Source organism: Lactuca saligna, chromosome 3, assembly GCF_052625555.1.
Source record: "Lactuca saligna cultivar CGN05327 chromosome 3, ASM5262555v1, whole genome shotgun sequence".
Classification (NCBI taxonomy): Eukaryota; Viridiplantae; Streptophyta; class Magnoliopsida; order Asterales; family Asteraceae; genus Lactuca; species Lactuca saligna.
Window position 1 is genome coordinate 140,973,089 of NC_136419.1, and position 72,089 is coordinate 141,045,177.

General features: G+C 34.2%; 2 protein-coding genes across 3 annotated transcripts; one reads left to right on the forward strand and one right to left on the reverse strand.

The window, feature by feature from the left end:
• The first annotated feature begins 22,911 nt into the window (after positions 1-22,911).
• On the forward strand, positions 22,912-26,668 carry LOC145033972 (peroxidase 55-like). The gene is made up of 3 exons (XM_078982427.1): positions 22,912-23,192; positions 23,263-23,454; positions 25,900-26,668. Exons 1-3 carry the CDS (start codon positions 22,977-22,979, stop codon positions 26,455-26,457), a joined length of 966 nt encoding a protein of 321 aa, XP_078838553.1. The 5' UTR covers positions 22,912-22,976; the 3' UTR covers positions 26,458-26,668.
• A 642-nt stretch (positions 26,669-27,310) lies between these two features.
• On the reverse strand, positions 27,311-30,693 carry LOC145037314 (protein NUCLEAR FUSION DEFECTIVE 4-like). 2 transcript variants are annotated; one of them, XM_078985949.1, is made up of 3 exons: positions 30,239-30,693; positions 28,977-29,920; positions 27,311-27,924 (listed from the first exon to the last, which is right to left on the reverse strand). In XM_078985949.1, the coding sequence occupies exons 1-3, from the start codon at positions 30,572-30,574 to the stop codon at positions 27,414-27,416; spliced, it is 1,791 nt and encodes a 596-aa protein (XP_078842075.1). In that variant the 5' UTR covers positions 30,575-30,693; the 3' UTR covers positions 27,311-27,413. The 2 variants fall into 2 exon arrangements, with proteins under 2 accessions (XP_078842075.1, XP_078842076.1); XM_078985950.1 differs by lacking the exon at positions 30,239-30,693 and adding an exon at positions 30,031-30,231.
• Between the last annotated feature and the right edge of the window lie 41,396 nt (positions 30,694-72,089).

Below are 72,089 nucleotides of genomic sequence, written 5' to 3' on the forward strand. Positions count from 1 at the left end.
TTAACTCAAGCAGTGGCCACTTGTCTAAATTAACGGATTTCTTAGTTATTGATTCAGGTTAAATAAGACTTGTAATGGTTAATTAAATTATCCCTTCAATTAACCTCTTGTTGATGTTCATCAAACAAGCTCACACATTAACTTACCTATCTTCTAGTTAATTCTAGTTTCACATTCGCTATTCCTAGACATACAACTATGTGGTCACAATAAATCATATGAAATTAATAACTAAGAGATGTTCATACAACTTAATTACTGATTTATTAACAGAAGAATAGTTATTGTTAACACATAAGGTTCTTTAACAAGCTTAATAAAACATAATCACCAATTAAAATTAATCCTAATCAAATAATCAATCCATGCTCACAAACTCATCTACCTAAACAGAATTTATGAGTTTTAGCTCATGATTACAGTAGAAACAAGCTCAAAAACGAAATCAATTGGTAAAAACATAGTTCAAACAAGAGATTAGGTAAGATTAAACTTGATTTTGACTTGATTCTCCTTAAAATTGAATGTAGTGTTGATTCCTTAGCTTCCCACGCTCCAGCAATACCTTTAGTCGACAATTGGCCTCCAAGGGTTCATTTATATCCTAGGGTATCGATCTGAAAGTCCCTTTATATATTTTCACAAAACAGGGGCTACTCGGCAAGTCCAATGACCTACTCGGCGAGTCCGTCACTTAAAACCCGTGTACGGCAAGTCAGCGCGTCCAGAATCACGAAAGTTCAAAGTGACTCATCGAGTTTATGGCCTACTCGTCGAGTCCGTTTGGAATCAACATTTTCTCGAAACACGAAAGTCATCCGAAATTGTGTCTAGTTTTCAGAACATTCTGAATCTCATCAATCGTAGTTACGGTTCATGAGATATTGCCAAAACACTAAAGAGGGGTCAAGCTGTCTAGCAACATCCTTCTTTCTTCAAAATCCAAGATCCAAGCTTCCAATCGCTAATTCCGCTTCCTTTTCCATCCGAGCATGTCATTGTTGCTGAAAATGAAATTATAAACTAATTAAGCACCTTTTTTTCATTAAATGAGACAACAACAACATAAAGTATTAAGATAATGCATGAATTATATGACTAAATATGCCCATATCAAAGCACTAATTGTATACACACACACATATATATATATATATATATATATATATATATATATATATATATATATATATATTTCATTATGTGGTTAATAGGATTCGGTTGTGCTTAAGTCTCTAACTGACACCCAACATTCTTATATCGTTCTTTCATTCGAGTTACTCACTACAGGTGAGTTCATACCCCTTAATCAACCTTTTAAATGATTTTAAATGCTTTTAGGGGGGCATACAAGTTGAAACATTATAGTTATTATATCAATCATATGTGATTAATAATTATCAAACAAATGGATTTTCTATGCTTTTAACTGTTTTACCAAGCAAACTACTTCAAACTGTTTATCAAACTCTTCTACGTGTTAAACTCTTTACTAAACTCACTTTTATATGCTAAACCTTTTCTTTTACAACTTTCAAACTTATATATTGTCAAAACCATGTCTATTACATATATAGTTATATAAGTAAGGATTGAAGGACTTAGGACTGATAACTCGCTTTATTTCCTGTTCCCGGTTTGGTTGTGGACTTGGAGTACCTGGTTGTTTGTTCGAGTGTCGTTGGATCCTTAGTTATAAATTATGTATATATGTATAGATATCAAATCTTTTATCTCAGTTCAATACATTCAGTCATACAAACAATTCTACTAGTAACCTATAATAGGTATGGTTTAGGAAGATACTACTCATTACTTCTAGTTCAATGAAGCATACAAAGAGTCAGTTCATTCATGAGTCAATACTTACTATTATGAGAAACTATACAACTATACTATGATGAGAAACTAAGAGAACTTACTATTATGAGAAACTATACAACTATACTATGATGAGAAACTAAGATAACTTACTATTATGAGAAACTATACAACTATACTATGATGAGAAACTAAGAAAACTTACTATTATGAGTGTGACAACCCAAAATTTTCCATTCTATAAAACCATCCACTGTGATTGAAGTCAAATCTGTTTCTGCTAACTTTCAAGCTTTTGAGATAAGTTTTAGTGTTTTAAAGTTAGTGCTTCAGAAGATATCAGGAGAGAGGATACCCTAGGGTTTATTATGTAGCAATAAGTTCCCAAAACTTCAAGAGTTTGGAATTTACAGTCCAAAAATGTTATTGGGACCGAAAACCCTCAAGACTATATAAGTAAGACTTAGCCATTTTTGGTTCATTTCTTACATTTCCAACTAGAGAAAACCCGATTTCTCTCCCAAGGATCTTCATCCGTTCACCCTCAATTGTAAGTACTTCAACCCTAGAGTGTATTAAAGGGTACTACATGACTAGATAACATGGAAATCATCCATAAATCCCAAGGAAAAGGTGTTCATGGCCCAAGATCCTCTTGGACCGTGACCACTAAATATGAGGCCAAAAGTGTACCCTATGTCCCTATAGACCTTGGAACCAAACATAGAATTACCCTTGACATTTCTAGACCTTAAAAACATTACGAAACAATGGTTAGAAGAGAGTTCACGACCAAGGATGTTCTTGGGCCGTGAACTCCCTTTTATGGTGCCAAGATGCCCCAAATTCCTTCCTTAAGCCAAGAGACTAGCCTAGCACTTTACCTTGATGTGTTTAGGACTCAAAACAATCAAAATACCATCACCCATAGGTGATTACGGCCACAAACACATGCCAAAATGGTCCAAGGGCCGAAAACTCAAGTTAGGGGTGTTTTGATGCCACAAACACTTCCTAAGGCTTAGACTTGAATTTAGGATGCTTCATTATGACCTTTAGGACCCTAAACAACCCTCATAAACATAAATGGCCATGAGTTTATAGTTGTAAACTCATTAGGGCCGTGAACACCTTAAAAACTCCAAAGAAAGTGGTCTTCCTCATCGTAGGGTAGAGCTAAGGTCCCTAAATCACCCCTAGCCTTCAAACTTGCACTTACGCATGAGTAACCATGAGTTTACGGCCGTAAAATCTCTTGGGCCATAAACCCAAGGTAGTAAACTCATGTGAGTGCCATCCTACCTTCCTTTGTTGAATCACATGTAATTCCAACACTTGGTCAAGGTCTTTCCTAGTCCCGGAAGGTGTTTCCTTTCATATAGTTGTTTATAAACACTATATTCTTGTCAATATGTGTCCTTATATATCATTTAGGACTTATTGTGTCTTGGGACTTCATTCGTGGAACTTCTCATCCGTACGCGAATACCCATTTGAATCACCCACATCAGGTGAGTTCATACCTCGTAATGAATCTTTTAACTATTTTAACTGTTTTAAGGAGGGGGGGGGGATACAGGTTGAACACAATGATAATTGTGTAAGTGTTTGTTGTTAAACATCTTTTAAAATGTTACTTATGTTATTTATAAGTTGTCAAAACATTTCAAAACTCTTTTAAAGTTATGTTACTTTATAGTTATACAAAACTTTGTTTTTAAAGTATAAGCATAACTTAGTAGGTAAATGAGGCTTTTTAGTAACAGTCCAGGTAGAACATTAGTAAACTATTATAGGTATAGTTTAGGAGAATGCTATTCATTTCTTCTAGTACAATGATGCATACAAAGAAACAGTACCATAACAGAACAAACAGTGAAGAGAATCAAACGATACCATAACAGAACAAACAGTGAAGAGAATCAAACGATACCATAACAGAACAAACAGTGAAGAGATTCAAACAATACTATAACAGTTAATAACAAACGGGTTAGGTTGCTATAGCATGAGAACATACAAATAGGATCTAATTATATCAATGAATCACTAACACATTAGTGATAGTTATATTGGGTATACATGATTATATAACTTTATTGTGAATTACAAGGCTTGCAAGAAATTGTTGGGGTCGCATTTGTTTCCCTAAATCTCTTTACATTGAGAGAGTTTAGTAGGGGTTCTAGCTTTCACATTATGACCATAATAAAACAAATATGTTTTTAGGTTATTCGTGATGGGTTTTGTACATAATACCATTCCTAAGTGCGCATACAAACCCTAATGCTTGGATCTAGGTTTCTCTATTCAACATGCTTTGAATCCAAGGCTTCTAATGACTTATTAGGTGTAAGAACAACACAAAATCTAATCTAGAAACATACCTTTAATTCTCTTGTTTGATCTTGTTGTCTTGGAGCTCTAGAGTCACAATTATCACTCCTCTAATGGCTTACAAACACCAACTAGCAAAGAGGATGATTTGAGAGAGAGGAGAGGGGATGGAATTCGACCAGAGTATCCTTACTTTAGAAGATGTGTCGAATTCCTTCAGCCATAGGGTCTATTTATAATTGTAGACTCCTTAAGGGTTACAGCTTAAACCCTAGTTGGATAATCATCTCTTAGAGTCATCCAAATCCTTACCAAAGATAGCCTTGGACGAATTTAGGGCTTATCCTAGCCTAGAATTCGTCCAACCCTTTATCCAATAAGGATTTACAGTCTAAAGTTTAACTATCAAGCAATTGACAGTTTATACCCTCTTGTTTAATTAATCTCTTTAAGTCACGAAATTAATACTAATTAATCTAGGACTTATATTAATCAAATAACTATATTATTATTCCATATATTATTCTCATAATATATTAATAATATCTATTCTCTCATAATAAATCATCCTACCAAGTTGCTATGGTGAAGGCAACCCAAAAGGACCATGCACAATCGGGTCAAATACTTGCATAATATAGTTGCAGCCTTAGACACTATTCCAACAGTCTCCCACTTGGATAAGTCTAGTAACTATATGCGCAGGTACATTCCAATTTGCAATCGTAGCTCTCAAAGACACTGTCAAACTCTGATCTAATCAATCTTGTCCTTAAGATAAGGGATCGTACAGTCCTCTGTTAGATATCATGCTGACAATACTATGGAATAGTTAGTCTAGCATTTGGTTTCTCGATTTCCGATTCATTTGACATAGAACTCAATCGAACACATCAATTTAGTACTGACCGGGCCCGGCACATAAGTCAAATCAAATCATCGAGCGGCCGAGATATCACTTTTTCCTTCAAAGGATAAAAGTTACAGATAAACTTTGACTTATATGCATTTACTTATTCATTAACCAACTACACACAACAATGCGTTTTATAACATCGAGTTACCAATGCGTTTTCACATTATCAATGTACAATCAATTAACCAATAACAAACCATATATCTAGGTTTTAAGACTATATGATATTATCGTCTTGCGATCACCCATTTACTATCACATTCCATACGGTGATTCCAGCAAGCGCGGGTTTGTTCCAATGCTCAAACCTAGTTCATAAGCATTCATGAACGTTGCAGCAATCTTTTGCTATGTCTAACACCATTCAGACACTCTACACACCTATTCATGACAATCTTCATTCATATCTACTTCCGACATATGATCGATTGTGGACAATTTGAACAATTCGATTATTCTTAATAAACTCAATTATTCTGGAAGTCAAAACATGCAAAGTGAAACAATAGTTAAACAATTAACATAAGACAGTAACATTACTTATAAATAAAACTCCTTTATTTAATCATCAAATGTTAATTACATTTATCTATTACATGTTTCTAATACTATCTAATCTATGCTAATATCATCCTTCAGCCCAATACTCCTAGCATGCTGCAAATGCTTAACCCTACTCAGTCCCTTCGTAAGCGGATCTGCTGGGTTATCTTCCGATGATATTCTCTTCACTATGAGTTGTAACAGCCTGAATTCAGGTATTCTTCTGTTTTGGATTAAATTGTTAAATTTAGGATTTCATGGTAGGCGAGTACGCTGGGCGTACAAGGTGTACATTGCGCGTACTCGCGCGCCTCATTTGGACGCGTCCCCCCTCAGGTACGCGGGGCGTACCCAAGGTTACGCCCGGCGTAACTCATTCAGATTCAAACCCTAATTTCCTTTGATGGGGCTATAAAAGGAATGTGTGGCTGGTCTTCTCAACCACCATCCCTCAGAGTGAAACCCTAAAAAGAGTGTACCTTCATTCTTTGGCCATTGTGTGTGTGTTCTAAGCTTGGTGGTTCCATTTCAAGGTTGCAAAGGAGAAGAAGAGCTTGTTGGAGAGGCTAGAAATGGTGCTCAAGTGTAGATCTGAGCTTTGCAAGAGCTAAAGCTTCATTTCCAGGTATAAAGTTTGGATCTTGTCACTTGGTTCATGTTGTATGCTTAAAATGTCATTTTCTAGGGTTTAAGTCCCAAAGGTGGAGACTTTTGTGCAAATGGCCTCCATAAGCTTAGATACTTCATATTTCTGATCTATTGGAGTAGTAGACTCATAAAAATGGCATCTTGGACATGGGGATTTCACCATGCATGAGATCTAGGTCCTTGAGTTTGAATAAAGGGTTGTTAAGTGATGTTGGAGCCTTTACAGCCATGCCAAGGCTTAAAGGTCTCGACTTTATGGGTTTAGACACACTAGAAGAGTCGGATCTAGAAGTTAAAGTAATGGCTTAACCGATTAAGACCAGAAATGGAGAGTGGTTGAATCTGGTGGTTACGCTGGGCGTCACTTCCAGTACGCGCAGCGTACTGGGTGGAGACCCCAATCCAGGGAGGGATTGGCGATGTACGCCCCGCGTACTCTCAGGGTTAACTTTTGTTGACTTTTAGGGTTTTGGTCAACATGAGGACTTTAGGTCAAGGAAGGGTAAAATGGTCTTTTACCCTCTGTGGAATGATGATAAGGGGTAAAGTTTTAGTGGTGGAATTCTTTGTGTATTAAATGATATTTTTATGTTTAGGCGAGGTTGAGCCGTCGTTCGGGTTCGGTGATAGCGAGGACGCGAGATCTTAGACTTTCCACAAGGTGAGTTTTCTCACTATACTGTACCCGGAAGGGTTGACTGTATGACCGGAAGGTCGGATATGTTGTGAAATATATGTATTATATGTGATAAGTTATTCGTTATATGTGCCATGTATGATAGGTTTGATATGGGCCGGAAGGCATTATGTTATGGACCAGAAGGCGTATATGTTATGGGCCGGAAGGCGTTGTGATGTGGATTGTAAGGTTGACGTGGGTAGGACCAGAAGGTTTACCTAGTCGGGACAGAAGTCCCCTGAGACACATAGACCGGAAGGTCAGGGCCTGGAAAGGCGTATGTGCGTAGGTTGTATTTTGGGGAACTCACTAAGCATTTATGCTTACAGTTGTTGTGTGATGTGTTTCAGGTACTAGCGAGGACCGTGGGAAGGCACCGGCGTGATCATACACATTATCGGGGAAAAAACTATTTTTATGATCTTTGGGATGTATTTTGTTGTGACAATATTGTTTACGTTTGAATTTGAAATATTAATCGATGTTTTGATGTTTACAAAAATGAAAAATTGGTTTTAAAAATTACGGCGTTACACGAGTTGTCCTTCTTCTACACGATGTCTAATAAAGTGATATTTTCTATCGATATGTCTCGATCTACCATGATCTCTTGGTTCCTTGGTCAAGGCAACCGCACCTTCATTATCACAGAAAATCTCCATAGGCTCCTTTATGGCAGGTACAACTCCAAGATCTCCAATGAAGTTCTTTAGCCATATTGCCTCCTTCGACGCTTCGCTCGCTGTAATGTACTCTGATTCGCACGTTGAATCAGCTATGGTTTCCTGCTTGGAACTCTTCCAAGTTACTGCTCCTCCATTCAGGGTAAAGACCAAGCCCGACTGCGAACGGTAGTTGTCCCTGTCTGTCTGAAAACTGGCGTCACTATACCCTCGCACATTCAAGTCATCACTCCCTCCAAGGACTAAGAACCATTCCTTCGTCCTCTGAAGGTACTTAAGGATATTCTTCACCGCAACCCAATGGGCTTTGCCAGGGTTCCCTTGATATCTACTAACCATGCTCAAAGCAAAGGCTACATCAGGGCGAGTACAAGTCATAGCGTACATGATTGAGCCTACTGCGGAAGCGTATGGAACTCGGCTCATTTCAGCTATCTCGGCTTCGGTACTCGGGCTTTGAGTCTTACTCAACTTGGCATTGCTTTGTATCGGTAATTCTCCCTTCTTTGAGTTTTCCATACTAAAACGTTTTAGTACCTTCTCTAAGTAAGTATTCTGACTAAGTCCTATTAGTCTCTTACTTCTTTCTCTTACTATCCTTATTCCCAAAATATAGGAAGCCTCTCCGAGGTCCTTCATAGCGAAGCACTTCCCGAGCCAGGACTTAACCTCCTGCAGATTCGGGACGTCGTTTCCTATGAGTAATATGTCATCGACATATAGAACGAGAAAGCTTACTACACTCCCACTGGCTTTGACATATACACACGATTCATCTTCGCTTCGTACAAATCCAAACTCTTTGATTTTCTCTTCGAAACAAAGATTCCATCTACGAGACGCTTGCTTTAGTCCATAAATGGACTTCTCAAGCTTACACACTCTATTCGGATGCTTCGGATCCACAACCCCCTCTGGCTGAGCCATGTAAACATCCTCAGCCAACTTTCCGTTAAGGAAAGCGGTCTTGACATCCATTTGCCAAATCTCATAATCATGAAATGCGGCAATAGCTAGCATCACTCTAATAGACTTTATCTTCGCAACTGGTGAGAAGGTCTCTTCATAGTCAACTCCGGGAGTTTGAGTAAACCCTTCGCAACTAATCGTGCTTTATACGTGTGTACTTTTCCATCCACGTCAGTCTTCTTCTTGAAGATCCATTTGCACCCAACGGTCTTACGTCCAGGCACATTATCAACCAAATTCCAAACTTGGTTATCGTACATGGATTGGAACTCGCTATCCATTGCCTCTTTCCATTTCGCAGACTCCAGGCCTACCATGGCTTCCTTATAGCTATTAGGTTCATCAAGGTTTATTAGTGTACTATCACTCATATACGTGTCCCCTTCGGTAGTAATATGAAAACCATACAACTGGGGTTGAAACCTAACTCTCTCAGAACGTCTAAGAGGTAATGATATGTCAATTGGTTCAACCGGAGTTTCCTCCTCGGGTTGAGTGCCAGTGGTTGAGGTTCCTTCATGTATCGACTCTTGAATCTCTTCAAGATCGATTTGCCTCCCACTGTCTCCTTGGCCTGTGAGTTCTCGCTCTCGGAAAACTCCTCTCCTCGCAACAAAGACAACATTGTCCTTCGGTCTATAGAAGAGATATCCAAAGGATTTCTGCGGGTAGCCGATGAAAATACATCGCTCACTACAAGGTTCGAGCTTGCCGTGAGTATCTCGTCTTACGAAAGCCTCGCAACCCCAAACCTTGATATGTGACAACGAGGGAGCTTTCCCCGTACACATCTCGTGAGGTGTTTTGGTAACCTTCTTAGTAGGGACTCGGTTAAGGATATGGGCGGCAGTCTCTAAGGCATACCCCCAAAAAGAGATAGATAGCGAAGCACGACTCATCATAGAGCGAACCATGTCCAACAAGGTTCGATTACGCCTTTCTTCTACACCATTCAATTGTGGTGTCCTAGGTGGCGTCAATTGTGAAACTATTCCACACTCCTTGAGATAATCGTGGAATTCAAGACTTAGGTACTCTCCTCCTTGATCGGATCGAAGCATCTTGATCTTCCTGCCCAATTGATTCTCCACTTCATTCTTGAACTCTTTGAACTTTTCAAAAGTTTCTGACTTTTACTTGATTAAGTAGATATACCCATATCTACTATAGTCATCGGTAAAAGTCACGTAGAAGCAGTTTCCATCCTTCGTGGTAGATCTAAATGGTCCACACACATCGGTATGTATGAGGTCCAATAGACCCTCACCCCTTTCGCACGTACCAGCGAAGGGTGACTTAGTTATCTTTCCAAGTAAACAAGACTCGCATGTGTCATCTTCCCTAAGGTCGAATGACTCCAACACTCCATCCTTTTGGAGTTGGGCTATGCGTTTCTTGTTGACATGTCCAAGACGACAATGCCATAAGGATGCCTTATCCATACTATTGGAAGAATCCAAGTACAAAACATCATTTCTTAAGTTATCAACAATCATAACAGTTTCATAAATTCCATTACATGGTATAGCTTCAAAGTAAAAGACACCATTTAGATAAGCTAAAATAGAACCATTCTCATTATTAAAAGAAAATCTAAAACCTTGTCTAAACAAACCATGAAAAGAAATGATGTTTCTAGCCATTTATGGCGAATAGCAACAATTGTTCAAATCTAAAGATAAACTATTCCTAAGCACTAAAGAATACACTCCAATCTTGGTTACAGGCGACGATCTTCTGTTCCCCATGATTAGATTTATTCTTCCATGCTCCACGTCTCTACTTCTTCTTAGTCCCTACACATTAGAACAAATGTGGTAACCACAACCGGTATCAAGAACCCAAGAAGTATTGTGGGAATCATTAGATTTAATTGTATATATATCTGCGAAAGATGGCTTGATCTTTCCTTCCTTGATGGCTTGTAGGTATTCCGAGCAGCTTCTCTTCCAATGTCCTATCTTGTGGCAGTGGTGGCACTCTGCCTCCTTCGGGTTGGAGCAGGGCTTAGCGGGATCAACTTTGGTCCCACTAGAAGAGGCACCATCTCGGGCTTTCACCTTGCGATGGTTCTTTGACGAAGCCTTCCTCTTCTTTCCCTTTCCTTGTCCAATTGCCAAGACAGGAGCAGCGGGCGGATTGGGAGTTGGTGCAACAGAATTATCCTTGAAGTTGCTCTCAGCAACCCTCAAGAGACCTTGGAGTTTGCTTAGGGTGACCTCTTCTTTGTTCATGTGATAGGTCATCCTAAATTGATTGTAGCTCGGAGGCAAAGAGTGAAGCACCATGTCGATCGCCAAGTCTTCCCCAAAGTCAACATTTAACTTGCGAAGGTGGTCGACATACCTTTGCATCTTTTGCAAGTGCACGGTAAGAGACTCTCCATGACCCATCTTAGCGGAAATCATGTTTGTGAAAATCTCATAACGCTCTTGTCTCACGTTTTGATGGTATCTCTCCAATAAGTCTTGATGCATTTCTTATGGATACATGTCCTCGTAGGACTTTTGGAATTCGGAGTTCATAGTCGCGATCATGATGCAATGCACTTTCGTTGCATCACGCTCGTGAGTTTCGAAAGCGGTGATTTCGGTGGGAGTAGCAATTTCGGGGTTGATTTTCGCGAGCTTCTCATCGAGGACATACTCCTTATCCTCATAGCGAGAAATCGTGCGAATGTATCTTATCCATTCGCTAAAGTTCATTCCATCAAAGGTGACCTTTTGACAAAGGCTCATCAAAGTGAAAGAACTCGCAGCAACATTGTTGGCGTTCGACATCTATAAATAGAAAGGACAAAGATAGATTAGAATATGAATCCCTAATATTCACCCAATAAGAAATTAGGACTAGAATCCAACAACAATATTTACACATTAGAAAAGGGATGCCGTAATCTAACATGCAAACAATTTGAAGGTAAGTGAATGACGATTCACTAATTCTCCACCATGAAAAACATAACTTTAAGTCCTAAATGTATTGAGAATTCCTAGGTTCGGATGAGATTCATTGAAACTTTTCAATGGCATGTTTAAATCTCGATATGCCCCTCTTGTTTGTGATTGGGATACCGAGGATCACAAAGCGGGTGTGAATTACCATGCAAATTCACATGGTGCCTTCATTGTAACGATCACCTATTCGATGTGCCGGTAAACCACACACGCTCCATCGAACTATGATAAACAATGAATCACCCTTTGCCACCTTCGCTTATAACCAATTAGTGTGCCGGTATACCACAAACGCTCACTAACTTCTTAGCAAGGTGCAAAGTGTAATTTCATGGGATTGCATCAATTCACTTTTCCTAAAGTAACTAAGATTGGGAAATTTTAAGAAAACATGTAGTTACTTTGTATTTCTTATTATACTTTTAAAGAGAGGATGAGGTTGCCCTATCCTACCCGTTCGGCTAACGACCTTCCACCAATCAAGCGAGCGGTGGGTGTGAGTGTACACCCATTAAGCGCCATTTTATAGGTCGCAACCTTATACCCACCTTATAGATCGGTAAGACTAGCATTTAAGTTATACATATATATTAATCTTGTAATATTATATTAGTATAAGGTTGTATTTTAAACTTGTAAAATTTTAGGGTTTGAAATTTAAATTGTCTAAATTAAACTTTTAATCACAAAACATAAATTTCAAAACTTGAGGACTAGTTTTAAACATTTAAAACATAAAGGATCAAATAACAAATAATCTAAATCACATAATTATCCATATTTAATTAATAATTATCATATAAGGAAATCAAATATTTTATTAATTGATAATTATCTTTAATTAGATCAAAAATATAGTCATATATATCATAAAATCAGATTAGGGTTGATCTAATATGATTAAGGTAAGTTTCCATAAGATAAATATGAAAAAATCCCGTTTTTGGCTAATCCTGACGCTCGGACTCGCCGAGTACCCATAATGGACTCGCCGAGTCCACTATGGGACTCGCCGAGTCCATGACTCAGAAACATAAAAATCGAATTTTTCAGTTAAGATTCAAACATTCAAGCATCAATTTAATAGAAACCAATGCTTGGATCTAGGTTTCTCTATTCAACATGCTTTGAATCCAAGGCTTCTAATGACTTATTAGGTGTAAGAACAACACAAAATCATATCTAGAAACATATCTTTAATTCTCTTGTTTGATCTTGTTGTCTTGGAGCTCTAGAGTTACAATTGTCACTCCTCTAATGGCTTACAAACACCAACTAGCAAAGAGGATGATTTGAGAGAGAGGAGAGGGGATGGAATTCGACCAGAGTATCCTTACTTTAGAAGATGTGTTGAATTCCTTCAGCCATAGGGTCTATTTATACTTGTAGACTCCTTAAAGGTTACAACTTAAACCCTAGTTGGATAATCATCTCTTAGAGTCATCCAAATCCTTACCAAAGATAGCCTTGGACGAATTTAGGGATTATCCTAGCCTAGAATTCGTCCAACCCTTTATCCAATAAGGATTTACAATCTAAAGTTTAACTATCAAGCAATTGACAGTTTATACCCTCTTATTTAATTAATCTCTTTAAGTCACCAAATTAATACTAATTAATCTATGACTTATATTAATCAAATAACTATATTATTATTCCATATATTATTCTCATAATATATTAATAATATCTATTCTCTCATAATAAATCATCCTACCAAGTTGCTATGGTGAAGGCAACCCAAAAGGACCATGCACAAATGGGTCAAATACTTGCCTAATATAGTTGCAGCCTTAGACACTATTCCAACAATTAGTACATCTGCATGTCATTATCAACGACATCTGTGTACTTACTTTTCCCATTACTTTCATAAAGTGTCAGTACCACTTGAAAGTTGATCTATTTTCTAATCAAGATAGTTATAAACTAGGGAGAATATACTTTTACATTTGATAAAGGAACAGTTAGGTTTAACACAGATCAGAAGATGCCTTGGTAGAAGGCTACGATTAAAGGATAGGATCATAATGCTAGCTTTATGATTCCTTAATGTATACACTATAGGATACATATATACTAATAGATTCCGACAGCTAATAGGATGTGTGCTCTTCGCTTCATTTCCTGTTCCCGTTGGATGTGGGCTTGGAATGAGGTCACTCAATCTATTATCTACCTGAATATATATATATATATATATATATATATATATATATATATATATATATATATATATATATATGCTTAGTATCCATTAAGTCATCATAAGGGTACCAGGTATGGATCAGGTTATAGGACATAGAGTCAACACAACTTTTCTAGTACAAAACTTACTTTTCAAATTCAGTACTTTTGGTATACAAAACTAGAGATTTTCCAGATAAGGGCTTAATCCATTTTATTAAGCCAGTACAGTTTTAGAGACTTTATGTGAGTAACTCTATAACACCTTAGTTTATACACCATGTTTATATATAAAACTAATACCCAATAGATAGTTAAATGTGTGTTTTTCGCCTTACTTCCTGTTCCAGTTGGATTGTGGGCGTAGGGCAAATTCACTCAATTAACTTTCTACCCGGTATCAGATTATATATAGCAGTATAAACAAAGCTATTACAAAAGTAGTCACCGTAGTCATTATTTTACTTTAAGGAATATAGGTTTTCTTAAAGAACTTTTCATTAGATGTAAAGGAACCATTACAAATAACTCCATGAGTAACAAGTGAATACACCAGGTTTATATATGACAATGATCTAACAACCAATGGAATGTGTGCTATCCGCCTTACTTTTTGTTCCCCGTTGGGTTGTGAGCTTGGAGCAGATGCGCATAATCGATTGTTTGTTTACTCTGAGTATATATAACTTGTACCCACTAAGTACCCATATAAAGGCTTGTAGTGTCATTTTACTTAGCTTTCATTCAGGTAGGAAATATATGATTTTCTAGAGGAACAGGCGAACCTTTCAAAACAGAACTTACAGCTTACATCACTTTTACATATACATTTTCCACAATGCTTTACACCTTACTCACATCACTAAAATCTTATGAACTCACCAGCTTAATTGTTGATCAACTCTTTCAAATAACTTGTATTCTCAGGAGACTGTTAGATAGGTGCTCGTGCTGGGGATTCAGAAGATGGAGCATTATAGCTTCAAGTCTTGTTTTGTTATTTGTGTATGAATTCTATGTTTTGTGAACACACACATTGTAAACACTTTCTTTCTAAATGAAATGGTTGTTCATTACTTTCTTACCATATACATATCTCGTGATACTAAACATGACGTCCTCCACCCCTGAACGTTTCCGTCGTTCTGGTTTTGGGGTGTGACAATGAGAAACTATACAAACATACTATGAAGAGAAACAGATAGAGAATACTATAACGAGAAACAATACATACACTACACTATACACTAGTACATACAATACATATACAAGTATACTATAACATAAATGTGAACCACTGTTTCGGGGCATGTCATCACTGCCATGGCTCGATTTGTATCCAGAATCTCCTGGAGGGAGAGCGTGAGTTTGCGTAGAGATCTATACTGGATTGACTATCCTACACCTTGCTGCTAGCTACAGTGGGACTTGCAGGTCTTCGGGTGCCAAATATCATTACTTCCGACGTCTTTCATCGTCGTGTTTTTAGTCGATAGTATGGTACAATCAAATCACATATTACCTTGATAAAAATCCAGTTTAAGGTAGTTAGTACAGCAATAGTTACTATAATACAACACTGCAGTACTATATTATTTTCCCATTGCATTCACTTTGTGATCTTCTCACATAAACGATAATGTATAAACTATATTTTTGATAATGATAGTTACACTTGGGAAAATTACACACTTTTACAAGAAACAAACATACAAAACTGTCGGGCCTTGTAGAAGGCTACTTTTAGTAGAAAATATAGGATTTTCTAGGAGATACAAACATTTACAAACGTCTACAAACTTTTACAAACTTATGCATTCAAACACTTACAAACATTTTGATACGAACAATGACACTAAAATGCTTATGAACTCACCAGCTTTAAAGTTGATAAACTCTTTCAAAATAACTTGTATTCTCAGGTTATCAGTAGACAGGTATCGATACCAGCTTTTGAGAAGATGGAGCTCATTCAAGACTCATCTATTATTTTGGATTCATATTTTTGGTGTCTTATAAACTGTTCAGAACAATTGTATTAAAATACATTATTAATTCAATGGATGATGTTGTTTGTTTGTTTACTATTATCTTGTGTTGTGATACTGTACATGACATCCTCCACCACAGAACGTTTTCTGTCGTTCCGGTTTTGGGGTGTGACAACTACCCCATCACTACCACGACTACCCCACCACCAACACCACCACCACTGCCACAATTGCCACCGCCTCTCATCACCGCCACAATCGCCACCCCACTGCTACTGCCACCACCACCGTCGCCATCGTCGGCACCACCACCGCCCCCCGCCATTGCCCCCGCTGGTACCCACACCACTGCCACCGTCCCTAAGCTCACCCTACCACCGCTACCATTTTTTTAAAATGAAAACCGATAGAAAAATATACATCTAAACACGTTTTCTAATTTTCTAAAACTGAAAATGAAAAATGAATATGTTTTAACTAAACGTGTTTTCTAAATTTTCCAATGAAAACCAAAAATGGAAAATGAAAACTAAAAAGGGAAAACGAAAAACAAAAAATAAAAACTGTTATTTCGTAACTAAACACAACCTATTTTTTTCCTTCTGAAGAACAACTTAGTCCCATAAAATTAAATCTATCTAAATTTGGTCCTAACAAAAATATTTTAAAAAGGAAACAAATAGGGAGTTCATATCACATGAGCGTTGATTCATTTCTTGCCATCGGTTTTTCATTTAGTGTTCCCTTTATCTAGTCAAGTAGTTATTTATTTTATAATGTAGTATTTCCATTTTATTTAGTTTAATTTATAAATACTACAAATATTGCATTTTTTTTTCTTTTCTTATAAATACGAAATTACCCTTGTAACTAGTCAAAAATTTGTTTCCTTTTAATACTTTATCCACTAAAATACATTTTCTTCTAAATTCTAATTTAAATTCCATTTAATAAGTATTTAGGTTTTAAAAAATCTTCTTGGGTTAAACAACTTATGGGCTAAGTGCTACTAAAATTCGATAACATCCTTTTGGTTTAAAGCCCACATCCTCTTTATTTGTCTTTTATTAATAACATAAACACAATATCTTTGGTTTAAAGCCCACATCCTCTTTATTTTGTCTTTTATTATTAACATAAAGACAATATCCTTCACATCAGTTGCAACTCATATACAAGTATTTGAATTTTAGTATGTTATAATTATGTATGTTAATTCAAATTATTTAGCCAATTCCATCTTGTGACTTCATTTGCAGCCGAAAGAAAATAATCATCCAATCTTTTCCTAATATCACTTACCAAGAAAGTATCGATATCATCCAATCTCCAAGCGCATTCAAGCCCACGAGTCGGGACAATGGTGCAAGGTAGTTGAAATCAGCTGCAATAACTCCATATATTGTTGATTTTCCACATCTCCACAAACACTTCCATGCCACTGCCAAGAATTACCGATGATTTAATCTGTCTGAAATTAAACAATTTTTATTTAACTTCAACACACGCACACACACACACACACACAAAACGAAGGAGACGGTCCTTTAAAGCCATGTCCCCTACCCAAAAATCCTTCCAAAATCAAGTAGAGGTTCCATCTCTCACCATTTTCACCATAACCTAAGTGCTACTAAAATTCGATAACATCCTTTTGGTTTAAAGCCCACATCCTCTTTATTTGTCTTTTATTAATAACATAAACACAATATCTTTGGTTTAAAGCCCACATCCTCTTTATTTTGTCTTTTATTATTAACATAAAGACAATATCCTTCACATCAGTTGCAACTCATATACAAGTATTTGAATTTTAGTATGTTATAATTATGTATGTTAATTCAAATTATTTAGCCAATTCCATCTTGTGACTTCATTTGCAGCCGAAAGAAAATAATCATCCAATCTTTTCCTAATATCACTTACCAAGAAAGTATCGATATCATCCAATCTCCAAGCACATTCAAGCCCACGAGTCAGGACAATGGTGCAAGGTAGTTGAAATCAGCTGCAATAACTCCATATATTGTTGATTTTCCACATCTCCACAAACACTTCCATGCCACCGCCAAGAATTACCGATGATTTAATCTGTCTGAAATTAAACAATTTTTATTTAACTTCAACACACGCACACACACACACACACACACAAAACGAAGGAGACGGTCCTTTAAAGCCATGTCCCCTACCCAAAAATCCTTCCAAAATCAAGTAGAGGTTCCATCTCTCACCATTTTCACCATAACCGAATGTGGGATGATGCCTTCGGTATTGAGTTCATCTATTGATTTCATAATTCGAGCCCACATCCATTTCAAACAACTAAAGAAATACCAAACTGAAATCCACATGAACCTCCACGCACTGCTTCAATCACCTTAACCTACAAAGCATTTTTATCGATAAGAAAACATCATTTCCACTTTAGTAATAATGCATGATTAAGGGGCTGTTTGGCAGGATCTGAATTTTTAAGAAATGAATTTTTAAGATGTCTGAATTTCTAAGAGGGTCTGAAATTTTAAGATATGGATTTTTAAATGTTGTTTGGTTGGAATCTCTGAATTGCACTTCTAAATTATAAAAATAACCATTTTACCCTTTTGTGTTATTTTTTGCTGAATTTACGTTTTTGTTCATAAAATAACTGAATCAACTTCTTAAATAATTATAAAAAAATATACAAACACCATATAAAAAAATATACCCAAAAATCCTTCCAAAATCAAGTAGAGGTTCCATCTCTCACCATTTTCACCATAACCGAATGTGGGATGATGCCTTCGGTATTGAGTTCATCTATTGATTTCATAATTCGAGCCCACGTCCATTTCAAACAACTAAAGAAATACCAAACTGAAATCCACATAAACCTCCACGCACTGCTTCAATCACCTTAACCTACAAAGCATTTTTATCGATAAGAAAACATCATTTCCACTTTAGTAATAATGCATGATTAAGGGGCTGTTTGGCAGGATCTGAATTTTTAAGAACTGAATTTTTAAGATGTCTGAATTTCTAAGAGGGTCTGAAATTTTAAGATATGGATTTTTAAATGTTGTTTGGTTGGAATCTTTGAATTGCACTTCTAAATTATAAAAATAACCATTTTACCCTTTTGTGTTATTTTTTGCTGAATTTACGTTTTTGTTCATAAAATAACTGAATCAACTTCTTAAATAATTATAAAAAAATATACAAACACCATATAAAATCTAGATTAAACATAAATGAAAATTACACATAAATCGAAATCAAACATTACACTATCATTTCTTCATTATACCCGAAACAATTAAAAGCTCCAACTCAAGAGCTTCATGATTCTTTCAACTATAAAAAAGTTACAACATGATTAAACTCTATGTATAACCTAAAACATATCTAAAAAGTAAAAAATTTCTCTTTTTTTTTTTTTGTTAATTTTCACTTATTGCCCAAAATACCCTTTCTATGTAAACTACAATTTCTTTAGTTCAATCCATAACAAATATAATGTTAATGAACTCCTTAAGCTTGTGGGGTTATGAAATCTTCTCCACTAATAGACACCACTTGTTCAAGATTTCATCAAACAAAGCAACAAAGCATACAACTTCATCAACAAAACCTTATCGTATTTTAGAAAGAAAAAAAAATGATTTTATCTACATTATCACATTTTTAGATTTCATCAAGCAAAAAACAAACATATAATTTTAGCAATATTATCAGATTTCATATTTTATCAGCAAAAATATTACAACATTGTTAAATTACAGAAGAACAAAGAATAGATATATAAATATTTATGCACTATAGTCGAAATCAGAGCAAAAAAAACGATATATGAACTTATAACCGAATTCAGAGGAAAAAGAAAAAAGAACAAACGTATGTAATTACTTTGAATTGATTTTCAGCTGTATTTCATGGATTTAAAATCAAACTAAAAGAATCATATATCTAGCCCTCGTTTTTGTTTTGAAGCTAAATGATTTCTAATCTTTCTAAAAGATAAAATTACAAAAATGATCCTTATAGTTTGCCAAAAGTCACAAAGTAAGTCTCTATTAATTTTTTTTGATGTAAATGGTCCTTGTGGTTTGAAAAACTTGCATGGATGACCTTTTTACTAACGCCGTTAGTATTCAGCCGTTAGGTAAGGGCATTTTCGTCTTTTCAAGTATAAAGGAACTAAATTCGTAACATTTGATAAACCACAAGGATCATTTTTGTAAATGGTCTTAAAACAATAAAAATGCTAGGAAATGATGGGAGGAGGACTCGAACCTAAGACATAAATCTTTTGTTCCAAATCAACCTAAACCTTATACCACTGCATACTAACTTGGTTTATTCTTCCGAAATCTTACTTATATTACGTAAAATCGTAATTACATTAACATCTATAAATAAAAAAAACATATAATTACAATAATAATAATAATAATAATAATAATAATAATAATAATAATAATAATAATAATAATAAAACAAAATATATTTTTAATATACTGTAAAAAAAATATTTTTTAGACCAATTTATTTTAAGTATTTGTTTTACGTAGAAAAACAATTTTTTTCTCACATAGAAAAACAATTTTTTTTACGTATTTATTTTATGAAAAATATGTTTTTTTTATATATTTAAAATATACGTTTTCGTATAAAATGTTATGACATTGTTATAATTTGAAAATATACTTTTAAATACATAAAAAAACGTAATAACATATTATATAAAAACGTAATCCTAAAAAATACGTAATTTTTTTGTATATATATTTATTTTATGTGAAGTATGTTTTTTGTGTATTTAAAAAATATATTTTCATATAATACGTTATTACGTTGTTAAAATCATAAAATATACTTTTACGTTATCTTAAAATATTTAGTTGATTTAAGATGAATATTCAAGTATTTTTTTACGTTATATTTTCATGTTCTTAATGTTTTTACGTAAAAACAAAATACTTATAGTGTTGCTTTAAACCAATTAAAAACCTTACCATAATGTAAAAGTATATTAAAAGATTATAACAACATAATAATGTATTATACAAAAACGTAGTTTTAAATAAATAAAAAAAATTATTTTACGTAAAATAATACGTTAAAAAACATATAAACTAGTTGTAAAAATTCATTTTTTTCTTCAGTAAGTAAAATTACAATTTTTTTACTAAAAATAATTATGTAAAAAATCTGTAATTTATTTTGTTATTTATCTTTTTTTGCGATTTCACGTAATATAACTTATGTTTCGGAATTTTAAAACAAGTTTGAATGCAGCTTAGTGGTATAAGGCTTAGGTTGATTTTGGATTAGGAGAAGAGGTTACTGTTCGAATCCTCTTCCATTCCATTAATTTTTTTTAGACCAATTACAAAAATGACCCCTATGGTTTACCAAGTATCACGAATTCAGTCCCTTTATACTTGAAAAGACGAAAATACCCTTACGAATTCAGTCTCTAACGGCTAAATACTAACTGCGTTAGTAAAAAGGGTCATCCGTGCAAGTTTTTCAAACCACAAGGACCATTTACATAAAAAAAAATTAATAAGAACTGACTTTGTGACTTTTAGCAAACTACAGGGACTATTTTTGTAATTTTTTCTTAGGATTATAGTTAGTGGACTATATCAAAGCGAGGTCAAAGCCACTTTTGCAATTTGAACATTTAGTCCCCACATCTCAAATTTCTAATTTAGCCAAAACTATACTCTTAATATACTTGAAATTCTCCCTTTTATTTATAATTAATTATTTCGTATATTTAGACTATTATTTATTTATTTAATTAAATAAAATTTTATTTTATCCTTAATATTAAGATGTTTCAAGATATATCAACGGATAAGCTATATGAATGCTCTTACAAATAACTTGGTTATGATGGATAAGGTTACAAAACGGACGAAACATATGATAGGGACATTTTTAATGTTTGGTTCATTTAGAAGAGACGTTTTGTGTGCCCCTTTCCTATTTGACCTTTCAATTTGGCACACGTGAAAGTGAAGTCGTAACAATCCGTGGACTAGTCTTTTTTTCTAGTATCTAACCACATGTACCACTTGGGCAAATCATTATAATATCATAAAAACAACCAAGCGTGTACGTAATTTGAAAATAATAATAATAATAATAATAATAATAATATTAATAATAATAATAATCATTCAAAATATCTTCTATAACAAAATTATACAGATGAAAAGCAATCATGATGGAAACTGGTTTATACACAACAATTAATGTTTTATAATGTTGTATTATACAACTATATAATGCATAAATTGTTGTGTAAGATAAAAACTTGTTGTGTACGAATCACTTTCCAATCCTGATCGACACTAAATTGTTATAATTTGACCAATTTACTTAAAATGAATCTATTTGAGCTAGGTTGAAGTCAAATAAATAAATAAATAAAGTTTGTTACAAAAAGAAGGGGTGAAACCGCTAGAAACAATCAACCAATATTTCACGTGCATATAATTTGAATCTTTTTATTTAAAAAGTTAGATTACTGATGTCATAACATAGATTTTGTAATTACATCTAACACAATAGTAAGAAGTTTTACAAGTCGTTTTGAATGTAATTATTCGTTGGTGCATCGTCAGGTTTTTGGTAAACCATACCAATATATGGAATGAACAAAAATAAGGTTGTGAGTTACTTCTTAATAATCTATTGTCATCAAAGGGGATGATTTGTATATTATATATATTTTTTGATATACAATAATTTATATTTTAGAGGATTATGTAATATATAAATTGTACGATCTTTTAAATCATAAATTGTAATAACAAAATTATTCTATACAAATCACTCTTCATAATCAACTAGCGGTTACTATTAAGTGCTCCAAAAATAATTTAGACATTTCAAATTTAATGAACTTCAACTTAGGTGTCTTGCCATTTTAGCTAAAAAAAAGGTTCTTAATGCTATAAAAATAATAATTGATAAGATAATAAAAACTATGTAAACAAAATCATACCAAGCTAGATTCCACATTAGCAAAAACCAGAATGCATTGGATCTACATCAATGTAATTGTGCATATCAACGCTCAAAATCGGTTTAACCAAATTATGCCTCGAGATGGAAACCGCATTAACTATCTATAATTAGTTGAGCTCTAACACCTAATCATAACTACCCCAAGCTTAAATACTCCAATACTGAAAGTTGATTAGTGGATCATTTACATTCTTCCGGTGTGTTCTATAGTGAGAGATGGAGGTGTCACGTCGGAGTTGCGTATTATACAGTTTGATAATGGTGGTGGTTCTCGGCAAAACCGGAAAAAGTCATTTGACCGAGAATTTCTACGCGAAAACATGTCCAATGGTAGAAACATTAGTTAAAAAGGAAGTGGACAAGAAGGTCAACCAGGAGTTTGCGGTTATTGCAGACACTCTTCGTCTGTTTTTCCACGACTGCTTTGTTGAGGTGCGGTTTTTAAAAGCTTTAGGTTTCGTTTGAATGGACTTTATAAGCTATTTAATTTTCATGAATGTAGGGATGTGATGCTTCCATTATGATCGAATCAAAGAAGGGAGATACTGAGAAGAATGCGTCAGATAATCTTTCGCTTGATGATGATGGAATCGATTTAGTTATAAAGGCTAAAAAGGCAGTTGAGTCAGTTTGTCCTGGTGTTGTTTCGTGTGCGGACATTTTAGTCATTGCCACTCGAGATTGCGTGGCCCGGGTAAAAAATTAAGAGTATCCATAATAGTAGAGTTTTTATGCGGAACTTTTTCATTAAAAGAATTGACATAAAAAAATGCTATTTTATCTTCGCAACAGAAGATAATTTTTTTTTTTTTTCGCTATAGATAGAACCTACAAAACTATTAAAAAAACTCATGACAAAGGCTTGCTAAATAAAAGGATTTGTTTTTCGAAAAAAAAAAAAAAACTTATATGTGAAAAATAATTTTTTCTAACTATCATGAGCTTTTTTTGGGGGAAAAAGATTCTCAGCAAGCTATTGCAGTTGCTTATAATGACGTAAGAAGCAAAATTGAGGGTTAATCTATGAAAAAAAAAAAATTGTGTATGATGTTTTACGACAAAATTTGCAAATTTTGTATGTTGTTTTACCACAAAACTTGCAAAGATGGTATGTGGTATGTATTTTGTTTTGTTTTGTTTTGTGGTTCTTTAAACTAGTTTCATTATTTGAAAGTTAAAATAATTATAATACCCTTGGTGTATTTATTTTTTATTTTTTTCATTTTCTTTTAAAATTTAATATTTATTTATTTATTTTAATAATTAAAAAATAAGAGAGGTGGATCTTATCTTATTTTTTACTTATTAAAATATATAAATAAATATTAAATTTTAAAAAAATAAAAAATAAATGGAAAATAAATACACTAATAGTATTATAATCATTTCAATTTCGAAATGATCAAATATGCAACAAAAAGTAATTCAAAAGGACCACTAAAAATTGGGGTTCAGATCAAAACCCATATATATATATATATATATATATATATATATATATATATATATATATATATATATATATATATATATATATATATATATATAGGGTAAAGTGAATATATCTAACAACCTTATATAAGCTTAGGTACCTAACCTCTTCAAACTACGTCATTTTGCATTAAATTTTCATTGCAATCATCCAAGGTTCTTAAACTTTATCCGTAAACTTGATTTACTTCAAAAAAAAATTGGAAATTCATCATTATATTTCTCATACTTCCTTTCATTTGTAGCGGTAGGATATGAATCCCATCAGGTGGTATTCGATAGAAAGACAAGATGTAAAAGAAAGATATTGGTGAAAGTCCAAAGATTTTGGAAGTAATTAAGTTATGGGGTTGAAATTTAAAAATCTTAGGCAATTACAATGTAAATATAATACAAACCGATTTAGTATTATGAAGTTAGGTACCTAAGCTTATATAAGGTTATTAGGTATATTCACTTTAACCATATATATATATATATAATTTTTTTTTTTACAGTTTTTGTCTTGTTTAAAATTTACAAACAAATAATATATTAAACAACATTATTTATAAAAGGAGGTACGTTTCGAATAAAACAATAGAGTGTTAAAGTCAATCCTGAATTCAGCTACAAGAGATTAAGGAAGTGTTTGGGATTGTTTATTAAGTTGAAAAGTTCTTTTTATAAAAGAACATTTTGAGTTTTAATTTTGAGGGAACAAAAGTTAAAAGTCATTTTTAAAAAGTGTTTGTCTAATATTTCTTGATTTTGAAGGTAATTTGAATGTAAAAATAAAAAAAGTCAAGATTTCTTATCTTTTGAAAAACCACTCATTCTTTCTTACGAAAAAGTTAATTTTAAAAGGCTTTTTGTAAATGTCAAATATCTTTTGGAACTTTTTGATTCATTGGAAAAAGTTAATTTCAAAAAGCTTGAGAATAACTCATTCATTCTTGCCAAAAAGTTAATTGTAGAAAGCTCGAGATTGACTCATTCCTTCTTGAACTTTTTGATTTTTTGTAAATGTCAAACATCTTTTAGAACTTTTTGACACATTCATTCTTGCCAAAAAATTAATTTCAAAAAGCTCGAGATTAAGTCAAACTTTGGTGTTTTAACTCGACTTGTATAGTTTAGTTAAATGTTTTGCAAAGTTTTTAAACCCTTCTACTCTTCGTCGCCTCTAAACTAAGGCTAATACAAGAATTGCAAAGTTTTTAAACCGTAACTTCCTCTTCACACCCATCACCTTAAAACACGTTTGTAAAGAAAAAGTGATAAATTTTCTTAATAAAATCATTTTTATAAAGAAAGTTTTGGGAAAAATGTTTTAAAAAAGTTTGGAGAAAATAGAGAATTAAGAAGAATAATACCTCTCACTTGGGCTAATTGAGTGGTAAACATCATGCCATTAAAAGACAAGGTTTTGTTTTGAATCCTGTCTCAAACGTTTCCTTCAACCTAACAAATCGATGAAAGTACATAACAATTCCCTTTACTTTTTACATACTTTAGCCTTTTTTTTTTTTCTTTAATCAATTTGACCTTTAATAATAAAACTATAATCTAAATCATTTACTTAAATAAATTAAAATTTATACTCATGCTGTCTTTTTTAAATTATTGCAATACTCATTACAAAGTGTCCGTCTATCTATATATGCAGGCCGGAGGACCTCGGTACAATGTGGATTTAGGTCGGCGAGACGGACTTATTTCAAAGGCATCACGGGTCACTGGAAACATCCCAAAACCAACCTTCAGTCTCAATCAAATTAAAAAAACATTTGCAATGAAAAACCTTTCTCAGTGTGACATGATCGCTCTATCTGGGGCCCACACAGTCGGTGTTTCTCGGTGCAAAAGCTTTGCCAACCGTTTGTACTCACGGGTCGATCCATTACTGAATCTAACCTATGCAAAACAATTGATGGCCACTTGTCCTAAAAATGCCAATTCTACTATCACTGTAGATATGGATCCCAATACTCCAAACATTTTCGATAATGTTTATTATAAGAATCTAATGGCAGGCAAGGGTTTGTTTACATCGGATGTTGTTCTTTACTCCGATTTATCATCTAGAAAAGTTGTTAAAAAGTTTGCTAATAATCAAGATGATTTTAATGCGGCGTTTATAAGTGCGATGAGGAAACTTAGTAGGGTTGGAGTCAAAATTGGTAATCAAGGTGAAATAAGAAGGGATTGCACAACTTTTAATTGACAAGATTTTACCAAATGTTCGTTTCAAGATTTATGATGCATTAAAGCCTCTTTAGTTTAGATGGAATGGAACAGCCAACAAATGAAATTGACAAGACTATGGAATATATTGTCATGTTATTGGGATGTAAGAATTAAATGAATTCTCATAGGAATTTTTTATATTAAAAATGTATAATTTTTGTTTTACTCTATAAATTATTTGATGATAATGAATTTTTTATTTACAAAAATGATAAATAAGTAATTAAATTATTAAAGCTCAATAACACCAAATAAGACTATAATAAGAAAATATTATTATAAAATATGTTCATTGTTATTTCTAATTAAAATCAAGAAATTTTGAAAAAAATATATATTTGTTTTCTTCAACTTTATATAAATTAAAATAGTTTTTGTTATAATCTTTAATTAAATTCCATGTTGGCATGAAAAAAAAGTCAAAATAAAAAAAATTACAATATACTTCCTATTTCTTTTTCTATTATACATTTTACTTTCATTTTTTTATTATTGGTTTGTACTTTCAAATGTTGATCCATTATAGCGTTGTATTTAAATATAATGTTATTTGATTAATCTAAGGATGATCTAATTAAAATGACATACTTGGTATTTCTTCATTTAACCCAAAAAAGACGCTAAGGGAAAAAAAAGTAACAAAATGTAAGGAATTTATATCCAGTTGACCAATACAATTGCATCAAACAAACATTTCTTTTTCACTACGATGATATAAACCACAATTCCTTCTTCGTTCCATCAAACCAAACACTATCTAAATAACTGATTGTGTGTATCTTTCAAGCAAAGTATAATAGATTCATGAAAAACTGAATTTAAAAAAAAAATTAAAAAAAACAAAACTCCAATCAAATTTGAACAACAATATACAAAAATAAAAATTCCAAAATTCCAAAACAAAACAAGAATCACACCCACGATTCCAAAAATTTAAGCGCGGGTTCTCCCGTAGAGGTTCTGGTAGACAACCTTAGTTCGGCGCACAAGTATCAAACTTAAGATAAGCGCAATGATACAAAGTCCCGACATTATCATGAATGTCAAAAAGAAGCACACCGAGCCTTCACACTTGAGTGCGTCATCCGTGTCAAAAAGTTTGGTAAGAAAAGAAGAAGTGGAATTGGTAATTTGTTGGTGGCGCTGTGCTGCTTGTTTCTCGGCTTCAGAGTCGTAAATATAGCTGGCAATGACACCAGAGAACACTAGCGAACCCGCAGGGTTCGCTAGTGTTAGGAAATTGTACAGCGCTCCGAATTTTTTGAGTCCAAATAATTCGGAGGCTGTAGCGGGTACGATGGCCCAATGGGCCCCGTACCCTAATCCGATTAGAAGGGTACCGATGTACATTGCCCCAGGCCAACCCATGGCGAAGAATAAATGCCCGATTGCCATTATGGCTTGGGCAACTGCCATGGCTACGGGTCGGGGGTATGCGTAATCCCTGGAAAATGAAAAAAAAAATTATTAGAATTATCAAGGTTTTGGAATATTAGAGATCGCAATTTTAACGGTTTTCCTAAAATTGTTGATTTTGGTTGTGTTTTATCTTTAACGGATCAATAGTGCAAAAGAAAAGGTTAAATGATAGTAAAAGCAACATACTTTTATTCATTTATTTATTAAAGCATTTCCTACTTAACATTGTATTTTGAAGAAACAACTCAATTATAGAAATGTAATTTGAAGACAAAGTAATTATAACTACTATAATTAGGTAGATTTTTAAAGAAGTGCTCTAATGGGAGAAAAATTGAAAGTACAATTCTATAATTTGTTAAAAATTTCAAAATATGATGCACTAAAATTAAAAACCGAAAGTCCAATGCTACAATAGAAAAAAAAAACAAGTAGAATGGTATCATAAATAAATAAAGGAATGAAACTATGTTGCTATCTCTTGTATTTTTCTCATTATAAATCAATTTTCAAATACAAGACATGGCAATTTAACCCATTTTCCTAAAAATGGCTTGATGTTTTAACTCTCACAGATGAAACAGGTAAAAAAAAAAGGTCAAACTCAACATACTTTAATTCATTTACTATCATATCATCCTACTTTCATTTCCTTCTCTTCAAAATTATATTTTTAAAAATCTACCAACTACAACAATCTCATCCAAATAAAAAAACAATTTCTCGCTATCATGCTATAATTGAAGGTAAGAAAGCCTAGTTTGTAATAAAATAAAAAAAACAAAAGTAGAATGTTATAATAAACAGATAAATAAAAGTATATTTTTGTCATTGTATTTACCCGAAATCAAATACAAAAAACAACAACATACTTTAATGTATTTTCTTCACTATAGCATCCTACTTTCCTTTCTCCTCATTACATCATTTTTATTTTTATTTTAAATCTATCAACTATATAAAATACAATACTATATAAGGAGGTAGCTTTTCAAAGTAATTATAGTACAAACTATAATACACAAACAAACAAAAGTATTTATAACTTTATAAAGACATAATAAGTTGTATGTATACCTGACAATAATCTCTGAGAAATAGCCACCTCCAACACGACCCAAGAAGTTCCAAATACTGATCATGGAGACAAAAATATGCGTGTTATCATACCCTAAAGATTCACTCATCTGCCCTAAATTATCAATCACTGTTAACCCTGAACCAGATCCCAACAGAAGCGACCAAAAAATCAACCAGAAATCTGCCTTGATCAAAGCTTGTGTCAGATCAAAATCCTCCCCTCGATGTGGTCCTCTTCGCCTCTTAATCCTCACCGCTCCTTCTGCCGCTGCCTGAGCTAGCTTCGACTGTAGTTGCAGGATCCTCTTTTGTCGTTCTGATGCCGGAAGTAAATCGACTTCTCTCGGCTTCTCGTCTTCTAGTTCACTGAATATGATTTCGTTTGGATCGTGTTCGGATCTTTCGGGTTCTTTGTATTCTGATTCGGGTAGAAGAGATTCTTCGTTTGGGTTTGGGTTTGGGTTTCTCCGATCTGAAGAAAAGGTTAACCATAATGGAATTCCGATCGGAACTACTAACAGGACGAACAAAATCGCGGTGAAAATTTGGACTATTGTTTGGCTTAGATCGACTAAATCTTCGACGAGCATAACACCCATTAAGTAAGCGGCGAGAATGAGACAGATGCAGTAGATGAACGAGAAGCTTGATGCGTCTGATGTTCGGAGTTGTCTGTGACCTCCGACTGGTCTGACGATGAACATGAGGGAGATGACCACCATGGAAGGTCCGACGGCGACCATGAAGATAAGGGAAGCGCTATCTGGTGATTTGACTAACGCGTATATCTGGGTTAAGATTGCGCCGCCGAGACCTGCGAATCCCTTTAGGATTCCGACGACTGGGCCACGGCTTTTGGGGAAGTTTTGAACACATGAAACTAGTGCGACTGTGTTGAAGTATGTTTCGCCATTTGTTCCGATGAATATCAGAAGGCACATCTGCAAATCAACGTATCAACATATCAATATCACTAAAACGGTTTGATTTGTCTGAAAATTAATGAATACAAAAGCTAAATCACTTCGAAATGGATCAATTGAATGCATACCCAGAGAAATTCGTTTAATCGAACTCATGATCAACAAAATTTCGAATAAACAAAACAGAAATCAAATCAGGTTGAGTTATACTATTAAGCTTCTTCATGATAAAACCAAAAGGAAATGATTCATGATTGGATAGGTGATCAACGGAGTGGTCCACTGACACACGTCTCGTTGACTAGTGATTAAGACGATCGGAGAAATAATACTTACAACCCACAATGGCAACACCGGAGCTCTACCGGTGATGATGAGCCACACCCAACCATACCCAACAAAGTTCTGAACAGCACCAACAAGTAACAGAGCCCACAACGGCAATATCTCCGACATACTTCCGGCCAAAAACCCAACACTATCACCGAGATCCTTAGCTACACCCAATCTCGCAACCTGCTTCTGATTATAGTTCAATGAACTCTTGATCACCGGAGAAATACTTCCGAACAAGTAGCCGATTCCGGCGCACGATTGAATCCACATTGCCGCCACAAAAACAAGCCATCTGTTGTTGAAGAAAGTGAGGATCAAATCCTTGACCCGACCCATTTTTGTGAATCCAGAGAGAATGGATGTTGGTGTTGTAGTTTTCCGATTTCCAATATCGGGAAGTGAAGATCTGTGTGATCAAAACAGACTTTTTGTGATGAATTCAGGATGTAGATTGCTTTGCTGTCAACACTGTCCTTTTCTAATTTTTAAATATTTTTTTGTGTGTTTGGCAGGATATTGGAAAAAAAATACGAAATGCCTTTTTTTTTTTTTTTTTAAAATCTGTCAACATTGGTTTTGCTACTATTTTAAATGATAACTATTTGTTTGGCGGTATATCCATGTTTTATTTTTATAAAATTGCAAAAAATGGTTTGATCACTTAAATATATATGGTTTTGGTTTAAAAATATTTGGTGGTATAGTATTAGTTTAATTTTAGATATTTTATCAAGTTTTGATCTTTATCTAGTTAATTTTAACGGTTTGGTTGCTAAGCTTATTAAATTGATAATTTTATTCTTATGAACCGAATATGCAATTGTGTCTTTTTAGTTTTTTACTAATTTATAAAAACAATTTATGCATATTTTCTTTTTAATTTTATTGAATTATAATGTATAAATAAATATTATTTTTAATATATAATATTTGTTGGAATAGATGTTAAATGTTGTAATTAATTTGTATAATTTTGAAAATAATAACAAAGTTTTTTAGAATGGCCTTCAAAAGCTAAAATAGTTAGAAAAAAATTAAAAGGGTGAGATAAATAATTAATTAATTTATTATTGGTTAATAAATTAATTAGAAACGTGTTGATACTTGTTGGAATATATATATATATATATATATATATATATATATATATATATATATATATATATATATATATATATATATATATATATATATATATAATAAGGCTGGCTTATTAACAATTACATGTTAAGTTAGCTTGAAATGTGGAAATGTGACCTCTCTTTTGCATTGTCATTGGCTCGCCACCTCCATCTTCCAATCAAATAATCATTTTCTTATTCTTATCTTTATATGTTGTCCACGCCACCTTTTTAATCATGAAATTGTCAACGATTATGCTTATGTTTTCGGAGCACATGCGCTTCCAATCGAAGATGAAGGGTAGCGAAGGCTTCTAAAATCTCGTACCTACATCTCCGCATACTAAGTGATTGTCGTTGTAACCCTTCATCACTTTCCAAAATTAAGACTTCAGTTTCTCGTTTCCTTATAAATTATTTTGTCAACTTCCAAAATTGAACCCTCAATTTCCCGTTTTCCTTATACACTTTTGGTGGAAGAAGCAACTATGAACTCGATCTTTTGTGTTGTGTACATCTATGTTATATGTTTCTTTATTTGTTCTCCTATGAGCACAATTTTTCTTCCCCTCAACTTAAGGACGCAACCCAATCAAAGAAGCCACCAAGATGAACGATGGATGAGGCATAATACATAATCAATAATGGAGGAGATGGAGGGCTTCTTGTGAATTTTATGAAATTTCTAACTTTCTCAAAAAATGCTCATTCATGGCTAAAAAGGGTAATGGTTTTTATTTTTAACAATGTGATTTCTTTTGTTTTTAGTGATGAATGAATGGACCGAAAGGAGCTTGAATTAAGTGTTATTGGATGAATCAACTGCAAACATGTTAAATGGTTTGAATTAAGTGTTAGTGAACTAATATCTCTTTTTTGCAGGAAAGTGAAGAGACATTGAGGTACGAGAAGTTTCACTGGTGGAATTAACTGGTTGAATCAACTGCAAACATGTTAAATGGTTTGATTCATGTACGATGCATCTTCACCCAACAAAGGAATGTCACTTTTCTTGATACTGAAGTAGAGTTGTACATAAGGGAGGAAAGTAACATCATCATATCACTTATCTTTAAGGTGTAAGCAGCATACTCATTCATTTCCTATTTTTTTATTGTTTTCCCTTTGTAAGGTCAAACCTTATAATCTCACGTGTCAAACCTATGTCACGTTTACTTCCTAATCAGCGCCATCAGCCTCTGACAAGCTTCTCACTGCAGTGCGACTTTACTTTTCATACAAGTTTCTGATTTGTTATCTTAGTGATAGGATCCTTTTGTATAGTATATATATCTATTATAAAAGGTAGTTATCTTTGTATTCATATCCCTAATATGTTGGGATTTGATTCTAGAATAGTTGTAAACCTAGTGTATAAGTTACAGTGGGTTATGATGTAAATCATTGCTTTGCGTGTTCTTTCTTTGTGAGAGATTTCGTAATCGAAATTGGTTTGATTAATTATACTTTTGTTCCCGTTTCTTTCTCATTGCTTGATATATTCAATGTTAATTACAATCCTTCAATTGGTATATGAGTAGGTTTCTTGTTATCATGCAATGTCTACATAGTCTTCATTTGAATCCAAAATCTTTACTCGTACTACATTAGGGAACAATATTCCTCCTTTTGATAAAAAGAACTTTTCTATGTGAAGAGCAGAGCCATGGTTGTTCTTGAAACCATGGATCATAATATGATGGACATCATTGAAAAAGTTCTATATTCCAACGAATGATGAAACCATAAATGGTGTTAAAATTAGTGTTATAAAGAATACTCATAAACATCTCTTTAGTGAAGAAGACAAACAATTATTCAATCTCGATGTTCGTGCTCATGCTGCCATTAGTAACTCTCTTCCTTCTAATCTCTACCACCTTGTTTGGAACCGTGTTTCAGCAAAGGAGATGATGGACACGCTGACTGTGGCATATGAAGCAACTAAAGAAGTAAAGGAAACTAGGGAAATCAAACTTAACAGGAAGTATGAAAACTTATTTGCTAAAAGGAATGAATCTCTTACTCAAACCTTTAGTCTTTTTAATTGTTTGATTAATGACATGAGGAGATTTGATATAAGCATGTATCTATTTTGGTTTTAAAGTTTCAAGATTCTCTTGATGATAAGTGGAAACATCATGTGGATGTTCGCAAAACCAGTAAGAAAATTAACTCCATGGATCTTCACAGTTTGTATGGCAATCTAAGTTTTTTTGAAGAAAAGAAAGTCCCGAGGAAAGAGATTATGATAGACCTCTTTAAAGAGAATTCTTCAGCACTTTTCTCATGAATGTCAAGTTTTGTTTCTGAAAGTGATAGTGAAAAATCAGAAACTACTGATTCAGAAGAAGAATATCATTTTGACCTTTACTCAAATGTTGTCGTGATTATGAAGCATTATGAGAAGTCGTACAATAATAAGTTTGGAGGGCTAAGTGTCACACCCCATGTAACACTGTAATTTCAAACCAATTTTTCCATTTTTAATTTCATAAAACACATGTCATTTTAAATAAACACTATTTAATAGTCAACAAAGTTTTTAAAACATTATCAAAATCCAGGATCCTCATTCATGACTCTTTTCTCTTGCGTGTACAATCAAGCCGCAGCCTTCCCGCAATCCTGATAAGAACCTGAAACACATAACACATAACACGGTAAGCACGAAGCTTAGTGAGTTTCCCTAAAATACCACATACACATATTAGCCACTCGAGGCTATAACTCTGTAGGACCCTCCGTTACGATGTGTCTTAATGGGACCCTTTAGTCCCATAGCTCGTTAGACCCTCTGGTCCAGTCTAGCTCGTTGGACCCTCCGGTCCAGTCTGGTTGAGGACCCTCTAGCCTCATAAATCGTTGGACCCTCTGGTCCGGCCTGTAAAACTCCGCACGACATAAATCACAAAGAAATAATGCACAACATAACACATAAAGTAAGATAACATAACACTCAATGTAAACACATAAGACCTTCCGGTCACACATAACTACCACTCAAGTTAAAGAATAGTGAGAAGACTCAGCTCGGTTGACGAACAACCTCTATAACGCTGCTGCTAGGCACCGGCCACTAACTCTGTACCAAACCCACAATTATCTCAATTAGAACTAAGTCCAAACTCTCACTCATTGGGTCTAGAGGTTGATCAATTACCAACTCGTCAATGCCCTAAACCCATTCACCAAGGCCCAATAATAAATGGGCCCTCTCAAGGCCCAATTCTCAAACTAAATGACAGGCCCAACATTAGATAAACTCACCAAGCCCACTAAAGGCCCACTTTGCTAAACTGGGCCCACTCCCTCCAATAGGCCTCACCCCAAGCCTAAATATATCATTGACCCATACCTTCATACTATTGATAGCCTAATAGCCCAAGGCATGGCCCATAGCATGGACCAAAATACAAAGTCCAACACAGACAAGTTACGCGGGGTGTACACCGGTGAACGCCAAGCATACCGACTCGCTGGGAACTACGTCAGGCGTACCTGCACGTACACTCAGCATAACCTTCCTGATAAGCCTTTTTTCCATTAAGTACTTATTACTTCATTCCAGAGGCTACAAACTCAGATCCAGGTCCTTATCATCCTCTTAATCCTTAAAGTCATAATCTTGGTGACTTGCAATCCACCAAATAATCTCAAACTCAAAAGGCAACAACATACTTTCATAACAAGAGCTAGATATCATGCATGAACTTATGAGGGCCATCAAGATTGAAACTTTACTGCTTAGGGACCCTTTTAGCTATAAGGGTGGCAACCCTAAGCTCAAAAACGAGATTCCAAGATAAAGGTTCAAACTTGGGACCAAAACAACCCTGAAACTACACTACACAAGATCTATGCATTCTTAAATAAAGTTATGAACTTTATACCTCAAAAGAGCTCCAAATGATGATTTTATTCCAGATCCATGAGCTCCAAACTCCCAAGTTCTTCCTGGCCAACTTCCTCTTTTGCAAATCCGAAGCTTACACCACCAAATGAACCTCTTGAAGACCAAATCTCCCAAAGGAAGAAAATATGGGGCGTTTAAGGGATTCTCTGAGGTTGGGGAACAAACATGGAGGCTAGGGTTCAAACCATAATTTTCTATATATAGTGGCACACCCTACATTTAGGGTTTCTAGAGTCTGGGCGTACCTCCTGTACGCTGGGCGTACGCCAAGGAGCACCCGCGACCATTTCTCTTATACATTGGGCATAACCCAACATCACGTTGGGCGCACCCACACGCTTCCATTTCACATGTACGGCCTTTCATGCCAACTTTTCTCCTTAAGGGACCATTTATGTCAAAAAACCTCCAAGTGTCATATCTTCCTCACCTGATGTCCGTTTTCGGTGAACGTTATATCCACGAAAAGGTAACAAGAAGCTCTACACTTCTATCAACTTTATATATCCTAGAGCCCACTCAAGCCCATATCCAAAATTTATGAAAAGCCCAAACCAACACCTGTCGATACCTTTGGGACCTAAAGCACAACCCGAACCCTTTTCTTACACAATACACCCTATCCATATCCAGGAAGGCCTAAACATTTCTCCTTCAAAATCTCGAAACCTTCTCATATTCAGGTTATGGTCCACGAGCCTTAAATCACAAAACAATATGGAACTGGATGTTACACCCCCAAACTGGAATGGCGGAAACGTTCGGGGATGGAGGACGTCATGTATAATGTCACAACAATTGAATAATAGTAATCAAAGCAACAACCACCATTGTATTAATAATATAGTGTTTGTATTGTATTCGAATCACATATGATTGACTCGAAAGTAATTTACAAAATAAAGACTTGAAGCTACTATGCTCCGTCTTCTAGAACCTACATGAATACTTGTCTACTAGTGTCCTGAGAATACAAGTGGTTTTGAAGGTCTCAACATTAAATTTGGTGAGTTCATAAGCATTTGTTTTAGAAAGCATGGTCTTTGTTCCTTGAAAACCTTAGTATGTTCTTCCAGAAAATCCTATATTTTATGATATGATGTAAAGTAAGAAATGTGTCCCATGATAGTTCCTTTTATGAGTACTTAGTGTATACAAGTTTTATACAATTTGGATAAAACAAACAATCAAATGTGTGGTTATGCCCTAAGCCCACAACCAAACAAGGAACAGGAAATAAGGCGGAAATCACACATTCCATTGTCGGTCGGATCTCATTATATATAACCCTAACGCATTCACTAGGTACTTATAGAGTTAACTGTAATGGTTCTTTTTGAAATGTAAGTATATCTTTCGAGAAAATCATGTATATTATGATGTAATAAAATGTAAGTTCTGTTATCTTGTTCTTGGAAAAGTAATGTAATACAGTTGTATCTACAATGCAACCCTTTTTGTGTGCCTGCACTTTGTTATATGCTCTTTCAGAAAGTATGTTTCGTACTAGAAAATAGTGTATTGTGCTTGTGTATAGTGACCTGACCCATACCTGTTTCCCCTATGATTACTTAGTGTATACATGTCATATATAACCAAGATCGAATAGGTAGTAAACTGTGTGAATCTTCTCTATGCACATAACCAAACAAGGAATAGGAAATGAAGTGAAAATCACCCATCCTACTACATATGAGACCCTATAATATAAATAACCTTTAACGCATAACTTAAGGAATCATAGTGTTATCATTATAGTTCCCGTCTGATTTGTATGTTCACGTTACTTGTAAAACAGTGTGGTCTTATTATTAGAGTAAAACCTATGAAGTGGTGTTAATCCCGTAAACATCGTTTAGTTGATACTATTGTGAGTATCATATAATCGTACTAAAAGACTAGTGACCTCTACCATGTTCTTCAGGCGTTAGAATGTTATGACGTTTGTTACCCCAGGCTTGCTGGCCTAGCTATTGCAAGCATATCAAGTGCGGGATTCTCAGTCTCGTATAGATCTATACACAAACTCATGATCTCCCTCCAAGAGACTTTGGTTATAATTAGTAGGATTTGAACCTGTACCCTGGTGGGTACAATGAAGTAGTGCCTCACAACCTTGTATTAACTAGTTTACGTGTAGTGTTATACTGTTCTCATGTATTTGTAACCGTTTGTATTATCTTGTAGTAGTGTACTTTGTAATTCAAAATAATTATACTTAAATAATTATTTAGTTATGTAGCCATGTTCTTAGTAAAATAGAGTAGTGTTCATGTATTTCTTGAATCTTGTAAAATAGTGTAGTGATGCACAAACTATACCTATTATAGTTTAAATGCAAGCTTTGTATTGAATTGGAAACCTTTACAATTTAACAATGTATAAGAAAATGGTAAGAGACTTATGAAAAATACCCTTTTGCTCGATGTATTACAAAAGGGTTGTAAATTTAACGAATAATATTTTATATTCATATATATTCACAACATATATAAATAAGAATTAAAAGACAGTTGAACAAATAATTCTATCATGAACCCACAACCAGACAAGGAACAAGATTTAGGACGGAATTGTCAATTCTAATTATGTTGAACCTTATATATATATATATATATATATATATATATATATATATATATATATATATATATATATATATATATATATACGATTTGATAAAATATAATTACTAAATCAGTTTGAAATAATTGCAAATGTTTTAAAACAATTTTGAAATCGTTTAGACACAAGAGTACTTGTGTTTTACTTGTATTCCCCCTTAAAAATAGTGAAAACGTAGGGGTATGAACTCACCTCTAGTGCGTGTTCTTGATCGTACTTGAAGTGATCGCAAATGCTCCTCGGGTTAGAATAAGTGATAAAAATCGTATCCTAAAAATAATTATATATGACGTCGTATTGAAATTAATAAGATAATTTAATTAATAATTTAAAGTATTAGACATCACTAAATTATGTAAAAAATACTTACAAAATTTATTAGGAATTATTTGGAGTTGATCTTGGTGTGCTTGGATGGAATATGAATATTTGAAGATGTGCTTGGCGTTCTTGAGGGAAACTTGAAGATATGAAGGAGAATATGAATGTTCTTGAAGGGATTATGAAGGTTTGAAGATTCTGGGTAAGGATTCTATGAATTTATGGTGTTCACGGATGATAGTTGAGAGCAAAAAGTGGAAGTGTTTTCGGATGGCAATGTGAGAAATGAAGTTGTTTTCGGATACACACTTATGTATAGGGGATGTTTACGGTTCAAGATTGGCAAAGGCCTTATTTTATGGTTTTATAATGGGCCCTTATTGAGTTTTTGGCCAAAAGGTGAGTATTCTCGGATTAGACAAACCGTAAACACCATTTTGATTCAAAATCCAAACAGTGAACACCTTTAAACTTATTCCCCAAACCATAAACACCTTTATTGAATTGATTTCCAACCGTAAACACCTTTAAACTTATTTGTCTGGCCGTAAATCCCTTGATCTTTAAACCCCAGGCTGTGAACACATATATTGAGTGTTTATTTATGGTTTAAACCTTAGACATTTAACCTATGTTAATTTTTACTAGCTTACATTAGGTTAGGTTTGAAACCATACATAGTTACTAGATTATAAACAAGCCCTAAAGACTATAGTAGATACAATGCAACAAGGATTGCGATGTAGTTTCACTTGTGCTTGGTTAGGTTTTAGGCTTTACTGGGTCTAAAATTTTGAGTTTTTACATCATCCCCCCGTTAGAGGGAATTTCCTACCGAAATTCGAATCCTAAGTGGTTACTCATGAACTAAGGAGAGAGGTGAGTACTTATGTTCCATATGATCTTCTTGTTCCCATGTGAATTCTGATCATCGCTTGGCATTCTAGTGGATCTTCACTATCGCGTCTGCTATTTCCATTGGTAGGGAGTGTATGGGTTCAATTTACTTGCCTATGTTCATCCGAATGGTAGCATGTACACTCGTAGTCTTGGGTAGCTTTTGTCCTAAAGTTCATGGTAGGACTCATACCTGGTTCATCTATTATCGCCTCGTGTATACAAGTCGTATATAATTAAGATTGACAAGATGGTCAGATGGGTGACTCTGTCCCAAGTCAACCACACAAGGAACAGGAGATAGAGCGGAAACACACATCCTAGGTCCATAGAATCTTAATTATATACCATCCTCGTGTATACACTCAATAGTGATAGGTTAACCGTATTGGTCCTTAGCCTCTGTGCTTGAACTTAACATGTTGTACATGCGGTATTCCCGAAAGGTCTGCGGGGAATATTTCGGGAGGGTTTCAGAAGGTATGGTACTCCTCAAATCAGTACTTCAGGGGTTTGAAACAAGAGAAAATTTTGAGGTTTGTATTCGGGTTGTCGTTATGAGTGATGTGAATTTCGTTAGTCAGTTGGTTAAGGCGAAGGGTCATTCCGATAACACATGCGATTGGTATGGTGAGAACCGAGCCAATCCATGTCGGATGATGACGTCCGAACTTCTTAGTGACACATGTGTTAAGTCGATTCCGAAGAAGTGTTTGCTAGGGCGATAGTGAATCTATGTGTATGTTTCTAGTGCTTTCAGTTTTAACCTTGTTATTACTACTGTGAACGTTTTGTATTGCGTTAAGAAAATACTAGTAGTAAGAGTGCTCTGATAGGTAGTGATGATACTTCATGTTATGATCCCCACCAGGTCCGTCTATAATCGCTTGGTGTCTACAAGTCATATATAATTAGGGCTGAGAAGACAGTCGACTAAGTGACTCTACCCTAAATCCATAATCAAACAAGAAAGGGGAAATAAGGCAGAATCGCGCACTCTAAGTCTGTGGGTTCTTAATTATATATGACCCTAGTGTATACACTAACCCATCGTAGTTTATCTGCAAGGATCTGTAGTTTTTATATAGGTGTTGTAGTTTGTTCAGACGAGAGAGAAATTTATGATTACAATTTAGGTGTTGACCGTTTTCGTAAAAACATTTAAATTTTTATTGTGGAAAACTTACCGTTGTCTATAGCTGGTTCCGGAAGAGTCTCGCTTGCGTTGATCATTAGCACTCTTTGATTGATTCTAGAGTTTTGTGTTATTGGACAGTTCCTCTTGTAGTGTCATGTTTTGCCACACCCATAATAGGCCTGGCTTACTCCAGTGCATGGGACCTGGGAGATTTGTTGTGTCGGTGCCCTGCAGAAACGAGCAGTGTATTCCTTCCTGAGACAATTCTTGGAATTCAACTCTTGGTTCCCTCTAGTATGATGGAAACTACACTTGTTACACTTCAGGAGGGTTCTGACATATTGTATGACCGGTGTTGGAGTGGTAGGTATTGTAACAGCATGAACCGCAACAATTTGTTGTCCTTCCAAGGGTTCTTGAGTTGGTTGCCTCTTTTTCTTGTTCTTGGACTTTTGCTGATCATCGTCCCCTTTCTTTGGCTTGGGAGTAGGAGTCATCAAGCCTTGGCGGACTCCATGGTCCACCAAAGTTTGAGCCAGACGTTTGACACTGTCAAACCTGAGGGGGTTTCGCCACTATCATATTTCCTTGGATGGGAGAAGATAGTCCCCAAATGTATCTATCTATCTTCTTGCTCTTTGGGGTTACCATCTCGGGGCAGAGTGTCGCTAAATCATTGAATATATTAGTGTATGCTACTATGTCTGAGCCTGCCATGGTCCACAGCTCTTGCTCCAGTTTGTGTATTTTGCCCCTCGGGCAGTATTCTTCTATCATCATCTCCTTAAGATTTTCCCAGCCCATCACGTTTGCCACTGGTAGGGTCAGTGATTTGACATGGCTATTCCACCATGACAGGGCCCTGTCAAAGTAGGTACATGCAACAAACTTGACTTTGCTCCCTTTTGGGTAGGCACATATCTTGAAGACGGACTCTGTTTTCTCGAACCATCGTATTAGAGCAATGACTCCCCCACTTCCATTAAAGGATTTGGGTTCGCAATTCATGAAGTCTTTGTTCGAACACTCTCTTGTGCGTCCGTGGATTTCTCCATGGTTAGAGTTGTTAGTACCACTACCCGCCCCGCTGGCACCACTTATGTGGATTTGAGTCATGACAACTGTCACTGCGGCTGTTACTGCAACCTAAAAGATAACCATATCATATTGTGGAGGTGGTGGCAGTGGTGTTGGTAGTGTGTTGTTTTTGTTTCTGTTCGACTTCTTCGTTGGCATCTTTTTGCCATAAGGTTTAAAAGATGAAACGGTGGTAAGCCTTTAGTAGTGGTTACAAGTTGAATGATTATTTGAATCTAAGTTATCTTAGTTCTTAGTGAGTTATGTTCTGACTTTTATAGTGTTTTGAAAACTATTCATAACAGAGGTTTATGCAAAATAGACTTATGAATTCTTGATAGTGACCACCTTGTAAATGAAAGTTCGCGACCTGTTTTACTGTTACTAGTTGTTATGAAAGAGGCGATAAGCCTAACACATAGTGTGAGCAGTGTAATTACTAACTTACTAGGTTATATTTGTTTACTAGTTATTAGTGCAACGAGTAAGGTGCTCTGTCGCATGATCTGTGAATGATTCCTTCTCGGAATCCTCTCCGGAAACCTCTTCTTGCTCTTCCTTGTCTCTTCTATTGACTGATTCAGTGTAGTAGCTATACCTAGCTATGTTGTTGGTGCGAGAATGAGAATACCTAAAGAATCTATGAGACTAATGGAAACAATTCTACCGAAAATTTTTTGGTGATCCTCACCGAGCCTCCTATAATTATACGCAACGTATACAAGTCATATATAACCAAGATCAAATAGACCTTCGAATAAGTGATCCTACTCTAAGACCACAAATTCTAAGTCTATAAAATCTCAATTATATATAACCCTGGGAGCATACACTTTGCAATTACAGACCTGCCAGTAAGGGTCTTTTAGCTTTCACATAAGTTAGTTATAGTGCCTAAAATACTCTCTTAGTATCTTAATTGTACGATTGATTCTAAATCTTTTTGGTGTATGAACCTGGTAAGATTTTTTTAGACTTGTTGTTATTATATAGAATCCTAAAATACTTCTATAGTATTTTAACTTTATGGTTTGTTCTGTAGATCCTTTGTATGTAAATTTGGTAAGTTTTAGACTCGTTTTAACACCACTATTACTCCCAAACACATGTTGGTCGTATCTCAAATTAATATAGTTGATCAGGATATATTTATCCCAGATATGATTACATAACTGTCTAGGTATGACTATAGTATCCAACATCTAAATACTTATGTTTTGTTCTTCTTGTGATGCATGTTCTAGTATGTATGCTTCTTTGTATACTTTTCATAAAATACTTATATTTTTAAAGTATACTTGTAGCCAGAGCACTTCGGCCCCATTGTATTTATAGTTGTATATGTTGAATCAAGAAAGTGATCCTCTTAAACATGTCAATCTGAAGTCATCCTAGGTCAACTCTTCAACTGCATTGAATCTTCTCTTCAACCTACAAAGTCTTTGCTACCGCAACGTCTTTTGAAGATGTCATCTGCAACCTTCTCCTCCACAATGAAGACATAGTTACATTATATTTTGGAATAAATTATTAATTGGGTTTATTTGGATGTTAACAGCTTGATAATCTGTCAGCCAGCAACCCGGGATTTATTCACGGGACTTCAGCAATGCGAGGTGAGTCCTCTTCCAGTAGGAACAGGTCTAAGGCACCAAGGTCAGCCCGTATGTGAGATATGTTTGTAGTTGAGTGTGGGCAGGGCCTGTATCTCATTATTACCAGAGTATATATATATATATATATATATATATATATATAAATATATATATATATATATAAATATATATATATATATATATATATATATATATATATATATATATATATATCCGTCAGATTGTTGGATTGCTATACATGTTTTCTGTGTGATACTTGTATGTTTTGTTTATGTATGTGAGTGTGGGTGGGCCCGTATCTCATTATTATTCAAGTGTGGGCGGGGCACGCATCTCATCATTACTTGAGTATGGTTATTTCTATGATGGTAGATTGTGTACTTGTTGTCTATGTAATGCTTGTATGTTCTATTTATGTATATGAGTATGGGTGGGGCCCGCATCTCGTAGTCAGCGGAGTGTGGGTGGGGCCCGTATCCCCTAGTCAGCGGAGTATGGGCGGGGCCCATATCTCCTAGTCAGCGGAGTGTGGTCGGGTCCTGTATCTCCTAGTCAGAGGAGTGTGGGAGGGGCTCGTATCTCCTAGCCAGCGAAGTGTAGGCGGGACCCATATCTCCTAGTCAGCGGAGTGTGGGCAGGGCCCGTATCTCCTAGTCAAAGGATTGTGGGCAGGGCCCGTATCTCTTAGTCTGTGAAGTGTAGGCGGGGCCTGTATCTCCTAGTCAGCGGAGTGTGGGTGAGACTGCATCTCCTATTTAGCGGAGTGTGGGCGAGGCCCGTATCTCCTAGTCAGCGGAGTGTGGGCGGGGCTCGTATCTCCTAGTTAGTGGAGTGTGGGTAGGGCCCGTATCTCTTAGAGTGTGGGTGGGGCCCATATCTCTCAGTAGCATGTTTATGTATATGATATGTGGTAGCTTGGGGAGATTCACTAAGATTCGTGGTTATGGTTTTTAGTTTTGGTTTCAGGTACTTCTGCTTTCAAAAGAGGAGCTCGGGATGATTGTAGTGCACAGACCATCTGTTCAGTCTGGGATGTTTCTACTCTAATATTTTTGACAGTTGTTATGATAATTTGAGATACACTTTTTATGATTTTTATATGATGTTCGATGACTGTGGTTTTTTTATTAAATTAAAAGAAATTTTTTTAGACTGTATTTTTGGAATGTTACAAGTTGGTATTAGAGCCTTGGTTTGAGGGATTCAGGGACGCTTGCGGGTATGTTTGAACTTAAACTAAGGATTTGTATAGATGTTTTCAAAAGAAAAAACAATGTTTATAAAAAGGATTTTGAGAAAGAAAGGAGTTTTAGAAAAAGAAAAAATTTAATTTTGGAAAACAGAGAAAAGGGTGTGATGTATGCAATCAGTCGAGCTCAAGTAAGTACCCCCAAATTACCCATACAAGTTTATGTTATGATATATGTACCAGCTTATTGAGAACTATATGCTAGTGTAGATTAGTCAGTATGATAGCGAGATTAGTATATGCTTGATTATGCGTACTTAATGCCCGAATGTTGCTTGCTTTGTGCTTTTAGGAGTTCTAGTTGTTTTTCACTAACTAGTAAACGAATATGTTAAGTTACATATTTCAAGGACTAAATAGTTTCAGAAGGTTAGGTCTAGCTCTATTTCGTAGCTCTTGTTTGAGTCCAACCATTGTAGAGCAGGATCTCTCATTCGAAGAATTATCTAGTATGAGTAATATGTGATAGTATTCACGAGCTAGTTAGAGAAAGAAAGCAAGGACTTCTTATGCAGCTGATGGCGGAGAGTGGGTTGGTGATTACCCTAGGGCAAGCCAAGGATGAAAGTAGCAAAGAGCAGTAGCAGTAGAAGGGACTTGGTGGAGTCAAGGCAGTTCTTGAATAAACTACGGATAGATGTCGAATGTAGTATGAGCCCATACTACTGAAAGCAAAAGATCCGTACTCGAATCATGGAAGGCTGAGATAAGACGAGGGGACTTGTAGTGTGTGAGGTAGTAGTGACTATCTCATCTGTTATGTGCTTAGGGTAAAATGACCATTTTACCCCTAACCAAGTTTAAACCAAGACTGAGGCCCAACATCATAAACCACAAAGGCCCAAAACCAAATGATCCTCCAAGGCCCACTTATGGTCCAATTTTCCAAATTATGCCCAAACCCTATATGGTCCTTACCCTAAGGCCCAATAATTTTTTATAGTCCAAACTTTTAGCCCAATACTTGATTTCAGATGTCCCACTAAGGTCCAAATCAGCTAGGTCCAAATGAATAACCCAACCGAAGCCTAAACCTCTAAAGCCCAACAGACTGAATACGCAGGACGTACCCAGCTGTATGCTAAGCATACTTGCTCCTTGGCATGTACACTGTGTGTACAGACTTGTATGCCTAGCATACTCATCCATTAAGCCAAATTTTCCATTAACCTCTTAATGCTTAAATCTAAAGGTCCAAACCACAGATCTGAGTCCCTAGAAGTGTTTAGAACCATAAAGCCACTGACTTTGTGACTTTGCATGCCCTAAAAGGTCCCAACTTCGTAATTTACAATTCTACTTCTATTAAATGAACTCATACTCATGCATGGTGGATTCTAATCAATAAAGGTGTCAACTTTGTGAATCTAGGACCATAGAAACACCAATAGTGGCAACTCTAAGCCCTTGTAGTGGTATCAAACCAGTAGATCTCATCCATGGGGCCAATAAGGGTCCAAAACTTAAAAAAGGAAGATCTAAGCTTCTAAAGAACAAGTTTAAAGCTTTATACCTTAAACATGCTAGAAATGGTGTAGATAATCCAGATGTGCAAGCTCTTCCTTGATCCACCACCTTGCACCAATCTTCTCCTTCTTGAAAATACACCAAAATAGACATTATAAGCTTAAAATTCAAAAAAGAGGCTTAGGGATTCGCGTATAGGGATAGGAGGATAGAGGAGGCTAAGAAATCAGGGATTCATGGTCCATAATTATGTTCATATATTGTCCAACCCCGAGAATTAGGGTTTCTAAATGTGACATCCCCATTTTCATGGCCAGAAAAGACCAGTTTTGTTTATGCTTTATAAAAATTAGAGTACATCTTTTAATAAAAATGTTGTAGAATTTGTTCCTAGAAAAACATGATAAATATGTTATCAAAGCATTTCTGAAGAAATGTATTTTTATCCATTTTAAACATTTGGGATGTCATCGTCAATACAGAAACATAAGCATAAACAGAACTTAAATTCATTTACACTAGTGATCTACATCTCTTTTAAATCCCTCAGTGTCAAGTAGCTTTATATCGACACATGTGATACAATGTGATACAAATAAGCTTAAGTGGGTCAGGTTGGGAAACCTGGTGAGTACATAGGGTTTTCAACCCACAATAATATAAATATCATGATGAACATCAAACAATCAACCCAATTACCCATCCCATTGTCTTGTTTACTCTTAAGGATCTACCCTAAGATTCAGTTATTCCTCGTTCATTCATTCCTAAGGAGTATCCTAAGGAATCAACACTAAGTCTACATAGTCGCCAAGGTTTATCTCGTTTATTGACATTATTGTTTTCGAGAGTCCACTCATAATACTTGTAAATGGGTTTTTAGAGTATACTGGGTGAACACATCGTTCACAATGCCTACAGGTTGTAAGTCTGCTAGTTCTTCACTAGACTGTCTAGAATAGTCCGTGGTTGTCATCCATACTCTGCTAGATGAAGGGGTCATCGCTTGCGTCATCGTTTGGCTCATCGTTTTGGTTCATCGCTTTGGCTCATCGTTTTGGCTCATCGATTTACCGCATCGCCTAGGTCATCGCTTTGCACCATATTTTATCACTCATATATCATCGCTCATCATTCATCTCATCTCTCATCACTCATCATTTATCTCATCTTTCATCGCTCATAATTTATCTCACATGTAATCAACCCATGTTTTACGCAACACATTTTGTAGATATAAAATATATATACAGTTTAGATCATTTAAAACATGTATAAAACATTTCATCTAGCATAGACAGCAAGTATTGATACAGTATACACACATAGCATGTAATTTATATAAAACACTTCATATCTATGTGTAAGATGAAAGTAAATATGCACCCACAACATGTAATTTATATTAAATACTTCATATCTATGTGTAAGATGAAAGTAACTATGCACTCACAACACTTAATTTATATTAAATACCTCATATCTATGTGTAAGATGAAAGGGACCTTGCACTCACTTGTTAAAGTGATGAATCCAAACTCGGGCAGCGCTTCACTTCTAACGATTTTATTTTCCTTCGACGAAACCTAGCATTATTATCACTAAGTTTTAGTCTAATCTTTATTGTGACCAATTATTAGTCTAGATTCATCATTAAATAAAAGTCTACTTTCATGGTCTATCAAGTAAGGAACAACCAGGTAGGATTATATCGGAGGTAGGGTCCGTTTGGTATACAAAGTATACTGTTTGGAAATCCCACTTTAAACACCTCACTAAATCACAGTCTAGACATCATTCCCATAAGTAGATCAATCAGTATAACGACTTTGAATCACTGATAAATCTTATTTCTTGGTTCATAATAACGATATTATATTTAAATATAAGCTATATTTAAAGTATGGTAGGCTTATTTCACTTATAGTGGGTTTTAATAAAAATCGGGCTTCGCTGGAGCAACATTTCCGAGCTGAAAAGCTCTTTTTCTTGGAACCATTGGGAGCTATGGGGCTTCCTTCTCGTGCTAGGGAGGTACCCTAGGCTTTAAGGGTTCCGGGGAGTTAGAGAGAAGTTTGAGAGAGAAATAAAGACTTATGGTGTGAAGAAAATATGAAGGATTCATCCTTTATTTATAAAGATTTTATCGTAGAGTAGCCCCTAAGCTTCGTCCGTATATTCTGCATACAAGCTCTGTTTTCTACATTATTTATATTCACGCGTTGGTATTTACAAATACTACAACTTTCATTTAGACCCCGTCAGCTAATTGTCATTGTATCTCAGATTTACAAAATTGTATTCGAATTCACCGCACTTGAAGAGTAGAGACTAAGTTCCGTCCATATATTTAACATACGAGCTCTATTCTCGATATTATTTATATCAACGTGTTGGTATTTACAAGTACTACAACTTTCATTTAGATCCCATCCGCTAATTCTCATTCTATCTCAGATTTACAAAACTGTATTGAATTCATCGCGCTTGAAGAGTAGCCACTAAGCTTCGTCCATATCTTTCGCATACGAGCTCCATTTTCGATTGTCATTTTATCGTTTAACTCGTATTAACAATATCTTCATTTCTCATTTAGATTATTTTGGATAAAAATTGACCGATCTAAAATTCAAATTTTCAGGTTGTGCACTATTTTGCTAAATCTTTAGAAAAATCGTAACTTCCTCTTACGAAGTCTGATTTGGATGTTCTTTTTTGCACGCTCTCAGTTTAACATATAATACAACTTTTTTTAGATCAATAAGACTAGAAAGTATTTTATTGTAAATTCACTTTTTACAATTCCTGGTGTCGTGCCGGTTTTGCCGTAAAACTTCGACGGGTCATAACTTCTTTGTTATGACTCGGATTTTGGCATTGTTTATATGTACGGAACCCTTGATACATATTATAAAACTTGGTTAAGATTATTTAATCTAAATAACCTTTGTCGAAAAGTCATTTTCGACACTTATTGCCTCTGAATTGACTAGCTCGGATTTGCGGGCGTTACAATTATCCACCCATTAGGGTGATTACGTCCCGGATTCATCAACGAAATAGGGTTGTATAATGATTCCATACGTTATCTCTTCATCCTAGGTAATAACCATAACCTTTATGTTTCTTCGAACAAGTATCTGACTCTTGGACTTCTTGACTGCAGGCGGTGCTTGATCTTGCACCCGCACTCTGTCTCGTATCAGGCTTTCAATCATGACCTTCTTGTCACAATCTTGGCCCTTATTGGAGACTCTTTCTTCTTCTTAACAACTTAAGATAAGTTGCTTCCTTTTATTGTCATAATACACCGATGGGTCACGTTCTAATGACCTCTCATCGTATGATGCAACGTTCAGACTCAGGTCTTTTAGAGTCAAATTCCAGAATGGAATATACTTTCCTTCATGGTCTAATGTGATATAATCACATTTTAACATGTAGCATTTCTAGCTACCAACTTCTTTAACAATGATCATGATACTTCTTTTTATCGCTTTGATTATCTTTTACTTTAATCTTCTAGATTAAGTCAGATGCTACATCAAACTTGGTTCTATGAACCACGTAACATAATTATCTTAGTCAGACTCGATTTGATATGACCACAGGGTCAGATTAACAATCATCTTCTTAGTCATTACCGAAACGATGGTAATGACAGGCATGAACAAAACATAATCAATTACTAGTGCATTGGTAACCTTGTGACTTTCCCTGATCCAAGTGTGAGTCCTGTGCTTCCGGTAGTATAGGCCTCTACTACCATTCACACCTACTCATACTCGTCCCAAGTATTGTCTCGTACTTCTCCAAGATTTTATCACAAAAACAATTTTAACACATACAAATGTGTCCAAACAATCATATAATTTTCCCTAGACTCTACTAGGACCTCTTCCATGTGTATCTTCAATCATCAATTCTGCTTCAACTCGGTTGGTGATGGAAATGTTAGACGATGGGATAACTTCATGCATTATACCAAAAATCTTTCTTTCTGTTTATCGAAAGTATACTTCTCCTGTACTAGACGTATTATTTGTTAGATGCATTATAAAGGCAAGATATCACTCTTACGATATCTTCCGATAAGTGTCATTCACTATTGTAATCCTTTTCATTTCCTCCATTTGCTTAGTCTTTTATGAGGCCTTCTCATGACATTCTATAAACCAAAGTAGGCATTTGGTGTATCGAGACGAGAATATAGATAGAGGAAGATTTAGACGCGTATTCGTCCTCATTACTCCAAAAAGTTACATGCTAGTTCTAATATCGAAATTAAACGTTCAGAAACCTGAGCACATAAAATTTCCAGATCTGGTTGGCAACAGAGCATAGATACGATCAAACGACAGGATAAAGCATCACAAATCATTTAGCACATAAAAGCATTTTAGGCATCTTCCCTAATTAAGCTAGTGCTTGTGTCTATTCAGGTGTGCTTGTGTCTATTCAGGTATACTTCCTTAAATATATTAGACACACTCCTCACGATCATCGCTTAGCATTCTAAGTTTAAGCCTAGAAATAAATCATTATTCCTAGTTCGCTTAAACTAATGCTCTGATACCAACTGTGACATCCCCATATTCACGGCCAAAAAAGACCGATTTTGTTTATGTTTTATAAAAATCAGAGTACATCTTTTAATAAAAATGTTGCTGAATTTGTTCCCAAAAAAACATGATAAATATGCTATCAAAGCATTTCCGAAGAAATGTATATTTATCCATTTTAAAACATTTGGGATGTAATCATTAATACAGAAACATAAGCATAAACATAACTTACATTCATTTACACTAGTGATCTACATCTCTTTTAAATCCCTCTGTGTAAAGTAGCTTCATATCGACACCTATGATACAAATAAGCATGAGTGGTTCAGGTTGGGAAACTTGGTGAGTACATAGGTTTTTCAACCCACAAAAATTTAATTATTATGTTAAACATCAAACAATCAACCCAATTACCCATCCCCATTATCTTCTTTACTCTTAAGGATCTACGCTAAGATTTAGCTATTCCTCGTTCATTCATTCCTAAGGAGTATCCTAAGGAATCGGCACTAAGTCTGCATAGTCGCCAGGGTTTATCTCGTTTATTGACATTATCGTTTTTGAGAGTCCACTCATAATACTTGTCAATGGGTTTTTAGAGTAGATCAGATGAAGACATCCTTCACAACACTTACAGGTTGCGAGCCTGCTAGTGTTCCACTAGACTGTCTAGAATAGTCCTTAGTTGTCATCTATACTTTGCTAGATGACAGGGCCATCGCGTGGGTCATCGTTTGGCTCATCATTTTGGCTCGTCGCTTTGGCTCATCGCTTTGGTCATAGCTTCGCACATATTATATCACTCATATATCATCGCTCATCATTCATCTCATCTTTCATCGCTCATCATTTATCTTATCTTTCATCGCTTATCATTTATCTCACCTCTATTCTACCCATATTTTACCTAATACATTTTGTAGATATAAAATACATATACATTTTAGATCATTTAAAACATGTATAAAACATTTCATCTAGCGTAGAAAGCAAGTATTCAGACAGTATACACACATAGCACACAATTTATATAACATACTTTTTATCTATGTGTAAGATGAAAGTAACTATGCACTCACAACATGTAATTTATATTAAATACTTCATATCTATGTGTAAGATGAAAGTAACTATGCACTCATAGCATGTAATTTATATTAACTACTTCATATCTATGTGTAAGATGAAAGGGACCATGCACTCACTTGTTAAAGTGATGATTCCAAACTCAGGCAGCGCTTCACTTCTAACGATTCTATTTTCCTTCGACGAAACCTAGCATTATTATCGCTAAGTTTTAGTCTAATATTTATTGTGACTAATTATTTGTCTAGATTCATCATTAAATAAAAGTCTACTTTCATGGTCTATCAGGTAAGGAACAACTAGGTAGGATCATATAGGAGGTAGGGTCCGTTTGGTATACGAAGTATACTGTTTGGAAATCCCACTTTAAACACCTCACTAAATCACAACCTAAACATCATTCCCGTAAGTAGATCAATCAGTATAACGACTTTAATCACCGATAAATCTTATTTCTAGGTTCATAATAACGATATTATATTTAAATATAAGTTATATTTAAAGTACGGTAGGCTTATTTCACTTACAACGAGTTTTAATAAAAACTGGGCTTCGCTGGAGCAGCGTTTCTGAGTCGAAAAGCTCTTTTTCTCGGAGCCATCGGGAGGTCCGGGGCTTCCTTCTCGTGCTTGGGAGGTACCCTAGGCTTTGGGGGGTTTGGGTAATTAGATAGAAGTTAGAGAGAGAAAGAAAGGCTTATGGTTTGAATAAAATATGAAGGATTCATCATTTATTTATAGGGATTTTATCGTAGAGTAGCCACTAAGCTTTATCCGTATCTTCCATGTAAAAGCTTCGTTTTCTACGTTATTTATATCCACACGTTGGTATTTACAAGTACTACAACTTTCATTTAGACCCCATCGGCTAATTCTCATTGTATCTCAGATTTACAAAAGTATATTCGAATTCACCGCGCTTGAAGAGTAGAGACTATGTTTCGTCCATATCTTTATCATATGAGCTCTATTCTCAGCGTTATCTATATCAACGTGCTATTATTTATGAGTACTACAACCTTCATTTAGGTCTCGTCCGCTAATTCTCGTTCTATCTCAGATTTACAAAACTATATCGATTTCGCCGCGCTTGAGGAACAAAGACTAAGCTTCGTCCATATCTTTCGCATACGAGATCCATTTTCGACTGTCTTTTTATCATTTAAATCCTACTAATGATATATTCACTTTTCATTTAGATTATTTTAGCTAAAAATCAACTGATCTATAATTCGAATTTCCGGGCTGTACACTGTTATGCGAAATCTTTGAAAAATTTTAACTTCCTCATACGAAGTCAGATTTGGACGTTCTTTTCATGCACGCTCTCAGTTTTACATATACTACAACTTTTGTTTAGATCAATAAGGCTAGAAAGTGTTTTATCGTAAATTCAGTTCTTACGATTTCCGGTGTTGTGCCGGTTTTGCCGTAAAACTTCGACGGGTCATAACTTCTTTGTTATAACTTAGATTTCAGTGTGCTTTATATGTATGGAACCCTTGAGAAATATTCTAAAACTTGGTTATGATTATTTAATCTAAATATTCTTTTATCTAAAAGTCATTTTCGGCACTTGTTGACTCCAAATTGAGTAGCTCGGATCTGCGGATGTTACACTAAATAACCCACATACACCCCGCGTATGTGTCTGGAGTCTCGATCCTACGTCGCATGAGTACGCTAAGTGTACCATGTTGTACGCCCCATATCTTCACTTTATAAAAAAGCTTGTACGCCAAGCATACCATATGGTACCCCCTGCGTACAACACAAGGAAAAAAATAGACTAATCAAATAACGCAAGGGAAAAAGAGAAACTTACAAAGACTCAAGTGTTACATTTAGGGTGTGCTAAGTCATAAAAATGTGTTTGTGGTCTCTAGTTTCTCTCCAAGCATGACCTAGAGTGTCTTAATGGGTAAAGAAGTTAGGGTTTTTGGAGATAAGGTCTTAATAGCTTTGCTAAACCATAAAGTTGGAAACGTTATGGTTAAGGACATCATTTTGAGCCTAGATCTAAATTTTGGACATAAATGCTTAAGGAATAAGCACTTAATGGATTAAGTGGAGAACAATCGCGTATGTTAGGCATACCAAGGGGTACGTTGCGCGTACGTGGTCAACTCCCCGATCCCTGGTCAACCGCGTAGTACACCTCACGTATGTAAGGAGTACGCCCCGCGTACTTACGAAGTCAACTCGTTTGAGTCAGTTGAATTTGACCTTCCAAGGGGTATTTTATATATTTTGACCTATATTTTGACATTGTGTCCTTGAATTTATTAATGTGATTGGTTGCATTGATCTTGGAGTAGCGTGCTATTCAGTTTGATTATTTGTCTGTGATGTGAGTTTTCTCACTATATCAATCGGACGAAGGCACCAATTTCGGCCCATTACTTGTTATGTGGAATGCTAGTTTTCTCTTTAATGCTTGCATGAAAGACCAGGATCTGGCCCCCGACACTTGTATGTAAGACCGTGATTTGGCCATTGGCATTGCAAGGAAATACCATGGGGGTAGCCCATGTTACTTGTATGTAAGACCGAGAGTTGCCCCTCGGCATTGCCACGAACGACCATAGGGGTAGCCCATGACACTTTTATGTTTTGGGATGTGGTATTTTGGGGAACTCACTAAGCTTTGTGCTTACAATTATGACTTAATGTTTTGAATATTATGACTTGATGTTGTTTTTGAAAACTTAATGAATGATTTGATGGACCTTTAAAGGAAATTTTTTATTACTGTTTTCGGGATGTTACAAGTCCTAACAAATACATTTTGGAAATAGGTCCACAAAGGGTGTTTCAACAAAAATCAAGAACCATATTGAAACATATTACAATCACAACTATCTAAGTACAAATACTTAAATGTCTAAGTAAGTTTCACTCTTTTCTATTTCCAAAAGTCCACCTGTAAGAACTATGTTCCTCAAATCATGGTATTCGAACATGGAACACACAACAATTTAAAAACATAATACATAAAAAAATATTGTGAGATATATAGGTTTTACACACAAATATATTCATCAAAACATAGAGAGACATCCTTACTTTCAAGAATAAAATTATATATATATATACACACACACACACACACACTACAAGAAAAATACCCTTTAATGACACGCGAACAATGACACACGCACTAATTTATGATACACATTTTTGATGTGTCCTAAAAATAATGTTAGCCTTCCAAATTTTATAGGATAGAGGACACACATTTGTGCGTTCCCTAAAATTATCATCCCATAAAAAAATTACAAACATGGAGGGCGCTTATTTTAAATGAATGTCGCTTCATAATTTTTACTCAAAACGTGCATTCATGAAATCCTCTTAAAATTCTAAAAATTTTAAATACCCCGCTTAAAGATCTCCCTTCGTTCTCTTCTTCCTTCTCTCTACAAACCCTAATCATGATACCATCTCTGTTATACAACTCATATAATCGTTTTATAATTTTTTTTCTTGAAAACGCACATCCATTCTTGAAGATCACAAAATGGCAACCAACAACTAGGGCTTTTATTTCCCCCTTACATATAATCGTGATTTTCATCCAAAGTCTCAAAAACACCTCCCTTACGTATTCTTTTCTTCTTCAAACTCACATCTATTTAGGGTTTTGTCATACAAGAACTTTATTCGACTTCTCACACACCAGCTATTAAGGGAAGACATCAAAGCATTCATAGGCCGGATGTGAGTGCGTACAACAGAAGACAAGGAGTCTAACCCCTCAATTCAAGAAGTATTGATCTAGAACTGAAAGAATGTCGTTAAGACCAGTTAGAGAGAAATTATGATAGAAACACTAATGTTGTGTGAGTAGACTTACGTTTCTGATATGCATCAAACAAGTCTCATGTGACACCTTCAATGGTGTCATCAAGTGAAAGGAAATGGATGTGCTTTCCATACTTGACATTTGGACATTGTTGAACATACACAACATCACCAAGGCGAATCCTTAGGTTTGTCACGATGACCTTATTTATTCTGATTTTTGGCTCATCACATGTTTTCACACCTCTACGGGTAAAAAAAATTCTGAAATGATGATTAGGTCAACATAAGGTCTCGAAGATAATGGTTGTCTTCCCAGTCTAATTAATTGATTATCAATGGCTCCTCTGTCTCCCATCGGTGATTTCCATCCTCAGTATTCACCTGATATGGTACGTCGAATCCCTTAACCACCGTCTTTATTGTTAGCTGAAAAAGAAGATGAAAATGGCTTCTTCAAGCTCCATTGTAAAGGTACATAATTTTATCTTTTCTGTTCAACTTATGTTCAACTTACATCTGGTTTTCAACCTTTGATACGTGCAATCCCTCAACAACCATGTTTGAGAAGTGATTTTTGCAATTGGATTTGCTTTTCAGAATACCCAACACTGATCAACAAGAGCTATGCAAACTATGTCTCTCTTTTTCTTGCCCTATAAATAGGGCCAGTCCAAACATATATGAGGCATAGGGCGAAAAGAAAAAAAGGTCCCCTTAAATACAAATATAATAAGATTCAAAAAAGTATCATCTATAGACATTTTCAATTAGCAATAACAAGCAAACTAAATTGTTTATCTTTTGAGATAACTTGAGTTTCAATTAACTTTAGGCCCTAATATATATATATATATATATATATATATATATATATATATATATATATATATATATATATATATATATATATTATAAATTTTGGTCCCCCTGGAGTCGTGGGTCCTGGGCGATCGCCCGGCTTGCCCACCGTTTGGACCGGCCCTTCCTATAAACAATAACTTCAAATTAGGAAGACAAAAACTAGCTGAAATAAAGGCTAGTCAGGATTAGATTAAGAGTATGCAAGAGCTTTAGACACATAATTCAAGGATACAAGAAGAGTACTGAACTGCTTTGATGACGACAACTAAAGACTTTGCATCCTTGTGGTGTCATATATCAAGTATATATATATATATATATATATATATATATATATATATATATATATATATATATATATATATATATATATATATATATATCATGATATAGGTTACATTTGATAATTTTCTGTATGAGTTTAGTTCCATTCATGATAATTAAACCCTAATTCAGTTTGCTCGAGTTGATATACCTGCTGTTGTGAATGCTTTTCTTGAATATTCGAAGCCATGCACTTGTGCTAGTAGAAAGTGAACTATGGCCAAATCTTGTTCTTATTGCCTCAACAAATGGTGTTAGTATAAATATAATTTACATATACCTTTTCATTCACTTTTGTTTTCAAATCTATGAATTCAACTTAACATATTTGCTTTCATCTCCTTGAACAAGTTATGCTAACATTATTAAATGCTCGAATATCAAGAAAATCCTTTAACAATTGGTCAACACCACTAATTGATGTTATCCAAATTTTCACTCATAGTTCCATTGGTATGATCTCCTCTACTTCATTCTTGAATTCACATCTCTGTAATAAAACCTTTATACTTTTGTTCTATTTAAGAGTAATATTCAGGCAATTAGTTTTCAAATGAATACTAAAACTTTTAGCATTCTTTTAACCGAAGTGGTAATACATTTTGATCATTTTTTTTATAGTAATGGTATCAGTTCATAGAGCCTTAATGCAAAAGCACATCAATATTCTTGCTGTAATTGCTCCTAGGCATCTAGATCTACGATAGGAGACTGCTCTTGTATGATTCCATGATTCTATCTCAACTTTATCTTTATTTATTATTATAATTTATAACTTACTAATTTTTTGATTTTTTTTAAATATTATCTATACAAGTAAATTTGATTCGAAAGAATCAGATTCAACAATGGAAAAGGAAAAGAAGGATGATGGGTCCCATGGTGCATTGACGGTTTTCCCCTATATGCGATGCTTGTTGGATCTACATAGAAGTTCCATTGAATTATTTCGAAGATCAGAGAGTGGATATCTTTTTTAATCATTCGGTTTACTTTATTTAGAATGGTTGGCAATTCCATTATGAGCTCTTTTTGTTTTCTTTATAATGAGTATGGGCTAATCACATGTAATTTTTCTTAGATGTAGAGGAACCCCTTATTTTATAGTTTGATATTAAAGAATTGATGTTATTAAGTTTTCTAATTCGTTATGTTTGCTTATTCTTCGATCCTTATGTGTTAAAGTTTCAATTTTTGTTACATATTGTCAAGTTTATAAAGTCTAGAGGTCTAATTTGATTATGTTTGCTTGAATGATAACTTCTTTACAACAATTAAACTGTTATGACTAGTGATAAACCAAATCCTATGGGTGAAGTAATAAATTGATGAACTTTATTGTGTAAAATCACAATATATAGCCATTATGTGCTTTAATTAATTTTCATTATCAATGAGATCAACTACTAGATTAAGTCTTTCTACATAATACGAACTAAATTTGTTTATTTAGATAGTAAATCACATGATCGTTATGTTAGTTGTTCATATAATCATTAGGGTTAGTTAATCAGAACACTATAAACAATTAATAAAGGAATCGGTAGAAAACGATTTATATCTGTTGTACTTATGAGAAATAAACTATAACTAAGGGGAAATCGAATCTAATTGAAAGTAGTTTAAATATATTGCCTTAAATTCAATCTCTAGTTTCACTTGCCTCTACTTTGTTTAATTTAGTGTTTATCATAATTCTCATTTTGAATTTTCTTTTTACGTTAACTAGTATTTAAATAATTTGAATTGAATCGTACATGTTCTCAAAACGTTCGATAGCCCGCTCTTACCTTAACTAAAATACAATACGATTGGGTACACTTGCCAGTTATGTGTGTTTTTTTTTGTGTGTGTGTATGTATGTATATATATATATATATATATATATATATATATATATATATATTTATATATGTGTGTGTATTTATATATGTATGTTTTTATGGGTTTGATACAAAATACAAGTTCGTTTTTCACAAAAACCGGCAACGAAAGCCTTTAAAAATAACAAGTTTACTTTTAGTTCATAACAAAACCCATCAAGGATCCATTTATAGAGGTTATAATGAAATAGAAAATACAACCAAAAACTGTTTAGAATGACAACCTTTGAAGTCTTTTGAACCTACATGGTTTTGGGGTGTTGATGAAGATGGAAATAGTAAAGATTATGATCTTATCTACAAGTATCCACCATCAAGAGTAAGGGACTTGGAATGCTAATTCCTTCTTGTATTCTTGAGTGTCTTAATCCTTTAAGTGCTTAAATCAAATAAGCACTAAAGGAGAAGCATTTTAAGCCACCAAAGACTTGAATGATCATCAAAAGAAAGCAAGAGAAGTAGCTCCATGCTACTTACGGTTTTCGGTGAAGAATAAGAGGATGAAGAGAGTGATTCACACACAAAAAATGCAAGTCTTGTGCATCTCTTATATAGTCCATGCAAAGTAAGGATTTTAGATTAAAATACTCTAAAGTATTTCTTACCTTTAGGAGTATGGAAGACAAAGCATCGAGGTTGACAAGCAACCCCCATATTTTAATATTTTTGGTCATACCTCAAGAAACGAGAAGGATTCTTTAAATATTATAAACTCTAATTTTATAAAATATAAATTTTGTCTTTAGGTAAAAGTCAAAAGAATCCAATTTATTCATTCATACCATATAAAATAATAACTAGTTATACTCTCTTATAATTATTATTTTCACAAAACAATAATTATTCCCTTATAAATACACAAATTGATATTATTTATTAATAATCATATTAATAATAAATATACAAAATGTGTCAACTTGATAAACGTGTCACCCTTTAGGATCATATATTATTAGCAATATCATTCCATAATGATTCTTGGGCATATAGATTCAAAAATCTGGCAACCGACTACTGCCCCTAACAACATATGAAGGGTGTCATCTCATCAACAACCAATTCCAGGAGCTCTCAGCTACAATTGTTACTAAATTTGTGGTATCAATTATTCATTTGTCTCATAAGTCATGTCGAACATGAGATATGGATCGCCATCAATCTCATTTAGTGTTCATATTTTAGTAAGGGCTTAGAAGTCTAACTCTCAACGAATAAGAGGGACAAATCACATCTTGACTACATACACTCATCAATGTTGTTCAGGTCATACCCAATGATACCATTATGACTGCCTCTAACGGAACAACGTTAAACCATGTCAAAGAACAACAATTCCTTCACTTCAAGTCCCAAATATGTATCTTGAGTCTAAGAATACAAGGATACAACCTTGATCAAAACATCACTCTTAACTACGATCCATAAAGTGATTTTGATGCGGGTTAAGTCCAATACTTATTCTCCTAATCAAGTACCTATGAAGTTGGTAGCAGCTCTTGTCATTCCCATCTCCATGAGAATCCACCAATCCAATCATATTAGTCTTACCTCATAGATGCCCCCGCAACTATGAACGACTATAGACATTTTGAATAACCTAGTTATTCAAGGATTTAAACATGCTAATATAAAACACAATAATTATTCAATGAAAGACTCATATCCAATATATATCAATTCATTACAATATATGTTGCTTGTACTGTTCCAATATCCAAATACTAAATTTCAATCAAATACATCTACTTATATCAAAAAGTTCCTATAGCACCATCTTAACTTTCATGCCTTAGCTAATGAAGGAACTTAGTTAAGTAGATTTTACAAACTTGATTTGTATAAACTTTTCAAAACTTATCACAGGGAAAGGTTAATGATGATCTCATTAAGTCGAATCTCAATCTTCATTATGAAACAATTTGAGCAAATCTAAGGTTTCATCAATAACGAATAAAAGTCATCAGTGAAATTAATTAAACATCTATCACCAAATATATTCATGGATTGAAAATATTACACATATCACTTGTGTATAATTATTTGTCAAGCCTTTTGTTCTTTAACTACTAATAGATAAAGACACTTGTGAATCATCTTCCCATACAAATAGGATTCACATATATCAAATGAATCAAGCTCATTTGCCTTAAAAATTCCATCATTTTGAAGTTGATATGTGTATTTCATATTTATATAGTCATGATGATAATGACATAGATAAGTTTGAATCAAATATGATTTGATTAATAAGGTGTTATGATTAGAACCATCAATTTAATGAGAGCTTATAGATTTACTTCATAATTAACATTATAAGAAAATATTCTTTAGCACAGAACACATCGTTTCAGAACATGTATGTGAACATTCATTAAGCGATAATTAAATGTAGATTTATTCATAAATCACAAATGTTACATGTCCCTATAAGAATAGGTACAAAACATATATTGTTTAGTTAAAGACTATAACATCACTTGTTATATCTTCAACATGAAATATCATTCGTTTGTAATCAGTTGATTATTTTTTCCAATCATCAACACATAATATAAATTATTAGTGTCACTTTAAGTATAACATATTCAATTAAATGATGGAAAAATAAATAGTTCTATCATATAGATATCGAAAGTGTTTTCCAAGTCAGACTTCTTCAGCTCAATGAGATTAGAGAAGCAATTTCTCTTTTAGTGTCCAGTTTCTTCCACAATAGAAACAACACTAATTGTTTGGTCATTTCTTGATTTCTGGGTTTATGTTGTATCTCCCTTAATTGAACTATAATTCTATTTGAGTACACAATCTCTTATATTTCCTTTATTCTATGCTTAAACGGACTTGAAGCAATTTCTAGTGTTCTGATTGAAATTCTGGTTTACTTGATGAGACATCTGATATGTTTCATAATTATCCAAGAATTTCTTCATGTCAAGGTTAACTACTCCAGTATGATGTGAGACACATCAATATCATCACAATAATACTTCCATCAAAGTATCATGATTAAACTAACTGGTTAGCAAAGGTTGTTCAAGTATGGGATCTTTAAGTATATATAATTTCTATTTATCCTTAAGATAGAACCTCAAGATATTATACCAGTTATAGAAATTATAATAATCAAATGTTACTGTCTCTTGAAATTTAACAAGAGAGAGATTTTGCAGGGCTTAAGAGTATTAACAGTTATTAAAAGAGTTTAACAAAGTTTCATTTAGTATTTTCAATATTTAGTCTTTAAAAATTAATACCTTTTAGTGCTTCTTAAAACATTAATTTATTAAAGTCTAGGATCCATGTAACAAAACAAGTAAATGGTTAGGTGACCTTTATCCCATAAACTTAATCAAACTCGGTAGGTAGCAATTACCAATTGCATATGACATGTAACTCCTAGATTATGGGAGCCTAAATAAATATTGCTTAGCTTGGCATGTTTATCCCATCTATGCCTCGGACCTCTCATGCTTAGGTGACCTTTATCACACGAGATTTTGATCAAGTCATCCTATTTGAAACAACTTGTCGTATTGTAACTAACAAGTGACAAGGTAACCCTTTAGAAACTAGAAACTACAAAACTACCCTGAACATCATAATCGAATCCTAATGACCAAGTGATCCTGTGACACTAAGACCATACAAATAATAACGAGCGTTCTTCAAAAGGATGACAATGACTTGCATTTTTGGAAAAAAGTTTTATATATGTTTTACACTTATAGTTTATGAAAACATGGTCGTATGAACATTGCATGCATCCAACAATTTATGTACCATTTTGTAAAATTCATATCACTTGTTATGTGGTTTTTAAGGTGCCAAATAAAACTTCATTTTATTTGTCATTCACTGCGATCAATTATAAACTACAATCCAATATTTTAAAGTTTAGTCGTAGGTCGGTTTTAAGAACCGGTAATAGTCTTAATAAAACTTTATTTTATACTTAAGGCTTGAAGTTTTGGATGAATTATAAAGTTACTATTTTAAATCTCCTTTTAACAATAAAAAACTTATGATTTAATGAATTTATAGAATAAACTCATTTTATTTTATAAACTCAATTTTAATCATCTTATAATAAAAGTCATATTTTGATAAACCAAAACTTGGATGATGATACTTATGATTTAAATTTCATTTGGCATTCATAAAACATAATGTCAACATGTTGTGTTATGTTTAAAACACCAATATCATATATTAAGTTTCGATCCAAAAAATAATCACTAGTTTTATTATTTGTCGTTACAACACTATAAACCGATTTTAGTCATTTTAATAAAGCTCTTATTTATTATAAAGACATGGAGTTTATATAATGTTTAAATACCTTTTAAACAATTTCAAATATTTTAAAGTTGGTTATTTATAAGTTTTACACTAAAACAATTTTCAACGAAAAATCGCTCTTTAACCGGTAAACCGGTAACCGGTAAAAACGGTTTTATAAATATTCATTTATAAACATATTATGATAAATTTTAAATATTTTTTACTCAAACTCCAAGTGATATTATCTTATGTTAAAATGTTGTTTGACATGTAAAACTCATTTTCATCCACAAAATATAACATAAAGTTAAACATTACATGTATGCATTTTAATATGTATAAACCAAGCCATATCTAGTAATAATTTTTGTAAACCATCAAAAGAATTATTAAGTCTTTCCTAAAGGACTTAAGGGACACTTCAAAAGGTCTTGAAGATCCCCCTTATCATGTCAACTTTTACTTGCAAAATGATTTAAAATCTTCATGTTATGAAAGTTGCAACACTTAAACCATTAAGACTATAATTAAGCCCAAAACCAAAAGTAGAATCTTATGGTTGGGATTATGGTCTTAAATGGTTAATTCATCTTCAAGGAGGCAATTTCTTTATCTTGTTACATTTAAAAAGAAATACAACTAGTCTAACTAATTTATTACAACAAATCAACAAATAAAAAAAATACTTATTTATCTATTACATCTTATGAATAAATAAATATCAACCAAATACAATACAAATGTTAAAATTGCTTGTTTATACACAACAACATATCAAATATACTAACAAACAACTCTTCGTTTTTTCTAAGGAAACTTTAATATAACCAAAATGCATGAAAAATGGTTATATATAAAAATAAACATTTTTAACCAAGAAGTTGCCAAAGAAGACAAATATGGATTTTTATTAACCAAAATATATTCATGTTTGTTTCCAAAAATCAAAGATTATCAAACATAAAAAATCTATCTAACATATAAAAGATGGCTCTGATACCACTGATCGATTTTAATACAAAATAAAAGTTTGTTTTTCACAAAAATCGGCAACGAAAGACTTTAAAAATAACAAGTTTATTTTTAGTTTATAACAAAACCAAACCATCAATGATCCATTTATAGCGGTTAGAATGAAATAAAAACACAACCAAATAGTGTTTATAATGACAACTTTTGAAGCCTTTGAACCCACTTGATTCTGGCGCTTTGATGAAGATAGAAAGATCAAAGAATATGATCTTCTCTACAAGTATCCACTATCAACAGTAAGGCACTTGGAATGCTAGTTCCTTCTTGTATTCTTGAGTTTCTTAAGCCTTTAAGTGCTTAACTCAAATAAGCACTAAATGAGAAGCATTTTAATCAAACAAAGACTTGAATGATCTTCAAAAGAAAGTAAAAGAAGTAGCTCCATGCTACTTATGGTTTTTGGTAATGAATAAGAGGAAGAAGAGAGTGATTCACACACACAAAAATGCAAGCCTCATGCATCTCTTATATAATCCATGCAAAGTAAGGCCTTTGGATTAAAATACTCTAAAGTATTTCTAGCCTTTAGGATCATGGGAAACAAAGCATGGAGGTTGACAAGCAACCCCCATATTATATTATTTTTGGCCATACCTCTTAAAAAGAGGTTGATTCTTTAAATTTTATAAAATCTAAGTTTATAAAATATAAACTTTGTCTATAGGTAAAAGACAAAAGAATCCAAGTAGTCCAAAATTTTTGCATGACTTATTAATTAATATCATATGAAATAATAACTAGTTATATCTCATATAATTATTATTTTCACAAAATAATAATTTTTCCGTAATTAAATACAAGAATTGATATTATTTATTAATAATTATATTAATAATAAATATAAAAAATGTGCCAACTTGATAAAGGTGTGACCCTATAGGATCATATATTATTAGCAATATCACTCTATAATGATTCTTGGGTATATAGATTCAACAATTTTTTATTTACTCTACTAATTGTCAACATTTCTAGAGAAGTAAGACTCTACTATCTGGTTTACCCATGAGAAGTAGGATTCTACTATGTGGTTTATCCATGAATGCATGCCTCTCAAATGAGCTCTAATGATAACTTTTAATAAAGCTTTTTACCATTTGAAAAAATTGATAATCTTTTCACCATTAAAGAAGAAGACTTTTTAGAGAGGTCACACCAAACATTTATTTTTCTCTAACTATTGAGTCAAGAAATATTGAATATGATGATGCGACATTCCTGATCGAGAAGGTGATGGAGAAATAGATTGAGAAGTTGAATTGTATATATCGAAGGTGGACAACAATTGATATATCTATCTATTTTAGTGTGCACATTGAGACTATACTTTATGCCTTAGTCATCCTATACATTTTGGAGTATGTGATTACACTACTATATATAGTATTGTAGTCTTGAGTGTTAAATAGAGAAAGTTCTTACATTTCCATATTTTTACACTTGAGATTACTTTCAAGACTAATTGAGCTTAAACATAATTATTTACACCTTGAGTTATTTCCTAATCATTATGCTTGATTGTTCTTAATTCCGCAACGTCATTTCCATGGGATCCTACACTAACCTTTTAATTTTCTTTTAGGGTTTGTTACATTTGATCCTTATATTTAATAAACCTTTGTTTTATACCTTAATTCCATTTAGATATTAGTTTTTTTACACTAGACATATTATGACAAAAATGACATAACTTCATCTACAAAACTCCAAAATACTTTCCATTTTTTTCATTGGAAACTACAGATCCAGAGCTTTCCATGAATATGCAATACATGATTTTTTGAGTTATGGATCGTTATGACATCTTGTTAAAGTTGATCTAAACTTATTTTTATGCGCTAGACATCTTGTGGAAAAAACATCATAACCTAATCTACAAAACTCCAAAAGATTTTTGTTTTTCATTAGAAACTACACATCCACAGCTTTCCAAATATATAATATAAATGTTTTTTCGACTTATGGATCGTCCAAGATCTCTCATATAATTTTGTCCAAAACTAATTTATCATACCACTGAACATTGTTTTGCACACTGGACATCCTATGAAAAAAAATGGCATACCTTCCGCTATAAAACTTCAAAAGAATTGTTGTTTTTTTTAATTGTAACCTACACATCTTGAGCTTTCTAATCATATAAGATTTTTTTAGGCTTTTGAATTGTTCCAGGCTTCTTGTTGAAGTGGTCCAAAAATGTTTATTCAAGCCTCCGAACATTTTTTTTACATTGGACATTGTATGACAACACATCATAACATCTTGTAAAAAACTCCAAAAGACTTGTCGTTTTTTTCATTGTAAACTAAACATCTAGAGCTTTCCAAGAATATAAGATACATGAAATTTCAACTTCTTTATTATTATAGACTTGTACTTGAATTTGATCCAAAAAACAAACAAAATTTGGAGAAAAAAATGAACTTTCTTAAAATCGAAGATGCTAAACAAAACCATAACTATTTATAGTATCTAAAACACTAAAAGAATTTATGAATAACTTAAAAATGTAAGATTCTTTAGTAATTTCACAGATTATCTTAAGAGACTTGGGAAACCAAAAGCATGGTCAAATTCAACTATATTTTATCTACTGGACAACGTGTGAAAAAAAACATCATAATGTCATATATATCATTCCATATGTAACATCCCGATTCCCATGCATATTATTTTATTCATTTATTTTGGAGTTTGTGGAGGGACTTGGCGAGTTGGTGCTTAGACTCTCCGAGTAGGGTTGTGGATTCTCATCCGGGTTCATGAGTGGACTCGGCGAGTACACGCTGTTTAATGAAACCCTAATTCCCTGGTTTTGGGACCTATTTAAAGGCTCTTAGGGCCGTTATTTGCGGTTACCAAACCCCAGAGAGAAACCCTAAAAGAGCTAGAGCGATTGTGAGAGGAAAGGAGCTATTTCTTGATCTTTGTGGTTGATTCTTGCAAGAAGGAGGTGTTTCTAGCTTAGAGGAGACCAAGGAGGTGGTGCATCTATGGATTCTGAGCAAAAGACTTCATCTTTGAGGGACTATATCGCCCCTTTATTTGTTTTGTTGAAGGAATCCATAGATGTAGAGTTTTCATGTCCTTTAATGAAAGAAATTGTGAGAATATGTCCCTTATTCTCTTTGAGACTTCGGATCTGGACCCATAGTGGTCTAAAGAGCTTATCTCAGCTTGCTTTATGTTGAGCTAAGGATGTTGTTTTTGGGGCTAAATCACCAAGTGAAACCTCCTAGACGTTCCATGAGTGTCAAGATTCGAGCTTTATGTGTTTATCAGGCTTGGGAAGGTCAGATCTATGGATCAAAGGAATAGATCTGACCTCAGGAGGTCAACTGAGTTTGTGCATGGCATGAACTCTCCGAGTCCAAGGGCGAACTCGCCGATTAGGGTTAGGGTTTCCCGTAAATCACTCAGTGAGTAGACTTGCCGAGTTGGGGGAGTAACTAAGTGAGTCAGAGAGGGATTAGAGGACTGGAGTTCGAGGCGGAACTCACCGAGTTATCTTGAGACTCGGCGAGTTGAGTCGGGGTGGCCCCACGATTCATGCCAGGTGTGACTCGTCAAGCAAGGGGAGGGACTCGATGTACCAAGCGAGAGTAGAGAGTTAGTGGACACGTGTAGACTCGCCGAGTCGCCCAAATGCACTCGATGAGTCGGGTCAAAGTTTGACTGTTGAATTTTGTTGACTTTTAGGGTTCGGTCAACAATGAGGGCCTTTGAGCCAAAAGAGGGGTAATATGGTCTTTTACCCTTCTGAGGGTGCCAAGAGAGGGTTGAGTCTAGTCCCGAGAGTTATATTTATGAGAGTATTTACTTTATGTGATTAGGCGGAGGCTAGATCGTATTTCTACCGAGACATCTGAGGTGAGTCTTCTCACTATACTTTACCTTGAGTGGTAATTAGAGTTATGTGACAGAGTTATTGTATGCTATTTATGTGATGTGTTGCACTGCATTATTTCTATGTGACTTATGCCATGTTTATATCAGAGTATATCAGAGTTAGAACCGGAAGGTTCACAGAGCTAGGACCAGAGGGTCCACAGAGTTAGGGCCCATAGAGTTATAGCCTCGAGTGGCTAGTATGTGTTATGTATGGTATTCTGGGGAAATCACTAAGCTTTATGCTTACAGTGTTATGTGTTTCAGGTACGAGTGATGATTGCGGGAAGGCGTCGACATGATCTGTACACACATCCGCAAAGTTTATTATGATTTGATCTTGGGAAATGTTTTGTGAACAATGATATGATACAATGAGATTTTATTAATGAATGTGTTTGGAAATGTGTTTTAAAATGCGAAAAATTGTCTTAAATTTTACGGTGTTACACCATAAGCCTTGCTATTTTTTCATTGCAAATTAGATATGTAGATTTCCAAGCATATAAGATACATGGTTTTGTGACTTCTGGATTATACCAGAATTCTTGTTGAACTTCGTCAAAAGATACACACACATAGTTTGGAAAGAAAAATGAACTTAGTTAGAATTGATGATTCGAAATAAAACCTCAACTGTTTTTAGGACCTAAAATAATAAAATATTTCATAAATAACTTATAACATCAAATAATTTATTATATACATAAAAGATCTCATGAGACTTGGGATACCCAAAGCTTGGTCAAGTCCGATATTTTCTATCCACTAGACAATGTTTGGCAAAAACGTCAGAACTTCCTCCAGAGAATTCCAAATGACTTTCCAATTTTTTCATTTGAAAGTAAACACCAAAAACATTATATGCATGTAAGATACACAAATTTTATGATTCTGATTCATTCCAGACTTTTTATTGAAGTTGGTCCAAAAAAACAAACATTTTATGATTTCTTCATCAGACCACTTGTATCACACAAACACTTCTAGATGCATGATCTCCTCGTCATCTTCTTTATCAAACATTATCCAACATTTATCTTCTTTGTTAATATTCAACAACAAACAAAAGATGATATGCTTAAAATTGTGTGGATCATAACAAAAATAAATATTGTTTTTTAATGATAAAAATAATGCATATTAAACTCAAAATCATAAACCAAGATAAATATAACAATGACTCGAATGATGAAAAAAAGGTTTATGATTCCTCATTTATAAGCACAAATGAAACTCTTATAAAGAAATTTAACAACACGACATATAACTTTTTTCGTCATTGAACACCTAAATACTACCCGTGACCAAAATTGTAACATCCGAAAAATAAGACCCGGAAAATTTTCATTTTTACATTTATAAAACAGTAAACCAGATCATTGTAATAAAACCAAGGTAATTAAATTTTATCAATACATCATCATTATCAGAGTAAATCAAAAAACGCGGAATCGAGTGGTGTGTGCACTGCAATCATCCTGAACTCTTCCCTTTGAAACCAGAAGTACCAGAAACATAAGCTGAAAACCATAAGCACAAAGCTTAGTGAGTTCCCCAAAATACCAAATACCATACATATCATAAATATAACAGGCCCCGCCCACTTAGTATAAATAGCCCCACCCAAACTCATGTAATAGGCCCCGCCTACTGAATATATATAACGAGCCCCGTCTTTTGAGTATAACGAGGCCCACCTACTAAGTATAACAGGCCCCACCCAAGCTCATATAACGATCCCCACCCAACATACAAATCATACAAGCATAACATGATAATAATATTCAGAATAATCACCATGCCCCACCTAGTAAGCGTACAAGCACATACACATGCAAGAGTCACAGATATATATTTGGCTACTGTCTCGCTAAAATCTTGGCGCTATCAATCACAAAATAACATCCAATTAATAATTGGATTCTGACACACACTAAGAGTTCAAACTAGGGTAAAAGACATTTTTACCCTTTTCCCAACTTGGCCCAAGGCCAAAGCCCCAATCTAATTGTCCAAAAAGTCCAAATTCTAAGATAATAAATATGGCCTAATTTCCAAATTGGGCCCAATCCCTTTCATGGGCCTTCAACCAAGAGAGTCCAATAATATCGACAGTCCAACAATAGAATTCTGATGGCCCAACAAGGCCCAAGACAACTAAAGTCCAACATGGACCAAAACCGAGAGCCCAAACATCCAAATCCCAATCTGTTGAGTACACGAGGAGTACTCAGATCATACACTTAGTGTACTCGCTTTTGGGGTTGTACATACAATGTACACGCTTGTACGCCCAACGTACTCCACCAACTTGGCCAACTTCCGAAATTTAGGTCTTAACCGATTAAGACTTCAACCCAACTCATATATGACTACATTAAGGTGGTTTATCACATAAAGTTTCCAACTTTACGTGCATGCATGGCTTAATGGGGCTCCAGAGCTCAAAAGATCTTAATAAATGACTTTACACATGCATGAGACCAAAACCACCATAAAGTTTGTGTTGGATTAGATGTCTAAGCCTATAACTGTTATTGGTATGTACTCATCACGAGAGTAGCGTGGTCCATTTGGGTTGCATAATACAAGGACAATTTGTTAGGATAGACTCTTAAGAGAAAGGTTCTATATCATTTATAATATATTATAAGTTCTAATATATAATAAAATCATATGTTTTAATTAGTATTGATCAAGAATTAATTTGGAATTAATTTAGTGATCAAAAGAGACTAATTAAATCTATGGGGACTAATTATGGTAATTAGTCATATTTATATATGTTGGGCTTATGATCCATCTTGGACCAAGTTTATGTATGGATACATAAAGAGTTGGGCCACATGAACCAAGGATCATAAAACCCATGGATATGGATTTGGGTTATACCAATGACCCTTGGGATCCAACATATAAATACACTCTTCATGACCTAAAAATGCCTACATGAAGTGCTTCTTTTTGTAGATAAATATGGAGGTGTTTTGGTGCATGGAATTCTCTCTCAAGAGTCACCTTTGTCCTAGGTGATTTGTGATTCCATTTGAGGTACAACACTTGGGGCAATAAGTTCTTAAATGCCAAAGTTTTTCTAGCAACACCAAATACATCAAGACTTCAGCCACATAAAAGATATGTTAGTCTAACTAGTATTTTGTATTGTTTATGACAAATTGGATGCTAGTTATAGGTTTAATGCCTTGGAAACCATTTGCATGTATAATTCGTGAAAACATAGATCGAAGGTATTTAGGGTTGTATGTGCACCATAGGATGTTGCATTATACTAAAACACATTAGTGGTATCACAGCCAACGCTTATTTTCAATTATATTTGATGCAAATTGCTGAAAATTGAAGTTTTTTGCTGTCTGGACTGGGGACTCGACGAGTCCATGTACAAACTCATCCAACTCGCCGAGTTTGTTCCTGCACTCAACGAGTTGGAGCCCCTAGCAACATATTTTCAATGTTTTTGGCTGGAACTAGACTAGAATCATTACCCTAAGTTGTTGTTGAGCTTATAAACCTGTTTTTGATGTGGTAATGATCATGCTAATCCAATTTCAAAGATAATTGTCATAATTTCAAGATTTGTATTAGTTTATATGTTCATGATAAATTCTTGAAGATTCATGATTTGAATTATCCAGTTCTTATGAGTTAGTTTAGATAAATAGAAGAATTATGTGATAATTTGTTTTCGATCCAAATTGATCTACAAGTTGTTCATAATATGTGAATTTTGTAACTTGTCCTCAAGTTATGTGAAAAGTCACATTTATGATTTTTTAAAACTCATAAGATTTCCATATGTTATGAAAATGAACAGTCTCATTGTTTTAAATGCTTTAAAGTCTTTCATAACTTGTCCTCAAGTTATGGAACTTGAAGAGTTTTTCATTAAAACTACTTTAAACTCATAAGTTATGGAAACCAAAAGTTTTTGAATTGTTCAAAACTTTCCCTCAAGTTTTTGAATTTGTAAACCCCCCCCCCCTCATGAATACTTTAATTCCAAGTTAAACCCTTAGAATTTTAAAAGTTAAAATTCAACCCTTATACTATTATAATATTAATAGCTAATATATATATATATATATATATATATATATATATATATATATATATATATATAAGAACAAAGTCAATCTTACCATTAGTAGGCCTCATTCACGAAGCCGGTCTATAAGGGGGTATAAGGTTACTTCCTATAAAATGATAGTTTAATGGGTGTCTACTGTCACCCACCGCTTCCTTGATTGGTGGAGGGTCGTTAGCCGAACGGGTTTGACAGGACATTAATTCTCCTTTCATTAAAAGTATAATGATAAATACTAAGTAACAAAACTCTTATAAATTCCCAATCTTAGTTACTTAGGAAAATGTGAATTTGGAACTAACCCATGAAATTAAACTTTGTACCTTACCAAGTTGTTGGTGGAGCGTGTGTGGGTAACTGACACACTAACTTGGACTAGTAAGAGTGGAAAAGGGTAACTTAATGTGTATCATAGATCGGTGGAGCACGTGTGGGTATCTGGCACATCGATTAGGTGATAAAAGATTAAGGGTACCAAGTTAATTTGCATGATTATTCACACCTTGTTTGTGATACTCGGCATCCCAGTCACAAACATGAGAGGGCACAATCGAGATTTAAACATGCCATTGAATAGTTCAATGAATCTC

What these genes read in the sequence shown, in the direction of transcription:
- LOC145033972 (XM_078982427.1), top strand. Translation starts at nt 22,977, where the DNA reads ATGGAGGTGTCACGTCGGAGTTGCGTATTATACAGTTTGATAATGGTG. An exon ending in TCCACGACTGCTTTGTTGAG is followed by an intron (nt 23,193 to 23,262) that starts GTGCGGTTTTTA and finishes TCATGAATGTAG; the next exon opens with GGATGTGATGCTTCCATTAT. An exon ending in CTCGAGATTGCGTGGCCCGG is followed by an intron (nt 23,455 to 25,899) that starts GTAAAAAATTAA and finishes CTATATATGCAG; the next exon opens with GCCGGAGGACCTCGGTACAA.
- LOC145037314 (XM_078985949.1), bottom strand. Translation starts at nt 30,574, where the DNA reads ATGGGTCGGGTCAAGGATTTGATCCTCACTTTCTTCAACAACAGATGG. An exon ending in CGGTGTTGCCATTGTGGGTT is followed by an intron (nt 29,921 to 30,238) that starts GTAAGTATTATT and finishes GTTGATTTGCAG; the next exon opens with ATGTGCCTTCTGATATTCAT. An exon ending in TTCTCAGAGATTATTGTCAG is followed by an intron (nt 27,925 to 28,976) that starts GTATACATACAA and finishes TTCATTTTCCAG; the next exon opens with GGATTACGCATACCCCCGAC.